The following is a 72089-nucleotide window of genomic DNA, read 5'->3' as shown; positions in this document are numbered from 1 at the left end:
AATTTTTACGGTAGGATCGTTTTAAAAGTACGAATTCAACGATATATCATATGCTACAAATTTTAATCTCGATGGCCGGTATCGTGAAGATAGCCGAAAATAGGGTTAAATGTGCAATTTTTGGTCATTTTCATGATTTCGGCCATCGAGATTGAAATTTGTAGCATATGATATATAATTGAATTCATATTTTTAAAACGATCCTACCATAAAAATTTCAATTCAATCGGAATTATTTTGAGCATGGGTGTGCACGGATTCCCCGCACCCTAGGGTGCGGGGGATCAAGTCTATATATATATATATATATATATACACTAGGAGAAGAGCACATGCTACACACGTGAAATCAATTTGTTTTTAGTCAATTCAATCAAATATCATATTAATAATCGAATATTTGCATTTCGTAATTAATATTCAATTAAATTTACTTATACTTTGTCAAATATGAATAAAAAAATATTGATTAGTATTGAATTCTCTATAATATAATACGATAAAACGATATTTATTATAGAAAAATTATACACCTATACATACTTTATAATTAACTCATTTTTTAATCGAATTTTATTAAATTATTGCATTATATTTGTAAACAAATATGAATACTAAAAAATAAATAATAAATTAAACCAAGTGAAACATTTAAAAATAGTATGTCTTATATATTTAACCTTATTAAATTTTCAAAAGTATTTTAATCTATGTTAATGGTTTTATTATATATAATACAATATATGAGTGAATAAATCATAAAATTAAAAGATGAATGTTCTGTAAAAATCAATTTATATGTAATATAGTGAGCAGATATGGAAAATAATTTATACATTTAAATTTTTTTATCCAACTTAAATCCTAATAATATTTTCAATTAATTGGCCCAGTAATTATATACATAACATGTTAAGAAAATAAATGATAAATTATTTTTTACACTAACTTTTTCAATTCAATTTAAATACTAATGATAATTTCAAGTTATGAATTTATAACCATAGAGAAGCATGTGTAATAATGAATGTATATAACTTTAAAGTGATTATTAATTATCAGTATTACATTTGATACATGAATATTTTAATTGGTAAAAACTAAAAAAAATCAAACAAAACACTTTTTTAAAATCATAAAATTTAGAATGAGGATATAATAAGAATTTAATATGATAATTAACATAATTAAATTTATCATTTTAATTAACAGTTACTAATAATTTATAATTAAATTATTATTTTTGAACAAGTTTAATAAAACAAATTAACACTAAAAAAAAAATTTAAACCAAGTGAAATATTTATAAGTATAAAAATTAAATATTATATATTTAACATTATTAACTTTTCAATATCACTTTAATCTACGTCATTGGTTTTATTATATATGATAGTCGTGTTTTGTTTGCATATTTTGTTGTTATTTTGTTATTAGTTTGCATGCATTTTATTGGTTTGTTCATGTTTTATCTTAGTTTTGTCTTTTGCATGCATTTGCATTCATAACATACTCCCGGGTTTAATGTGTAGGAGATTTCAAGTTGAAGAAAATGAAGGCAGAATGTAGGCCATTTTCCATGCGCTCGAGCGAACGAACTCGAGGCGATCGAGCGCGGGCCGAGGAATTTCAAGGCAGTGAATTGCATATTATTGCGCGCTCGATCGGACGTACTCAATGCGATCGAGCGTGCTAGCCTGTTTGGGAATAATTTTATAATTTTGGAAATTTTGTTATTTTGGACTCTAGGCTTTATTAGACTCTTAATTCCGTTTTTGAGGATTATTATCAGATTTTGGAGGATCTCTCTTGGAGGCTAGGTTTTGTTCTTCAATTTTCTCTCTAGTTTTCTCTTTTCCTTGAATTTTTATTGATTTGGTAATGAATCGTTGAAGCTAAACCTTTTATACTTGGTTGAGGGAGACGAAACCTTGATATATTTTAGTCATAAGATTCGATTCGTAGTGTTTAATTCTTGTTAAGTATCAATAACTGATTTGGTTTATTTCATGTTTGTATGCGAGATTTTAGGATTAGTCATCTTAGGATTTTGTTTTACAAGATATAGCTAAGTTAGAATTCAAATCCGTAATTGTTTGAATGAACTAATTTGCGAAGCAACTACGTTTGATATTTTCTGCTGTTGAATTTATTAAATTGTAGGATCAATTATTGACTAGGCTAAATACAACCGCTGGTGTTTGTGTTGTCTAGGTTCGTCAGTTTTACTAGTTTGAATACTACCATGGATTTAAATCTAGATTGCTGTTATCTGGGTTAATTTACTGGTAAGGGTTAATTTAGAATGTTGTTTTCTAATTTACTAAAATTAAGGTGAAACAGAAATTTGATTTTCAATGACGAATATTTAATAGGATTAATTATTTTTAGAGAATCGATGATTGAATGAATGAATATCAAGGGTATAGTCGACTGATACCAAGTTTTTTCTCTTATTGATTTCTCCAGTTTAATTTTCAATCTTGCATGATAGTGATAATTTGAATATTTAATTGTTTAAATTTTTAGTAGTTAATCTCAAATCTCAAAATTCCCTTTTGTTTACTTAGGACGCATTAAATTTCCCTTTCCTCGTGGAAACGATCTCTACTCACACTACTACATTTTTAGTGATTATCTGATTGAGTTGGGTAATTTAGGCGTGACACGATTAAGCGCAACCAAATTTTGGCGTCGTTGCCGGGGAACGGTGTTAATTTATTGTGTTCATTTTCTTTTAGTTTTATTTTGATTAATCTCACTCTCTTCTCTATTCTTTGTTTCTAGTTCTCTCTAGTTCATGCTTTCAGGTGATTTTGCTGGAGAAGACTTTCTCTACGATCCGGAGATTGAAAGAACTTTGCATAGGCGAAGAAGAGAACTCCGAAGGCAACAACAAGAAGCCGCTGCTCGAGCTGCTTTTCCAGAAGAAGAGATGGTTGCCAATGCTAACCTGAGTCTAAGACAATTGGGCACTCCTGATCCCAATCAACAACCTTTATGCATTACTTTTCCTACATTAGAAAATAATGCTACTTTTGAGCTTAAGTCTGGATTAATTCACTTACTACCTTCCTTTCATGGTCTTGCAGGTGAGGATCTAAATAAACACTTGATGGAATTTCACGTGGTCTGCACAAGTATGAAACCCCATGGAGTGACAGAGGAACAGATTCAGCTGAGAGCTTTTCCTTTCTCTTTAAAGAGTGCTGCTAAGGATTGGCTATATTACTTGCCCTCTGGCTCCATCACAACTTGGACGGAGATGAAAAGAACCTTTCTGGAGAAATACTTTCCAGCCTCTAGAGCTGCGAACATCCGGAAGGAAATCTATGGTATCAAGCAATACTCTGGGGAATCACTGCATGAATACTGGGAGCGGTTCAAGAAGCTTTGTGCTAGCTGTCCGCAACACCAGATAAGTAAAAATCAATTGATACAATTTTGCTATGAAGGTTTGTTACCTCATGACAGGAGTATGCTAGACGCAGCCAGTGGAGGCGTTTTTGTGGACAAAACGCCGGTACAAGCGAGTACTTTGATAGAGAGTATGGCTGCCAACTCTCAACAATTTGGCACCATCAGGAATAAGCATCCACCAAGGAAGAACAACGAGGTAAATATCTCTTTCCTTGAACAGCAATTAATTGAATTGACATCTCTTGTGCGTCAGATGGCTGTAGGGAATGGACAGACTGCAAAGGCATGTGGAATTTGTGCTGCAGTGGGATACGTTACTGATATGTGTCCCACACTTCAAGAAGATTCGATTGAACCAGTCAATGCTACTGGAGGATTTCCTGGACCACCACAGCGTAAATATGATCCCTATTCCAACACATACAATTCTGGTTGGAAGGATCATCAATCTGAGGTATGGGAACCCTCAAGCAAATCAATCGGGGCCTCAAGCACCACCGCACAATCAAACTTATAGGCCGCCGTATCCTCAACATCAACAGCGTCCTCAAATTCCAAATCCAGGTGAGTTTCTTGAAAATATCGTCAAAGATCTTGCTACTAACACTGTAGCTTTTCAACAGGAAACCAGAACAAGTATTCAAAACTTGAATATCCAGATGGGACAGCTCGCCATCGCCATCAATAAGCTGGAAGCACAGCACTCCAATGCTTTACCATCTCAGACAATTCCGAACCCAAGAGAAAACGCAAGTGCAATCACTCTACGGAATGGGAAGGAGTTGAAGATCAAGGAAAAAGAAGTGGAGGCTTCAACCAAGGAGGAGCCACAAGAAGAACCAAAGGCAATTGATGGCGAAGCAACCAAGGAAGAAGCGCCAAGAGGTAAGTTTCCTCCACTTTCTGAATATAAGCCTATCGCCCCTTTTCCCTTAGCATTAAAAGAGTCTAGAAAGGATGAAGGGATAAATGATCTTTATGAGACTTTTCGTAGATGTGAGGTGAATATTCCGTTGTTAGATGCCATTAAGCAGGTACCTCGATACGCAAAGTTTTTGAAGGAATTGTGCACAGCAAAGAGGAAGCAGACACTGAAGGGTTGTCAAAAAGTGGAACTTGGTGAGAACGTATCTGCTGTGATCCAACGAAAATTGCCCGCAAAATGCAAGGATCCAGGTATGTTTTCTATCCCATACACTATAGGGAATGTTAGACTTGAAAAGGCCATGTTGGATCTAGGAGCATCAATCAATGTTATGCCATATTCTATCTATGCATCCTTGAAACTTGGTTCATTGAACAAAACTGGAATTGTTATTCAGTTAGCAGATAGGTCTAATGCATACCCTATGGGAGTAGTAGAAGATGTGTTAGTGCAAGTAAATGACTTGGTGTTTCCTGCAGATTTTTATGTGCTAAACATGGAAAACGGAGATCATAATAGTCCTATTTTGTTAGGCAGACCATTTTTGAAAACTTCCATGACCAAAATTGATGTTCACAATGGCACACTCACTATGGAATTTGATGGAGAAGTTGTGAAATTTAATATTTATGATGCCATGAAATTTCCTGATAGTGATGATTGTGTATTTTCTGTTGATATTGTGGATTACTTGGCACAAGATTATTGTGAGCATGCAAAAAAAGATGATCTAGAGGTGGCTATTATTGCACCCATTCAGCAGAATGATGGAATTGGATTCAGCGAGGAAGTGAAGGAGATTGAGGAAATTCTGAATAGTTCACCTGAGCTACCTCACTCAGGTAATGTCTCTTACATATCTTTACCAATCTCTAACACTAGGCGTCTTTCATCTATTTTGCAGGCACCAGTGGTCGAACTAAAGACACTTTCAACCCATCTAAAGTATGTTTTCCTTGGTGAAGGAGAAACATTACCAGTCATAATCTCCAATAGTTTGGAAGCCGACCAAGAGGAACAACTAGTCAAGGTACTACAGGAGCACAAGACTGCTATTGGGTGGACTATAGCAGACATCAAGGGAATTAGCCCGTCCATATGCATGCACCGAATTTTGATGGAGGATGGAGCAAACCCCTCACGTCAACCGCAGAGGAAGTTGAATCCATCGATGATGGAGGTGGTCAAGGCTGAAATTTTGAAACTACTTGAAGTTGGAGTCATCTACCCAATTTCTGGCATTCAGTGGGTCAGCCCAGTACAAGTGGTACCCAAGAAAACCGGGATAACTGTGGTGAAAAACAAGGATGATGAATTGGTTCCCACCCGCATTCAAAACAGGTGGAGGGTTTGTATAGATTATAGGAAGTTAAATGCGGGAACCCGAAAGGATCACTTTCCTTTGCCATTTATTGATCAAATGATTGAACGTTTAGCATGCCATCTTTATTATTGTTTTTTTTATGGGTATTCTGGTTATTTTCAGATTGCTATTGCGCCAGAGGATCAAAAAAAGACAACATTCACATGCCCGTTTGGCACCTTTATGTATCAACGGATGCCCTTTGGACTTTGCAATGCACCGGCCACTTTCCAACGGTGTATGGTTAGTATTTTTTTGGACTTCATCGAGCATATCTTAGAAGTTTTCATGGATGATTTTACTGTCTATGGTGATTCATTCGAAACTTGTCTGTCTAACCTTACACTTGTCCTTAAAAGGTGTGTCGAAACCAACTTGGTTTTAAATTCTAAAAAATGTCATTTTATGGTTAGGCAAGGTATTGTATTGGGTCATGTCGTTTCATCTAAGGGAATAGAGGTAGATAAGGCTAAAATCGATATCATTCAGTCTCTCCCTTATCCCACATGTGTGCGAGAAGTGCATTCTTTTCTTGGACATGCAGGTTTCTACAGGAGATACATTCAGGACTTCGCCAAGATAGCATCCCCCATGTGCAAGCTGTTGCAAAAATACGTTCCGTTTGAGTTTGATGCACCATGCAAAACATCTTTTGATCAACTCAAAGATTCCTTGACATCTGCACCAATAATCCAGCCACCGGATTGGAGCAAGCCATTCGAGATCATTTGTGATGCCAGTGACTATGCAGTTGGCGCTGTTTTAGGACAAAAAGTTGGGAAAGCATCGCATGCTATCTACTACGCTTCGCGTATCCTGAACGATGCTCAACGAAACTACTCCACCACTTAAAAGGAGCTTTTAGCTGTGGTCTTTGCATTAGAAAAATTTTTCTCTTATTTACTTGGTACTAAAGTTATTGTTTACTCTGATCATGCAGCTCTTCGTTTTCTGATGGCGAAGAAGGAGGCAAAGCCAAGGCTGATCCGATGGATACTACTTATGAGAGAATTTGATGTAGAAATCAAAGACAAAAAAGGGACCGAGAATCAAGTCGCTGACCACTTGAGTCGCCTAGTTCATGTTGATGAAGAGCTGAATTTGCAAGAAGAATTTCCTGATGAGCAATTATTTTCAGCAAGCGCCGAATTACCCTGGAACGCAAACATTGTGAATTATTTAGTTACTAATGGGTTTCCATCTGAATTTTCAAGGGCGCAAAAGGACAAGGTGAGGAGCAATGCGAAGTATTATGTATGGGATGATCCATACTTGTGGAAACACTGCGCTGATCAAGTGATACGTCGATGTGTACCCGCGAGCGAGGTAATCCCTATCCTCACATTTTGTCATTCTTATGCATGTGGTGGCCATTTTGGAGCGAAAAGGACAACAAGGAAGGTGTTGGAAAGCGGATTTTTTTGGCCCTCCCTGTTTCGAGATGCTTACGTATTCTGTAAGTCGTGTACTCAATGCCAAAAAACAGGTAATATCTCCCAACGAAAGGAGATGCCCCAGCAACCTATTCTAGTTTGTGAAATCTTTGATGTTTGGGGCATCGACTTCATGGGACCTTTTCCTAGTTCTTATGGATACATTTATATATTTCTTGCTGTGGATTATGTCTCGAAGTGGGTGGAAGCAAAGGCCACCCGGACTGACGATTCGAAAGTTGTTTCAGAGTTTATCAAGCATAACCTTTTCTCTAGGTTTGGCATTCCGAGAACTCTCATCAGTGATAGAGGTACACATTTCTGCAACCGAACTGTGGCGAGTTTGCTTAAAAAGTACCATGTGACGCACAGGATCTCCACTGCATATCATCCACAATCCAACGGGCAAGCTAAGGTATCGAACAGAGAGATCAAATCTATCCTGGAAAAGACCGTGAATCCTACTAGAAAGGATTGGAGCTTGCGTTTGGATGATGCCTTATGGGCGTACAGAACTGCGTTCAAGACACCGATTGGAATGTCTCCATATTGGCTGATTTTTTGGGAAATCATGTCATTTGCCGGTGGAATTGGAGCATAGAGCCTATTGGGCAATCAAACACTTCAACATGCAAATGGATGAGAGCGGCGAGCACCGAAAGCTACAGTTGCAAGAATTAGAAGTAATCCGCAATGATGCTTATGCCAGCTCTAAGATCTACAAGGACAAGACAAAGGCCTTCCATGACAAGATAATCTCTAGAAGGAACTTCGAAGTCGGTCAGAAAGTGCTGCTCTATCATTCACGACTTCGGTTGTTTCCAGGTAAGTTACGTTCACATTGAAATGGACCATTTGTTATTACTAATGTCTTTCTTCATGGTGCAGTCGAAATTCAAGTTTGGACACATCCAAAACATTCAAGGTGAATGGCCACCGGCTGAAGCACTACTATGAAGGCGTCCAAGTGAACGTAGGAGAGGAAGAGCATGATATCACTCTTGATTCTCCGCCAACTGTCGATTAGATCGCGGCATGCAGTCGAGCTATAGACTGACTGTAAATTTAGCTCTGACTGGGAGGCAACCCAGTGTTTCTTTCCCTTTTGTTTTTACTTGCTGTTATTGTTTTGGTTTATTTTTGCTTTATTTTGTTTTTTTCGAAATCTTGGAAAATTTCAAAAATAAATTTTTTTTTTAGTTTTGTGTGCTCGATCGCATTGAGTTCACGCGATCGAGCGCACGTTTTCCCCCATGTTCTCTGTCCGTAATTTTTTAAAGGGCTCGCTCGATCGCATTGAATTCACGCGATCGAGCGAATGTTTCTACCCCAGTTCTCTGCCCTTATTTACGAGGCGCGCTCGATCGCGGCGAACTCAATGCGAGCGAGCGCGCTCCCCTGTGCCCGTTTACTTAACTCTTTTTCTCCCCTTTTCCCTTCACTTTCTCTTTTCCCCTCTCGGTTACATTAGAACCCTAACCCCCAAAAATTCGATTTTTCCAAATTTTCACCAATTTCTCTTCATCCATTGCAGGCATCATTCCAAGGAGTGCAATCATCATCCTTCCTCTCTTCTCCACTTCTCAAGCACCCAAATTTTGTCAGAAACGCCGAAATTCTTAGTGCTCGCCAAGTGTTCGATAAATTGCTCCGATCAAGTTTCTTTCTCTTTTTACACTATTATGGGCCCAAAACGCACTCGAGAGCATGGCGAATCTTCTCTCCAAGGAACCAGAGATACCCACAATTCGCCCAACCTTTCCGGCCGATTCGTCAACCAAGCGGCTCGAGAACGATACGATTATGCGAAGACCCATCGCTCCCCTATTACTGAAAGGGGTTTTGATATACAGCCCTACGACAGCACTGTGGCTACCCAACTCTTGAATCGTGGATGGGGACCATTTTCTCAACAACCGGCCCCGGCTATTGTCCCTATTGTGAGGGAATTCTATGCTAATGTCGTGGAGCGTACTGACAATAAGTCATTCGTTCGAGGCATCTTGGTCTCCTATGCACCCAAGGATTTAAATAGCCTTTTGGAGATGCCCGACGTCGATGATAGTCTGTACCAGAGCATAGCATTCGCTCCAGATTTGCACGAGGTCATTCAGCAACTTTGCATGGCAGGGGCCGCTTGGCACGATCCAATTACTTTCAAGTGCTTCAAGGAGAAATATCTGTTGATGGATCCGGCAACCTGGTATATTTTTGCAGCCCGCCGCCTCATGCCTATTTCACACACAAGCGAGGTCCATGTTGAAAGGGCCGTCCTACTTTATGCTCTTGATCTTCAGATATCGGTGAATGTGGGGCGCGTGATTTACGCACAGATGCGGCACTCCATCACTACACGGACATCGGGTCTCTTTTTTCCGATGATCATTACGCAGCTATGCTTGCGTGCCGGTGTGCCTCATTGCCCCGACGAGGAATGGCTGCCACCCATGTGCCCTATTGACGGGGCGACTATCAATGCCAAGCGTGCTTATCGGATGAGCCAATTCACGGTGGATGATCAATTCGTGCCGGTCCCCGATCCCTTCCGCCCTCCGCCGCTTCCTCGTCGAACCACTACTGTCACAGTTCGAGCGTTGGTCAATCAAGCCCAATATCAGAATTCTTTCAATGCAGCGGTGGCCTCGAATTTTCAGGCCTTGGACTATATTTGTCGAGGCATTTCAGAGCGGCTAGGGATCAACCCCACCATGCTACCACCAGCTACCCCATTTCCATAGCCTTCCGACTTTCCCGGCGCCGATCCTGTCCTTCCTCCTGAGCATGAAGAGGAAGATGACGCCGACCATTGAACCAAGGGGAGTTTCATTTTTTCCTTTTTCGCATAGCTTTGTGTTTATGTTGTTTAGTTGTGTTTTGTGTTAGGATGCATTGGGGACAATGCTTAGTTTAAGTGTGGGGGGGTTGCATTACATGCATTTTGTTTTCTTTGTTTGTTTTGCATTTTCTTGTGTTGTTTTTGCATGATGTTGTTGTTGTCTTTTGTGTTGTCCAAATGCATGAGTTGAGGATGAAATTGTTAGCCTATGACGAGGTAGTTGAAAAATGAATTTTTGAAAAATTTTACTCTTGATTGGACATGAGAAACCATAGGTTGATTGTTGAATATTTTCAAGCACGCATGTTTAACCGGTGAAGTGTAGTGATGTATTAGATATTGTGGATGTCTGTTGGACCATTGCACAACAATAGGTGTTTGTGGAACTTGATGGTTCTTAAGTCTTGATGATCCTGTTGATTTAGCATTTACTCTCTTGGGTATTTTTAGAAGTAGGAAAAGAAAAAAAAATCAGCTTTTATAGCATGTTTATGAAGTAATCAACTCCATCCGGGTTGCAAGCAAGATGTTTGAAATCCTACTCATATTGTTTGTCGCTAAGTCTGCGGAAAAAAATAAAATGGGGTTTAACCTAGAAAAAAATAAATTAGTAAGACATCAGTTCCATCCGGGCTTGAAATGTGTTTGAAATCCTATTCACTATTTCATAGCTAAGTATGCGGGTAATTATTGGGACTGCAAAAGAAATCGCAAAGTAGTGCTTAGTTAGCTTGAGAGAGTTGTGTTTTGTTGATGGATTGTTGAGAGAAGAGTTCTTGATTGTAAAGCTTACACTGAATTGTTTTTAGGTCGGCGAACAGTCTTGAAACCTTGTCTTTTGAAGTTGCATGTAACTGGGGTAACATGGCACACACACACGTTCGCATTCGACTGAAGGTGTATCATTGATGATTGAGAGTTGCTATGATCTTTTTTTTAATAAAAGGGGTTCTTTGAGGCTATTTTAAGCATGATCGTCCTTACTTATGTATTTGTTTGTTTGTTTCAGTCTGTTTTTGCATAACTTGCTCGAGGGCGAGCAAGGATTAAGTGTGGGGGTATTTGATAGTCGTGTTTTGTTTGCATATTTTGTTGTTATTTTGTTATTAGTTTGCATGCATTTTAATTGTTTGTTCATGTTTTATCTTAGTTTTGTCTTTTGCATGCATTTACATTCATAACATACTCCCGGATTTAATGTGTAGGAGATTTCAAGTTGAAGAAAATGAAGGCAGAATATAGGCCATTTTCCATGCGCTCGAGCGGACGAACTCGAGGCGATCGAGCGCGGGCCGAGGAATTTCAAGGCAGTGAATTGCATATTATTGCGCGCTCGATCGGACGTACTCAATGCGATCGAGCGCGCTAGCCTGTTCGGGAATAATTTTATAATTTTGGAAATTTTGTTATTTTGGACTCTAGGCTTTATTAGACTCTTAATTCCGTTTTTGAGGATTATTATCAGATTTTGGAGGATCTCTCTTGGAGGCTAGGTTTTGTTCTTCAATTTTCTCTCTAGTTTTCTACTTTTCTTTGAATTTTTATTGATTTGGTGATGAATCGTTGTAGCTAAACCTTTTATACTTGGTTGAGGGAGACGAAACCTTGATATATTTTAGTCATGAGATTCGATTCGTAGTGTTTAATTCTTGTTAAGTATCAATAACTGATTTGGTTTATTTCATGTTTGTATGCGAGATTTTAGGATTGACCATCTTAGGATTTTTGTTTTGCAAGCTATAGCTAAATTAAAATTCAAATCCGTAATTGTTTGAATGAACTAATTTGCGAAGCAACTACGTTTGATATTTTCTGCTGTTGAATTTATTAAATTATAGGATCAATTATTAACTAGGCTAAATACAACCGCTGGTGTTTGTGTTGTCTAGGTTCGTCAGTTTTACTAGTTTGAATACTACCGTGGATTTAATCTAGATTGCTTTTATCTGGGTTAATTTACTGGTAAGGGTTAATTTAGAATGTTGTTTTCTAATTAACTAAAATTAAGGTGAAACAGGAATTTGATTTTCAATGACAAATATTTAATAGGATTAATTATTTTTAGGGAATCGATGATTGAATGAATGAATATCAAGGGTGTAGTCGACTAATACCAAGTCTTGTCTCTTATCGATTTTTCCAGTTTAATTTTCAATCTTGCATGATAGTGATAATTTGAATATTTAATTGTTTAAATTTTTAGTAGTTAATCTCAAATCTCAAAATTCCCTTTTGTTTACTTAGGACACATTAAATTTTTCTTTCCTCGTGGGAACGATCGCTACTCACACTACTACATTTTTAGTGATTATCTGATTGAGTTGGGTAATTTGAGCGTGACACGATTAAACGCAACCAATATATAATATAGCATATGGGTGAATAAATTATAAAATAAAAAGACCAACTCTCTCTAAAAGTTAATTTATTCTTAATATGGTGAGGAGATATTATAAGGAAAATCATTTATAAAATTAAAATTTTTATTCTATTTAATCCTAAAAATAATTTCAATTAATGATCATTTAATTATATACATAACATGACAAGGAGGTATGAGGAAAATTAAATCATTTTTACATTAGCCTTTTCCATCTACTTTAAATACTATCAATACTATCAAGCTATGGACTAATAATCATAGAGATGTATGAGTATAACATAAAAGTAATTATAAGTTATCAATATTTTAATTTATACATTTATTTATTTTATTGGTAAAAAAATGAAAGAAAACTAAAAAATTATTTAAAATGATAAAATTTTGAATGAGAATTAAAATAATAATTAAACTTATTAAATAACTTAGAATAGTATTTAAATATTTTTATATATTTTTATTTTTTACTTATGTTATTTTATTTATATTTGTACTTAATTCTTATAGTAAAAAAAAAAAAGATTGATCGAAGAGAGCATCATCTTTAGTTTTTATTAGCAACATTTACACTTATAAAAAAATTTGTGTCAAACATATATGAAAAAGTAAAATATTTGACAATATAAAAATATTGTGGCCAAATATTGTTTGTAAAATTTTATATTTTATATTATACATATATATATATAGTCTATCAATAATTAATTTTGAGAAATACTACTTCATTACTCATGATGCAATAAATCTCTCTTTAAATACTACAATTTTAATCTCTTTCTTGCCCTTGTTTTTTACCCCATTTTCCCATAATTGCCCATACATATTTTTTGATTCATAGGAAATTTGAGGGCAAAGTTATAAATTCACAATGAAAAAATTTTGTCCATCATTTATACTTTTATAGTAGAAAAAAATAGAGATAAATAGATATATATATATATATATAAATATATATATATATATATATAATCTCTATACTACATTTAAAGTTAAATATTTTAATGTGTTGGTGAAACTTTCTATTTTTATATATAATATCTCTATACTACTTTAAAGTTAAATATTTTAATGTGTTGGTGAAACTTTCTATTTTTATTATTCATAATTTTCTCTCTTCAATATTTTATTCTCTCTAATTTCATCGACCGACAAATGATATAAATTATTTAAAAATTTATTCTTTTTTTTTTAAGGTTATTTAAACATTTATTCTTGAAAGTTGAGAAAAACTAACAATTTTAGGTCTATAGACAAAAATTTCTTTATATTATTGTAATACCCCTTGCCATAATTTATAGTGACAGGTCTAATTTCATAATTTGCATGTTTTACCTCTTGCCACGGTGCTTTGTTACACATTTGTTATTTTTGTGTCTAAGTAACTAATTTTTAATCAATATTAGGTTTATGGACAAAATTTCTTTATATTATTATACTTTTCAGATATATTCAAATACATCGTCTAACATTAAAATATACAATTTTTTCTTAACAAAGTATTATGATACGAGTGATGTATTTGAGTAGATATTAAAAATTTTACAATAATATAAAAGAATTTTTTATAATATACTTAATATTACCAAAAAAATAATTACGTAAACACAAAACAACGCCTGATTAACAACTTACCACGACAAAGATAAAATGTGTAAATTTACTTATTAAATTTTTACGAGAGAGAAAGATGCATTTTTAATATTAAAAAGCTGAGTTTTGTGAAAATTATTCGTTTAAAAGTCGGAAAATGTGATAATGTTTCTTTGAAGTCGCTTCTCGTTCTAACGACTCTAGCAGACAGAATTTTGATCCCTGGAACTCTCCTCCTTCCCACGGAGGGCCACCATTAGCCGCCACTCTCCGCCGCCGGAAATCTCATATCTCCGATTATGCAGTTATCAGCATCTCAACGTTCCCTCAACTGCTCTACCGCACCCCAATCTCAGCTCTATCGGCCAAGATTTCATCTTCCCCGACGGGTTCTTCTCCCGGTACACCTTCCGCAGCGCCGCGTGCAGCCATTCTTCCCACGCTTCAGAGCTCTTGCGATGGAATCCAAGGTTCCTCGTGCCTTCGACGATAATGTTTCTCCGCGGACAACAGCGGTTCAGGGTGGGTCGTTCTTTACCTTCATTTCCGCGTTTCTTTAGCTTTTTCTGTGTTTTTAATGTCATAGTTGAACTCTTATTGGTGTTGACATCGATCGGGAACTTTAGGGGATAGAATTGGCGAGGTGAAGAGGGTTACGAAAGAGACTAATGTGAATGTGAAGATAAATTTGGATGGTGATGCTGTGGCTGAAAATGATACGGGGATTCCTTTTCTTGATCATATGTTAGATGTAAGTTTATGTATTTTGTTATTGCTATTTTTCTGTGGGACATCTGTTGAAACTGGTAGCTCAATCGTTGAGGCATAAAAAATTTATCAACTTGCAGATTAAGCAAGACGCATCTCACACTTCCTGGAGTGAAATGTTGCTTGTGTCAATTATGTTCCTTGAATATTCTCTAATGCACTCTTTGAGCATTTCTTCATGTTTATTTCAGCAACTAGCTTCGCATGGATTTTTCGATGTGCATGTGAAAGCCACTGGGGATATTCATATTGATGATCATCATACGAACGAAGATGTTGCCCTAGCCTTAGGAACTGTAGGTTTCTGTGGAACTCATCGACGAGCATCAACTGTTTATTCCCAGAAACATTTTTCGTGCATTTTCTGTGCTTATTTTTCTAGTTCAAGTGGTGCTTTTTAAAGCTTCACTATCTGAGTGTGTTGTGTTTTTACCCTTTTAACTTGCTTTCTTTATTGAGAGGGTCATTCTGCTTGCTTTGTGACGAGGATTGATTGTCTTGCAGGCTTTGCTGCAAGCACTTGGTGATAGAAAAGGTATAACCCGATTTGGTGACTTCTCAGCTCCACTTGATGAAGCACTTATACATGTTTCATTGGTATGTACCATCAATATGATGAGGCATTTATCAAGCATTTCTACATCATGAATACCTCTGCATAGACTATTGTTAGTTGATTTGTCAATTTAGGGAGTTAATTATTTTCTTATAAGACTATGAAAGAACAGACACTGAAGGATATCTGGGAATAAAATAAGAGTGATGAAAATAATCGTGCGTAATAATATGTCTAGTTTCAGTGTCATGGTAGAATTCTCAGATGGAAAAAGAGATCTTGCTGTATGATTATGGGAATTTACCTTTATATGCAATAGGATCTAGAATTACCACATATCAATTCGCTGAGGCATTCAGGTTCAACAGTGCGGTCTCGAGTCAAGTCCTTGGAAGTGCTGCGGTCACCTTTGACTGTGGAGGACTTATTTAATTTCTGGCTGTGATTTTGTTTGGTTTCTACTTTCTGATGAGAAATGTATGTTTGTAACCTCTGTACTATACAGGATACACATCCATTGGATGGATGAGTGGATCTCAAAACTTTTATCCGATGACAAATGTAGGTTTTCGAACCATAATATTGGTCCGAATCCTGTAGGGGATCACTGGTGGTCTTTATCTGATTATGTATGCAGTGAAAACTAAGGGAGAAAAATTGTGCATGAAAGTGAAAACATAAGAGTATATTCTAACGAGTGCGGTCACAGTTTACAGTTTACAAACCTCAGAGACATTCAAAGCTTTGTGAAACACAGTTCATAGTTTGTTCGAAGAACGATGGCGTTCTTTGTTACTGTTTTTTTAAAACTGTTTCATGAGTTTCACATGCACGAGGAGACCTTTTAACTTATAAATAATAACATTGTTGGAATGTCATTCTGGTGCGGTCTCTCATTACAACTATGCCATCAGGATTCTGCATTCTAATTCATTAAAACACCTTTTTTTATATAGGATTTATCTGGAAGGCCGTATCTAGGTTATGATCTACATATACCAACTGAGAGAGTTGGAACTTATGACACACAGGTATTATGTACTCTTATCATACATTCATTTGTTGGTTTTATTCTGTAAATCTGCTAACATGTGTTATGATGATGCTTGGTTATTGTTCTGTAGAAGTTGACACTTTATAATGCTGACCTTTTTCAGTTTTTGTGGAATCTTGTATGATCAATATAATTTTGTTTATTCTTCTCTTTACACTCCTTTTTCATTTACTGACTCTCCTGCATCATTTGTTGTTTTTAGCTGGTGGAGCACTTCTTTCAGTCCTTGGTTAATACTTCTGGGATGACACTCCACATACGACAGGTAACAGTTTTCAAGTTTTTAAAGATGTTCCTTTCCAAAAGTGGCGCGTCTGGCTTTTCTTATGTTACTGGAGTAAATTTTCAATTTTGATACACTTGTGTCACAGCCTTTTCTCAAAGAAAAATTTGACATTTTGCAGATAGTCGTGTAAAATTACTAAAGGGACATTGTGGCCTTCTTTTAGTATATTTTTGGTCATGTACTGAGAAAGTACTAAAACAATTGGGCCACTGTAATTGCTATTTTTGCTTTGGGCGTATGCCTGTGTTATATTTATATGATTTTGCTCCTAGTTCATGTTCTTGGTTTTTATTTTTACATTTTACCCAGTTGTTTATTAAAAAATGCTTGATATTGCATTGCAACAGCTTGCGGGGAAAAATTCCCACCACATTATTGAGGCGACCTTCAAGGCTTTTGCTAGGGCTCTTCGACAAGCAACAGAGTACGACCCTAGGCGACGAGGAAGCGTCCCAAGGTCTGTGATAGTTTTAATGGTGATACGTTACGAGGATTTCAATATTTAAAACTGCCGGACGAATAATGCCCTAGAAAAAAGGTTCAATAATGCTAAATTCTACATGGGAATTCTCTATTTTCAGCTCGAAAGGCGTCCTGTCGCGTAGCTGATGCTTCACTATTTCACCCCAATCGTTGGATTGGCGTAAGCATTCATTAATATAAAAAATCATATTTATATTTCACATGGTAAACTGTAACAAGAGATCTTCCTTGTATGTGTTCTGTTATTTGCAGATCTTCTCATACATCATCAAATCATCAGTTTTGTGTATCGGCCAGGACTCGGAGTCATCATATTCGTTCTTGGGGTGGTGGAGATGTCTTTCTGGCTATTCTAAGTTTGTCCATTTTGATAGCAAACTTGACCTGTTGTATTATACACCATTGTAATTTATAACAATAATGGTATTGTACTCTGTTAATGATAGATGCTTGTTTCTATTATCAATATAAGTCAAACATCATTGCTATATAATGAAGAGTTCAGCGACTGGAAGACGCAGTCTGCATAAAACATTTACTTGTAAATGATCATACTAGCATATATATTTGTAGTTCATATGATATTAAGATCTATAGTTCAAAATGCAATTATAACAATCATCTTCCTCGACTAAAAAGAAATGATCAAGTTTAATTTATATATTGGGGTTATATGTGAGGATATTTTGGTTAAAAGTTAGACAATTATTAAATTATCTCATTTTTGAAAATCACATCAAACATGATATGTTGTACAACTTTTTTTATTGATAACTTATCAATCAACTAATTAAAAATTAAAGTATCTTATTTTATGTATAAGTGGGGGAAAAAAATAGACAGCGGACAGAGTTTTTAGATGGTGAAATAACACAATTGTGTTTCAAACTTTAATCTTTCAATTATCAAATGGTAAAACTGACATTTCACTTTTTAATTATTAAATTCGCAAACGGCAATATCGACATGGCACAATTTAAAGTAATTGTCATCTTAATATATTAAATTCAGAATTAATGATGGATTATTCAATAATCATATTTAAGTTACTAGGATTAATTTTCACAATTTATATAGAATGATGGGACATATTGTACATCAAAATTTGTAAATCAATTTTTATATCATATATCAATATAATAATTAAGTGATGAAGATGAGTATAATAATAACACTTGTGAATAAAATGACGGGGAAAGAAATCATTTAAGCGTATTATAAAACACATTTGCATGCATAAAGATATACAACATAAAATGACTTTAAACTCAATGAAAATGATTTGTATTTAGGGTTTAAGTAAGTTTACTTAATCTTCTGACTCGAATAACTTTTTAAATGTTCTTTCAACACTAAATTTCAATTTTTTTTATGCTCGTGAGAATTAACGAGTTTTGAATTTATTATTATTTTTTAACAAAGTTTTGAAGACTTTATGATTTTATAATAAATGTTTGACATCGCTTTAAAAACATCATCAAATATACTTCAACTCGTCATTTATAATTTTTTAAAATTATAATGATCAAATAATATTTGTTTGTTTGCTGTTTCTCACCGTTTGTCGTAAAACTAACATTGAATTAAAGATTTTCCATATAATTTTTTTATCGTAACTTTGGATGGTGTGTTTTTAGTCATATCGTGCCGTACCGTATCGAAAAACGTATATCGTATACCGTATTGAAAATTTCGGTATAACAAAATTATAATACCGTATCGAAAATTTCGGAACACATAACTAGCATACCGATTATACCAAAATTTTACGATATACCGAAATTTTAGTACGGTATCGGTATATACTGTTTTATATCGAAAAAAAACCTTATATTTTTTAAAATTTATAAATTTATTGTTTAAAAATATTATATATTTTTTTAATTTTTATATAATATTTTGGTATATCAGTATACCGGTATATACCAAAATTTTAAGATTTCATACCATTACCGTACTGAAAAATTTGGTATCGTTACCGTACAGTACCATACCGAAATCTTCGGTATACCAAAAATTCAATAAAAACAGTATTTTTTCGATACGATAACCTCGGTATATCGAAAATTTGGTATTTTTTTTCCACCCTTAGACTCGATGAGTTTTGGTAACTCACAACGATTGCACAATCATATGCATGTATAAAACTTAATTAAGAGATAATTGGGAGGAACAATTTTTTTTTGAATATAAGATGGAACAAAAGTCTCGAAAGTTAATTTTCTTTAAATATAATGAACAAAATATGTAACTTGCTTTTTTGTCATGCTATATATCGATCAGATTTTAAAACCCGACGTCTTTAATAAAATAAAAAGAAGGTCAAGCTAAATAAGGCGTGTAGCATATTGTGATGCAAGAGTGGACTAGAAGATCCGAAGCCTTTTTTTTTCTCTCCTAGGTTTGCTCTGGAAACGCTGGTGGGAGTTCTTTTCTACCCGGTGTAGATTTCTTTTACGGTTGTTTTTCTTCCCACTACCATCCATCCCTTTTCCTTGGTCTCGTGCTCTCATGGATCCTGATGAGGTCACGAGATTGGTCAAGGAACTTCATTTATCCAAACCGGCATCTTCTGATGAAACCCTAAACTTTGATAGTGAAGCAATTCAGATAGGTGAACAAAGCCTTCGCGACTGCCTTGTTGCGAAGGTCTTGTCCCCTAAGGTGGTGAATTTTGAAGCCTTTAAGCAACATATACCACATATTCTACAGACTACCAGACATATTGAATTTCGCAGTATGGGAGATAATATCTTTTCGCTGGGTTTATCCTCCCTTTAGGATAGGCGACGTGCCTTGAATGGGGGCCTTGGAACCTTTCCCGCGATCTGATAATATTTCGAGAGCCAGTTGGGCTAGGGATGGTGACTGATATTGGTTTTAATGAGATCTCTATTTGGATTCAATGCTACAATTTGTCGTTTGTCCTCATGCACAAGGATCTTCTCCGTCAAGTGGGCAGCTAGGTCGACTTTGTAAAAGAGATAGCTACGCGAGAGAATGAGCTATCAATGGGCAGATTTGCTCGTATACGGGTATGACATTACAAAACCTCTGAGAAAATGCATTAGAGTGTCGGTTTCCCTAGACCGTGATGAGGTGTGTGTTATTCTTGCTTACGAAAGGCTGTCGAACATCTGCTATAGCTGCGGGTGTATAGGTCATGATTTCCGGGATTTCGAAACTCATACAAAGGGAAATAATAAGTTTGAATTTGGTAGTTGGTTGCGAGCTCCTTCCTCTGGTGGAGGGGCTAAAGCCCGTCAACATTCCCCTAAAACCTCGTGCGGAGTCCTCTCCTTCGAGCTCTTCGCGAGATGACGGGATGTCTGCAGCTCTCCAATTGGTGGACAACAGTTTTGAGGGTCCAAAAGAACCTACACTATAGCATACAGAGTTGATGAGTATTGACAGGGACAGTGGCAAGGCCCTTATGGAATCGGGGTCTATGCTGGTTAGTAACCCTCTGTTAGACCAGGGCTGCTTAGGGAAATAGCCTACTCCTGAAGGATTGGGAATCTCTGATCTAGAACCATCAAGGAAGTTAAAAAGCTGTGCCAGCTCTCCTCCAGAATCTCAGGAGTTGGGCCCTTTGAGGAAGGGATCCCAACCTTCTCGTTCTGTTAAGGGCTGGAAGAGAAAAGCACGAGATCATGAGAAGCACAGTTTTAGGTCACTTGGGACCTGTGTTGGCCGGTCAAAAGTTTGAGGGTGTGGGGAGTTTGGGGTTGAGTTCTGCAAAAAAGAGGAGCTTTGATAACATCCAGGTGACATTTTATTCCGACACTTTGGCGATGGTTTCTAAGCAACTCCGCCAGTCACTATGAGTTGCATTATTTGGAATACTCGGGGGATTGAGAACCAAATAGCATTCTGTCAATTGAAATGGTTAATCACCGATAAGGACCATCCCTCCTGTTTCTTTCAGAGATGAAAAGAAGGGCTTATAGTTGTGCTTGGTGGAAATCTGTTTTGGGTTTCTCTGGTATGTTTGTGGTGGACTGTGTTGGGAAAAGTGGTGGTTTAATTCTGTTCTGGAAAGATTCGGTGGATGTTATTGTTCATTGGTATTCTATCGGGCATATCGATTGTTCTGCTACACATGCGGAAAAATCTTGGAGATTTACAGAGTTTTATGTCCATCCTGTCATCTTGAGGCTAATAGTCGGAGGCACTCCTGGGATCTCCTGAGGATACTGAGCTCTATCCCCGAACTGCATGGTATTCCCTGGTCCGTGGGTGGATATTTTAACGAGAACTGTTATGATAGTGAGAAAATTGTAGGGAATCTTCGCCCATATCACCAAACTAGGGCTTTTCGTGACACCTTGGATAATTGTGCCCTACATGACTTGCATGGATCTGGGGACCTGTTTACCTGGGTAAATCGTCAAACTCAGGAAAATCTGATCTTTGAACGCCTTGATTGCTACATTGCTTCATTTGATTGGGGAATGTTGTATCCGGCTGCTAGAGCTATGTTGCTGGAATTTTATCATTCAGACCATCGGCCGATCGAGTTGACACTAGGGAATGTTCAGATTCTCCGTTATGGGAGGGGATCTATGTTTCGATTTGAACCACATTGGGCCACTAAGGAAGACTATCTGGAGGTTGTGGAACGTAGCTGGAATAGTACTGGTGGGCCTTTGACTGTGTCTGAACGCATTATGAACTGCAAGGCTGGTCTTAGTAGCTGGGCAGGCGATCGTTTTCGAAATCTGCCATGGAAAATTAAATTAAAGAGGAAGGAGTTGAATCGACTCAAAACTATTGCAATTTGGCAGGATTCAGAACTGGAGAGGGAGATAAAAAAAGCTCTCGGTGAAGGAGGAATTATACTGGCACCAACAAAGTAGAGTCAGCTGGCTGTCACATGGAGATAGAAATACAAAAACTTTCCATCAAATAGCCTTGGCCAGAAGATAAAAAAAAAAAAATCATATTAGTGTGTTGGTCTCTTCCCATGGAGACTGGTGCACGGATCCTGGAGGATTGTCTGAAATTATAGTGAATTACTTTAGAGATCTATTCACGTCTCAAGCCCCCTCAGTGGATGATATGAGACCGATTTTGGAGTGTGTAGATCCAATTATTGATCAGAGTCTTAACTCTTACTTGTATGCACCTTTATCTGCTGATGAAGTCAGGAAGGCACTATTTGATATGAACCCGGACAAAGCCCTTGGCCCTGATGTTATGTCCGCATTCTTTTTCCAAAAAATACTGGAATGTAATTGGACAAGATATCACAGCCTGACAAGGGTTGTTCTGCAGATCTTAAATGAGGGAGCATCGTTTGCAGGTTGGAACGAGACGATAGTAACTTTGGTTCAAAAGATCAAATTCCCTCTAACAATGAAAGGCTGCCGACCCATTAGTCTATGCAACGTCTATCATAAAATTGTAGCAAGAACCTTGACTAACAGGTTACGGCCTGTTCTTAAGAGGACGTTGAATGAGTTCCAAAGTGCCTTCATTCCGGGATGACTGATCTCTGATAACATAATACTGGGGTTCGAATATCTGCATTGGATACGTAATAGAAAAGGGGGGAGGAAAAGTTATGCTACGCTGAAACTAGACATGAGTAAGGCATATGACAGAGTGGAATGGGAGTTCCTTGAGAGGATGATGATTTAGATGGGTTTCTCTCCCAACTAGGTTGCGAAAATTATGCAGTGTGTGCGGTCTGTTAAGTACACATTTTCTATGAATGGTGACCTAGTTGGCAGCTTGATTCCGGGAAGAGGTCTCGGCCAGGGAAACCCTCTATCACCGTATTTGTTTGTCATATGTGCTCAAGGACTTTCTAATCTGTTTATCAAGCATGAAGCTCGACATCTTTTCACAGGTGTGCGTATTGCTCCATCCTATCCGTCTATTTCACACCTATTTTTTTTTTTTGCACATGATAGCCTCTTTTTCAAAGCTAGCTACAATGGAAGGGTGCTTGGGTATCCATAACTGTCTCAATATATATGAAAGGGCCTTTGGTCAGTTGATTATTTTGATAAATCTTCCCTCTCCTTTAGCCCTAATATGGATGTAGGAATTGCAAACCAGATCAAAATTATTCTCTCGATCCCGGTTGTGCAAGGTCCAACGGGTTTAACACGAATTGGACCCGTCTTGTTCACGGGGCGGGGCGGGGCGGGGCGGTTCTTGGGTTTGCCCAAACTCGCCCCGTTGCCATTCCTACTCTAAATAGTGGTGAAAATTTATGTGGAGCTTATCTTTACCTCCCAACGTACGTATCTTTTGGTGGCGTACTTTACTAAATATAATCCCTACCTCCAAGAATCTGTTAACTCGTCATGTGTCTGTGGTCGAGACATGTCCGTTGTGTAACTCCGGGAGTGACTCAACCGAGCATGCATTGTTTTGGTGCTCATGAGTTTTGACTCCCTCTTGGCGGTGCAAGAAGTCACTTGTCCGGAGGAAGATCGTAGTTATAACGGAGCAATTGCTACAGATATTATTCGTTTATTATGTCATTTTCGAGATGTAAGGGTCATCCATGTGCGTCGTTCGGCGAATGTGGTTGCCCATTCAATTGCGCATTTTGTTTTTCCTTCCCATGGTCTTTTTACTTGGGAGAATGAGAATCTTTCGGTTTGGTTGATAGATCTTGTAACCGAAGACTTTATCTTGGCTTAATAATATATACAAGTTTTATCGGTAAAAAAAAAAATATGAATAATTTTTCTCTTATCTCAGATATTTAATTCTTTGTTATTGTTATTTTAAAGTTTTGATTTTTTTTTTTTGAGAAGAAAGTTTTAATTCTTAAGATAGGCATACATCATACTCTCTATTAGGGTGCTTGCAACGGTAAGTTCACAAAACCCAGGACTTGGATTTTGTGTTATTTTCTACCGTTGCAAGCACCAATTAAAAAAATCAGAACTTGTAATTGGCGTTTGAAAATGAACGCCAACTACAGGCATTATTTTTTTTTTAACTTTGTGTAATGTGGGGCCCACCCATTATATACAAAATAAAATTATAATGGAAAAAATTTATTTTTTAAATGATAATTGGGTGATAGATCCCACACGTAAATATTATATGTTTTTAATAAATAAAATTTGGAATAAATATAATGAAATATAGAATTACATATTGTGTACATTAGAATTCATTCAGTGTACAATCAAATCTTTGTATTGAAGAGATAAGATTTCATTCAGAGAATTGAGAAGATAAGATTTTTCGTGATAAAAGTAAATATCAAAGATAATATAAGATTTGTATTTTCAAAATATTAATTGAATAAATATTAAATTATTATTATAAATCACCAAATACATCTATAAATAGATGCATTGATATATGTAAATAAAAAACATGTTCATCAGAATTTTCAAAATATCGTTGTTTTCTTCGAAATTTTATCTCAGTCATTTTGTTTTACAAATAAAATGGCTGATCAATTTAGAGGTTCATTCAACAATTTCTCGAGTTCTCTAAATACAGACGGAAATTCAAGCTCTCAAAATTCGCAGTCTCATTCTTATCTTAATCCCCGTCCTCCTGAATTTTCATACGAAAATTATTTCCACAAAATATCCCTAGTGGTTCTAATATTGTTCAAAATCTTCAGTATTTTAACACAATGTCCCGGTTCGATTATTATGCTCCGAGAGTTGGCCCTCATATAATGCCACACCATTCTCATGTATTCTCTCATCCACCACCATAGATCATCACACCAAATGAATCTCAAAACATTTTTTCGGAGGATCTGGATCCGATAGAGAGCCGACAACACCAATTTCAAGGTTCAGTACTCAAATTCCACCACATTCGACGCAACCTGGGATAGAAAATATTAATCTCGATGACAATGATGCTTGTGAAATAGAGAAGAATGTTCCTCGTAATAGAGTTAAGGTGATTTGGTCAACTGAGGAAGAGAAATGTCTTGCAAGAGCTTGAGAAACTACCACTAATGACCCAAAAGTTGGCAACGCACAAAAAATTAAGCATTTTTGACAAAATACCGCCAAATATTTTAATGATAATTGCCCTGTGGAAACACCAATGAGAGAATGGAATGCGATAAAGTCGCATTACTATCGTGTTATGCTTGATGTTGATAAATTTTTGGGATGGTACAATAATTTGCTCAATAATCGGGCCAGTGACCAAAGTGACGCTGATGTTTTATCTGCTGCACATGATATGTGGAAAAATTTACACAAGAATAAAGCATTCAAATACGAACACGTGTGGAAGATTGTAACAGAATGCGAAAAATGGGCTCTCCAATCAATTGGATATCACGCTAACAAGAAGTCGAGGACCTCCGAATCAGGGGAATATACATCTTCAACCACTCCTGGTACTGATGACGTTGTTGAAATTCGATCACGCCCAATAGGGCAACAGAGAGCCAAAAGAAAGAACAAAGTCAAGATCACAGATGACGGAGATTTTTCATTGAAATGAGAACAAATGCAGGAATATCAGAGAGAAAAATTAACGCTGAAGGAAGCCGAGCTAAAAAATAAAGAAGCTGAGATAAAGAACAAGGAAACTGAGCTCATGCAAAGGGACGCCGAGATGCATCAGAAAGCAGATCAATTGGAACATGAAGATTATAAAATACTTACGAAGGATACTAGTGGTATGACTGATGTCCAGCTTCATCGGCATATGAAAATGGTTTAATTAGTTGCAAAGAGACGTGATATTCCATAGATGTTTCGTTTGTGCGTTTATTTATTTATAATTTATGTTTGTGTTTGTTATTTGTGTACGTTTATGTTTTTTAATTTCATGTTCGTCTTTGTCGATTGTGTATGAATGTGGTTAATTATATTGTTCTTCGTTATCAATTAGTAATATATCATGTTGTGTTTTATTCTTAACTCATTGTATTGGATTAATTCATAAATTATTCAATTGCGTATAAATTTTAAACAATAACGCTAAATATTACATAGATTAAAAAAACAATATAGTGCAACGGATATAATTACATTGAATTGCGTGCAACAGATATAATAAAAATAACTTACAACGGATAATATTACATTGAATTGTGTGCAACTGATAGTATTACATTGAATTACGTGCAATAGATAATATAATATTGAATTGCGTGCAACAGATAGTATTACATTGAATTGCATGCAACAGATAGTATTATATTGATTGCAACTTGCATTTTACGCTATAAATATGGATTGAAACTTGAATTTATGTCATTCAATTTTTTTAGTTTTTCAATACTTGTAATAGATATGTCTGAAGATTCACGTCGTGCCTCAGAACGTCTTATTCGTGAGTTTTGGCGAAATGAGATGTGGGAAGATGCAGAAGATGATGTAGATCGAATGATGATTACACTACTTGAAGAGGAAGAGCCGAGACTTCAAACATTCCGAAAGAATGAATGATCTACAAATTCAAGGAGATATGTGAATCGAGATCGTGAAGAGGGGCACTCTCGCCTTGTCAAAGATTATTTCGCTGAAAATCCTACATTCCACGCTGAATTATTCCGGAGGCGGTTTCGAATGCGTAGAGAGTTATTCGTTTGCATAGTCGATGCTCTCACAAAAATCATTCGGAGTACTTTCAATGGAGAAGAGACGCTGCAAGAAGACAAAGTTTGTCACCCCTTCAAAAATGCACAGCGGCTATTCGTCAATTAGCATATGCAGCCCCAGCCGACTCCCTCGATGAATACGTATGGATGGGTGAAAGAACTGCATTGGACTGCTTGATCAGTACTTCTTCCAATGCGTGATCGATGTGTTTGGGGCACGATATTTGAGAAGACCCAATGATGCAGACACTCAACGATTGCTGCAAATGCATGACGAGAAGCACGACTTCCCTGGTATGTTGGGCAGCCTTGATTGCATGCATTGGGAGTGGAGGAATTGTCTCGTAACTTGGAAAGAACAATATACTAGAGATGACTATGACGTCCTGATAAGTGTGTTTAGTATGCATTATTTTATGTCATTTTATATTTATTTTGCATTCATTTATTTTATTTTCGTGAGTTTTATTAGTGTTTTATTTTATGTGCATGCATTATACTCTCCTGGTTAAATTTTGTAGGAAAATAAGCAATTTTTGGGAATTTCTGTGCGAACAAGGCGCACATGCGAGGCCTACACCTCGCGTGTGCGCAGAAGGAATCTCCAGAGGCATCCAGGCCAATGCGCGCGCGGGCGAGCCTCTTACTCGCGCGCGCGCAAAAGAATTAACCCGAGAGTTTCAAGGAAGCCCCGCGCGCGAGGCGTTTAAGGAATCACTGTTTTTTATAGGTCCGCGCGCGCGTGTTTGGGAGGCACAAAATCCGAGAATTTTAGTTTTACGAGGATTCCAATTGGCGCGGACTTATAAATAGAAATTTGATGATCTTTTTGCGGACTTTTTGTCTTTTTGAGTACGCGCGAAGCATACGGCGGCTGTGGAACAAATTTCTTCAGATTTTCTTCTACTCTAGTATTTTTTATTTTATGATTTTAGACTTGGTTTATTTAATCATGTTTATTAGTGAGTAGTAGTTTTTATTCGATCAAGGCCACGTGATTGGGCCAGACAATTGATGTAGAAAACTCATTTGTTTATTTGAAATTTTCAGACTTGATTTGAATTTATTGTTTGTCGAATTCATATTGGTCTTGTGAATTTTCTGACCATTTATTTGCTTGCATGTTAATTGATTCCAATTCGACAGAGGAGGTTTCGATTTTGATCACTTCGATAACCAACATAGTGTAAAACTGACTAGAAATAGAATTCGGTTTCATTATGCGGTTTAAGTGTTTACTGAATTTTCACAGTTATTCATGCATTCAAATTTGATTAGAATTGCGAAAGATTAGTTCATCAATATTTGAATAGGTTTGATTGTTCTAGAAATAGTCCTTCGAACAAATTAGGAAAATTCCCGTGAATTAAAATTAAGTCTGATGTTTTAGATCGACTGCTTGTTACATGAAATTTCTGGTACCTACGTGTGTCCTTCATCGAACTTTTCCCATATTTGAATTAATCCAAATTTTTCTGTTGCGTTTTAGTTAATTAAATTTTAATTGCAATTTTTATTTTTATTTTAAAATCTGAATCACTTTTATTCATTAGTCTAGATTAAGTAGAAATAAATATATTTTGGTAATCATATATATACAGTCCCTGTGGTTTCGACATTTGAATTTTATTCACTATCTATAATTTGACCTGGTGCGCTTGCCAGTTGATTTTTAATCATACCGATTTAGCCGGTCACGTCCCAACGATAATTCTTGAAGCAGTCGCATCTACGAACTTATGGATATGACATACTTTTTTTGGCGTTGCAGGATCACGTAATGATATAAACGTTCTTAACGAATCACAGTTATTTAACGCCGTTCTATAAGGAAATGCTCCCAATGTTCATTTCCCGGTGAACGAAACTACTTATACAAAAGGATATTATCTAACAGATGAAATCTACCCGGAATGGGCTGCTTTTGTCAAGAGCTTTCCATGCCCTGAGGATCCCAAGAGGAAGAAATTCAAGGAAAGACAAGAGTCTGCAAGAAAAGATGTCGAGCGGGTATTTGGAGTACTACAAGCTCGATGGGCAATTGTTAGAGGTCTTGCACGATCTTATTACAAGAATGATTTAAGGAATATCATGCACACATGTATTATTTTGCATAACATGATTATTGAGGATGAGGGAGATGAATTAGTCAACTGGTCGGATGAAGACTCTCCTCCACCAGCAAGAATTGTCATGGGCTCTACCCAAGAATTCCAAGAGTACCTCCATAATTATAGCGAGCCACGTGATAGAGAAGCACATCACCAACTTCGAGCCGACTTAGTTGAACACATCTGGGCACGGTACGGATGCGATTAATGAGGAACAATTACATCATTAAAATTTTAAGTTATGCGTGTTAATGTTTTTTTTTTAATTTTTCTCGTTCTTTGTCATTTGTGCACGTTTATGTTTATCAATTTTAAAATAATTTAAGCTAGTGTTTAGATGTTGTGTACCGATGCGATTCCCCAATTCAAACTTTATTGTTAATTATGAATAATTTAGTTATATCTTTTCTTAAAATTTTTTCACTTTTTAAATTGTAATATAATATATTATTATTAATAAAATGACCAATAAAATATAATAACAACGAAATTTAAATATGGATTTATCTAAATTATGTATACATGTAATTTTTTAATAGTTATTAAATTTTAATTGCTGATTATTTAATTAAAATTCAAAATATAAAATATTAATTAATTACATATTTACGGTATTTAATTGCAGGAACCAAAATTGTTATTATATATTAAAATTAAAATAAAATTTAAATATAGATAATAAATAAAAATTATATAATGTGTATTTAAATGATTAGCGGGACCCATGAAAAGTTATTTTTTGGGTTTATGATTGTGAAGAGAAGTTGTAAAAATTATTTTATTTATTAAAATATTGAAGTGACAATGATGTGGTATTGTAAGTCCCATGCTGAAGTTGGATGTAGAAGTTTATGGTTGTGGGGCACATTTTGATATGAAGGATAACACATTAATTGATTTATCATCATTGTTATATCAAATGCTTGACTCAAGTTCTTCTAATGATTGATGTTATGCACTATTGTTTACTTCAAATATATTGATTTAAAATCTTTAGATTATTTATCCATCATCCTCTAATCCATGAACCAAATGGTTATCTGTGTCATCGTCTCCTCCGAAAACAAAAAAAAAAATTAATTAGGACCAATATGCAATTATTTGGAAAATTTTCTATGATTAAATTGCATTCATGTCCTTCAACCTTTATATATTATATTATATATATCCCTTTCTTCACTCGGAGACACACTTCCATTGCATCGTCAACATGCCGGCCGGTAGCTCTTCCAAACCACCTCACTCTTCCTTCTCAGCCCAATCCCACCACCGAAAATCCCGCTGGGAGTCCTCCTCTTCGACGGCTGCCGCCGCCTCCGCCTCCGCGGATCGCAAAGCATCAGCGGCTCCTAAATCAAAACCTTCTCCTAATACTACCGCTGCCGCCTCCACCTCCACCGCTGCCGCCGCTCCTAGTAGTAAAGATACTAACAGCAAACCGTCAACCCAACAGCCCATTCCCCGACCGGAAGACCCATCTCCAAGGCCCGATAATCCGAACTCTTTATCAGGGCAAAGACCAGTTTTCCCTTTCAACGAGCCACCTCCGCCCCCATCTTATGGATTCCACATGCTCGACCGCCGGAGCATAGTTCTTGCTGATGGCTCGGTGCGATCCTACTTCGCTTTGCCCCCTGATTACCAGAACTTCACGCCAATGCCGCGATTGGGTTTCCGTCCTCAATTTCGTGGACCGCATGAATTTGGGTTTGATAGGCCTCCGTTCCATATGACGCCTGAATTTCCACGTTCCAATGCATGGGCTAGGGTTCCAGAGTTCTGGAATGCCGGGCCCGAGAATTCAATGAAACGTAAGTTCGGGGAAGATGAGAGGGGAGGCACGGATGATGGGTTTGAGCGTCAAAGGCAACAGCTTTTACAGTATGGAAATGCGAATGGTCCTGGACCGAGTGCTGGGTATAATTTTGGGAAGGGTGAGGAGATGAGAGCCTCCAAGAATCCGAGGACTCTCGACGGGAATGCTAGTAAGCTTAAGCATAGCGAGGTTGACCAGAATGCCTTGAAGAAGGCGTTTTTTCATTTCCTGAAGTTGATTTTCGAGACTGCAAGTCAGAAAAAGAATTATTTGGGGGATGGGAAACAAGGATCTCTCCGATGTCTTGCTTGCATCAGGTTTGATGGTGATCTATATTTCTGTCCAGAATTTTTTTCTTGTCATGATGGTTATATGTGTTGCACAGGCTTTGCTTTGACTTGAATGTTTGCTAATACACGTGCTTAGGTCTTGATGATTTGCTTAATCCCAGCAACTTATGGGATTCAGGGATAGCAGCCATGAACTATTTTTGTTGTGATCAGTGTTCTAAATGTCCGAGGCGGCCTCCTAGGTAGGAGGCGGTCATAGACAGCATCACCTTTGCCTTAGACGGTCAAAGGTGAGCCAAGGCGGGGCGTGGTTGGGCGCTCGAAGTCAACAAAATTTAAAAAACCTGATTATTTATATTATACATTTTCTATTCAAAACATAATAACCAACCAAATCACCCATTTTTAATTATGCATATGTTGCATGATTATATATATATATATATATATATATATATATAAAATTATGTATAAAGTAGTAAAATAAATTCAACCGCCTAGGCAGCTGAGGGAGTAGGCAGTCACCGCCACCGTCTTCCGCCATTTACAACACTGGTTGTAGTAAAGTAACAACTAATTTTTTCTGTTAGAAATATGAGATATATTTTGGTTTCATTTGCGGCACTTTAGGAGATATATTCTCTGAAAATGTGTATTCGGTATGAAAATATAACATTCATTACAGGGTTAGGGCACATTTTTTGTGTTAAGAAATTCTTATTTGTCCGAACTTTTATAGGAAATTTTAAACTGTCTTAGTGGGTTCTACTGGTTCGTTTATTTGAGATATAACGGTCATGTAGGTGAATATGGATAATGTTTTTGGCAACTCATAACTCGGATGCTCTATAAGGTATCTTACGATCATAATACAATAAATAAATGTATATATCCTCATTCCTCACGAGGGTGTTCGAGTTGGATTCCCCCAACCAACCCCTTCTCGGGCAAGCCTGTTGCACAGGGTTTACCCAGTGCATTTTACGTAGCTACTGTGGTTTGCAGATTATTGCGTTAGTCCGAGGGTTTAACCAATGCGCACCAAATGTTAGCGGCTGTGGGTTCCGACTTTATAAAAAAAAGTATATATATATATATATATATATATATACTTATATAGATAGTTATGTGGTGGTTTTCTCTGGAAAAAAGTATTTGGGATGTCAAATGGTAATTCCATAGTCTCTTGCTTGATGTAAAATTTTGATATAGATGCATGTATGGGTATTACCAGGTTGAATGATAATTTTTTCGTACCAAGTTTTATCTTTTGTTCTGCTTGCTCCTTTTCCATTCCATTTTATGTTGTCCCTTCCACGGTTTTTATGCCCAATACACTTTGATTGTCCATCTCTCGCCCAACCCTTCAGAACTTAGAATCTCAGAAACAAGCAGCTTGCCATTTTGTTCCAGTCATTATCTTGCAGTTCTAGGAAGTAGGAACCATGATAGGAAATATTTAGATTAAGTATCGTAGTCAATTTGAATATTTTAGGAAATATATTGGGTTAACCGTTAATTTAGCTATAAAGAAAACGATGATACTGGTAGACATAAGGTTATATAGCAGGAAGGTTTATCACAAAAGAAATGTTACTTACCGCGGAACATCTTTATTGCTCTTTTTGAATACTTTACATCCATAGAAAATACTTCGGAAATTATTTTGTCGTTTTGTTAGTGTTGGTGTTATGAAATCAAAGGGAGCCCATTCCCATTGCATTCATAACAGTTGGCATAGCTGATAGCCTGATCGTAGGTGATATTATTTTGATGAAGGTCCACACCTCAACTGGAGTGCAATTATTATTATTATTATCATTACTTTTTTATTATAGGAAACGAGATATATTCATTAAGATATAAAAGGTAAGTAATAATTATGCACTTGGCTTGATATGGAATGCCCTCAATTTCTGACTATCCTCATTAGCTTTGCTAGAGTAAATTAATGAGCAGTCAGCATTTACTTTCACATATGGTCTGGATGAAATTGCTTCTCATTCTTGTTTGAGAATAGTAAGATCAAGAAGACACAGTAGATTGTGTAGAAACCAAAACAGATATGATGGGCTTTAAGTACTGCATTGGTTAGTGAATAAAATGACTAATTAAAGGCTACACAATTAGATGTAAGAGTAATTCTTGAGCCCATCCTAACATAATTAAGCCTTCTAATTGGTCAAAATAAGTGAACCTAGCCCATGCCTTAATGAAGCCATCTTGGATATTAAATTGATTGTTCTATTTTGAATTTTAAAACATATCCTCTCCCCCGCATTTGGCCTTTTTTGCAATCGTCAATCCCACAATCTTCAGTTTATTCTTGTTTCCATCCCATTAATGAATAAAAAAGACCAAATAATGGTTACAAAAAATAGATATAAAAATAATTCTCGAGCCCATCCTAACATAATTATGCGCCTCTAATTGGTCAGAATAAGTGAACCTAGCCCATGCCTAACGAAGTTGATTTTGTTCATTAATTTGACTGTTCTATTTTGAATTTCCAAACGTATCCTTCCCCCTCTTTTACCTTTCCTGCGATCGTCAATTCCACAGTCTTCAATTTATTTTTATTTCCATCCCATTGGTGAATAAAAATGACTGAATAAAAGCTACAAAAATTAGGCATAAGAATATTCTTGAGCCCAACATAATTACCTTCTCTAATTGGTCAGAATAAGTCAACCTAGCCCATATAATGAAGTCGATCTTGCACATTAAATTTAATTTGAGTGTTCTATTTTAAATTTCCAAACATATCCTTTCCCCCACATTTTGCCTTTCTTGCAATCTTCAATTTATTCGTATATCCATCCCATTAGTGAATATCAAAACGTGTGAGTGGTCCGTTAATTTGATTATCGATCTTGGTCAGGATCACATCAGATGTGAAGTTGTTTTAGCTTTATATTAATTTTCATTTTTTATGCTTTTGTGCAGAGCATTTGTTTTATATACAGCGGTTCATAACAATCATTTTGATCTGTTCTGTTTCTAGTAATCAGTAGCTTTAATAGCTAAAGTACGGGATTGGATCTGTGTTATGTGGAAAGTTGAGCATGATTTTCATATATGCGCTTGATGCTTGTCGCAATACATTACAGAATTTTGAGTATATTCACCCTGACATGAATGAAACACAATGTGTTTTCTTCTTGCCGAATTTTTTTGTTTGTTTTTTTTTGGTTTGTTTGTTTGTTTATTTTTTTGGTTGTGTTATTTAGAAGGCTTGCCCGCAAAAGTTAATTTATGTGATTTTTGTGGTCCCAGTAGAGGCCCTATTGCTGCTTTTGCAGACGACAATCATATGACATATTGGGTGGTTAGAAATTTGATGTTAGTTTTTTTGAGATCATACTTGATTTCCTGTCAACACTCATCTCAAAAAATGTAGCCTTTAATTTGGAGACCTTGAAACATGTTATGTAAATAGGATTTGTTGGTATGTCAATTTTGATAGGCCTACACCTGATGTACTTAAATTATTGAACCTTGGATACATGCTGAAGGTAGGGAAATTTTATGATATACTTCTCTCTTTAACTTGAAAAAAACTGTCTTCTTTGTCTTATTTTGTTTAACTGCGTAATTTCAAAAGATCAAGTCATCATTTAATTTAAATGAAGATTATATTGTACTGTTGTACACAACTCTGAAATTAAGATGGAATAGTTAAATACAAAAATAATAGAAATTTATGCTTCCAAAGCGAGAGCAAATAATTGGGAATTGAAAATCTAAGGAATGGCTTGTTTACCATGACCTGGAATTCTGTGATGCTGAGACCTTGGAAATGTTGTGTACGTGGTATTTGTTGGTACGTTGATTTTGATCGACGTTGGCTACCATTGATGTACTTAACTCATTGAGCTTTGAATACATGCCGAAGGTTGGGAAGTTTTGTGACTCTCTCTTCTTGAAAGCATTGTCTTGTTTCCCTTATTTTAACTGCATAATTTCAAAATATTTAGTCGTCATTTACTTTATACAAAGATTTCCTGGAACATAATTTCGAAAATAAGATGGAATAGTAAAATACAAATGTATTGGAAATAATGCTGTCAAAGCAAGAGCGAGTCATCTGGAGTTGAAAGTGTAAGGAATACCTTGGTGGCACCAAATTGATAAGAAGAGAGTAATATTGATGACTGAATTTTTTCTGTATGTTTAAATTGTCATCTGTGTGGTTGAGAATTCTGTGCTAGCACATCTTCTTTGACTTCTGGCGAATGTGCACCTTATGTAAATATTTGAGTTGAATGTAGTAATTTAGGTTCACGTGCTTTTAAATGTCTTTGAAATTTGCTGATGGTCGCCTGTGATTCTTGTGAAACATAATTAGTGCATGTGACCTCAGTTCATGAAGAGAGACTCATAGTTGAATAGGATCACAATCAGGTCTGGCTATTTTTTTCTAGGTTGTTTGACTAATTGGCATTGTACAATCCTTTGTTAGACTTTACCTGTTAATAACCAAGTTAATGTGTGCTTGGATAGGGTTGAAATGCCATATATCCCTGATTTCCATAATTCCATTATCCCCATGTTGCCTTTAGATTTATTTTTCTGACTTTGTTGGATATATGGTAGGTTTAAATAGTGGCAATAGTGCCACAACTTCTAGTAATATGTCGCCTTTGGATGGAATGATTAGAATTTAAAATAAGAATTTTTAATGTGAATTTCAAATTACGTTATTGTTGATAGATTTGAAATTAATTTTTTGAATGGATATAAAAGTTTGAAATGGTAAGGGAAGAACATGAAATTCATCAAATTCAAAACAATCCAAACAATTGTAAATACCAAATTTATATATTTGGTCTCAAATCTTTGAATCCAAAGGATGGTTTATTTTCACACCGGTTTTAATTGTTTCTGCAAGTCTATTAGTACCTGGTTGACTTTATGCTGAGTTCTAATGTCTTTTGGAAGCTGATTTGTTCTTTAGCAAGTCAATCCCGTAAATGTAAGACATTTATTTCATCTATTGATATAGATGATTGGATGGCTCTACAATTGAAGTATATCTAAGCTGAAACATTTCAGAGACTTCTCAATTGGTCATGAGTCATCCTACTTTGAGACGTAACTTTCTTTAGAGTTACCTATCTATCAATATTACTTTAATGTTTTTGATTTGAGTAGCTGACTTTTGAAACCAAGGTATCCTTCCTGATTTAAGTTCGCTCATAAAGTTAGATATAGCTCTATATTATTATCTCATTATTGTGCAAAGCGGTCTCCGTGTCTGAGAACTTCAACACGGTTTTGGCATGAAAATACAGGGCTTCAAAAGATTTTCCAGACATGCACAGTCTTATCATGCATGCATACAACTCGGACGCTGCTGAAATTGTGGATCACCTGGCCTTTCACAAAGCGTTGTGCATTCTTATGGGCTGGAACTATTTAATGCCTCCTGATAACTCTAAAGTCTATCAGAAATTGTCTTCTGATGATGCTGAGGCAAACCAGGATGATCTAATTATGTGGCCGCCTTCAGTGTTAATTCATAATACCATCACTGGAAAAGGTAGAGATGGGCGGTTGGAAGGTTTAGGAAACAAGGCGATGGATAGTATTCTTAGAGGTATAGTGTTCTTTTTAATGTTTTTCTTATCTATTGCGAGATGTTCTTTCAGATTGTCTGGTAATCTTGAATGGCTGCACCAGTAAAACATTTGTGTTTTATAGCATCCACTAGGTTTTTGTTCTCTTCCAGACCATTAATGGGTCGTCCTATACAGTTTGAAATTTCATGTGTTGCAGCTAATGGATTTGTTAGCTTCATTATTGCCTTTTAATACTATGAATTTTACCCCCCCCGCAACCGTCTGTTATTGTTTTAGTGACAGATGATGTGCTGTGGTGATTGCTATAATAGTTTGTATCTATTTATTATCTGTTTATCAGGCAACAGCTTTTGTTTACATTTGGTATGTGCTTCCTATTTGGTCTAGAATAGATCTTTTCACTTGGGCCGGATGTATCTTAAGTTTCTCCAGTCTAATTGGTCAGTGATTTGAATGGAACGTGGTATCTTTTTTTATGTTATAGTGTTATACCATTTGACCTGATCGAGTTATAGATGCCCTCCATTTATAGTATATCAGCTCCTAAATTGTGGTGATTCTTAATCACTGCAAGAGGGTGTGCGACTAAAGATCACATGCATCCTACTTTAATAATATCCCTACTTGTCATCCGTGAGAATCATTATCTGCTGAATTAAATTAACTCTTACTGTTCTTCATGCTTGGGCTTTAGATCTATTTTCATTATGGAGTATAATCACTTAAAAGAGCATATCACCTTGGTTCTGAAGCTCCTTGTTTGTCATGTCGTTTTTCACATCTACTATCCATATTTACTTTATGATGCAATTTGATTATTAGATTTTCTGCTGGAAAAAAATTGAAGCTCGTGACATCCATGCAGCAACTATGCATTCTATATGCCAATAATAAAGTTATTTGCCTTTTTATTTGGTGGAATTTTCTCTATTTCATTAAGTGCGTGACAGATAAATAGCTCTGTCCTTTTCTTATTCCGTTGGGGGAGTTATTCTATTTTATCTTTTAGAATTCCAGGCCCCGGTTTCGATAAAAGGAAGTTCTGATATATGCAGGTTAGTTAATTAGGATGACTTTGACATAGGATTTGTTTGAGTTTTCCTCCTCATCAAATTGATATTTCCTTTAGTCTCCTTAAGCTCGTGTATGCATTTTAATCAGGTGCCTGTGATTGCACGTCTTATTATCCGTATATTATTCTTTCTGTTTATTTTCTCAATCTTGTAGTGGCTAGTTTTAGAGTGACAGTAAACATTCTCAGATGGTGTTTCCTTTTGAAGATGGCTGCTCATCTGTCATGTGTGCAGTTACCTGAGATTAAACTCCCTTAACTTGTAGATCTTATTTTTTTTAATTTAAGCTTTTATATAACGAAATGTTCCATGTCCCAAACTGCATTATCATTTTCAGAAAGGTGGACCAATGGTATGAAGAAAAAATTATTTGTGTATGATCCTCCACTAGTTGGATTAGTGGACCATCCAATTGGAAGAGATTATGCATAGAGGGTGGCTCTTCGAAAACCGATGTTGGAATAGATGAACTCCCAAAAAAATTATCAGTGTCTGATGAGTGAATGTCAATGGTGATCAATTGTTTTGCCTATAGTTTAGATAGATATTTGAACTAGAGTAATAGGGCATTAGGGATTTTTGAACTGGACCGGATGAATAGAAGTGGCAAGTGTATCTTTGGATGGAGAGCAAAAACTGCCCCCCTTTTGGCAATTGAAGGCTACCTTTCATGAATTGTCAATATTTTCTGGTTTTCTGTCTTCCCGTGAATTTGACTGTAATCTGAGCTGCAAATATTAGATGTTTTGCTTATTATTGAGAGTGGCAGGGGCTGATACTAGAGCTGTCTGATCAATCTATATTTTATAGCTACATAATTTTCAACACAACATTATTGTTCTTTTCTCCTGGAAGTCTATCTTCCATCTCTACATCAACATTCAATTCATAATGTCTTCATTTGACAGTGTATCTCGGAAGATCATAAGATAAAATATCAGGTTCAGATTAATGGCATGATCTTAAATATGTAGAAGTTTAATGCTTCAACTTGCTATAAATGGTGAAACTGGCATTGGGATCTTGAATTGAAGTTGCTGTCTGTCAAATATTAGTGTACTCATTCCTGCCCTTCCATAAATCTTGTGTTTTAGATCTTGGATTCCCTACCGCCAAGTCAATGTCAATGCATTCAAGAGAAGGCCATCTCGGCATCCATACCGTAAAATTCCCAGGCGATGAATCTGGTTTAAAGGAGGCGTTGCGGCTGGCAGAATATTTCGAGAAACAGAAGCATGGGAGAAAAGCATGGGCCCATGTTAAACCTTCTGTCACCCTTGGTAAAGATGATGAGAACAATCCAAACCTTGTGAAGCCAGACTCCAAGACCGGAGAAAAAACGAGGGTTTTGTACGGGAATCTAGGTACTGTTGCTGATCTAGACAAGGTCACTTTCGAGATAAAAAAGAAGGTTACAATTGTGAGCAGAAGGGAATTCAAGGGATCCAAATAACATACAATTGTTGCAACAATTCGTACCGAAGAACATGCATTTCTTAAGCTTATGCAATTTGGCTGTGACTTGTGAACTACATGAATTGGGTTGTTTGCTTGGAAACAAGACTTATTTGTAAGAGTAGTACAATACATTATAGCTGTGTTGTCCTGGATCTAAATGATATTTTACGGTAGTATCGTTCTAATGGTGAAATATAAATATATTATGTATTCTTCGAAAGAATTCACCTTGTCTCGTTAACTTTGAACTAGACTAGATTTGTGCATTCAAAGTTCCGATATCTATTTTCGCTGAGATGTGATTTGTTAAAGCCTTGTGGGTGGTGTGGAGGACATGAAATATTTTGTGATTTGTGTTCTCTGTACTATTCAATATCACAATATCATGAAATTATTTTGTGGTAAGTTCCTTTAATTAAACCTCAAATTCTAAAACAAAAGAAACTATTCTCGCTTGTTTTTGAATCAATTAAGCATAAGGGTGTATTCATATTTGCCAATCATACTATTTCAGAATTTTAGTTTATTAGATATATGTGTATTCTAGTGCTGACCAAACTTGAGATTATCAGATATAGATCTTAATCTATACGGTGGTAAAGTTTGTGAGCATTAAGCAACCTGCCCCAACCAAATACTATACAGGGAATATGTAAGATGTAAAATGCCTGCAATTGCCCCCTTTGGTTCAAAGTAAAAATAGCCCCACCTGGAAAACTTTGTCATCATATGGCTAGAGCCAACAGCATGGCTGTTGAATATTCAGAAGGAAAAGATTTGAAGTGACGCAGCGCTCGTTTGACTAGTAGAATCCATAAGAAAATATGGATGAGGAAATGGGAATAGCAAAAGATGTTACTGAAGTCAGTCTCTGCAAGAATGGGGTTCTTTTTTAACTTCTTTTCAAATAAGAAGATTTGGGTTGAAACAAATTTTATAGTTAAATTGTGTTTTTATTTGACCGGCCGTACTCCATTGGTGCACTTGAACAATGTTGTTGATGGTTGTGCAGCTCACATTGCATCTTAAGCCGGAATACATGGGGCCAGGCTCTAGTGTCTAGAATATGTATCTGTTTGACTTCACTTTGAATCATCAAGGATATACTCTCCCCACATTAGTAATCTGGAATTTGGCTGTGGTGTGGCGATTTTGGATAAAGCATCAACACTCGTGTTTGTGAGTTGTGATGCTTTATCCAAAGGCGGGCTGGCTAAGCCAGTTGCTCCCTTCTTGAATTTTTCTATAGATTGATATAAAATTTGGCTCTGCTGCTTTAAATTTGCTCGTTGAGATAGTTTGTGAAGTAACAATGAATCATTGTTGTTTTTGATTCAAGTGTTTTCCTGAAGCTGGATTTGACCACGTACATATAATAAATTCTTGCATGGTGAAACTGTGTTTTAGCTTTTCGCTGAGGAACCAGTGGAAAGTTCCTCTCTTTTTGGAGGAAAACCTGGTGGATTTCGTTCAAGGGTCAAATTTTCTTCTATATAATCAGAGCATCATTCAAGGGTTAATCCCAAGCTAGTTGAAGTCATATAAGTTGTATGCGTGTGTTTGTTTGGAAATGATACAGGTCCACGTAAGATCCAAGGAATTGGTGCTGGTTTCACCCATGATGTTCTGGGGGTTAATCTTATTGATAAAGTGATTCAAGTGAGACTCTTTTTTCCCTTCGCTTTACAAAATGCTGCCACCGACCGTGCTGTCGGGGTGCGACCCATCATCGTAATGTTCTTGTATTGATGTTTGCTTCGATTTAACTTGGAATATCAGCAGCAATTGAGATGGCGAAGACACCAGAGAATGCTGGAAAACCCCCCTTTTGTAAGTCTATTCACTTCTATTTTAAACTAGAACAGATTACAGTTACCATATGATGCGCCGCCTTAGATTCATTTTGAGTACAACTTGGGATGGATACAGGCTATTTTCTCGAGTTTTGTGGAGCGGTACCTCTCCTTCATGCTATTTGAGTCCATCAGACAAGAGGCAGGGAACATGACTTTGAGTCCTAATCAAATGGTTGTCGCAACTTGTAGCCCGCGACACTTCGATGGCATTCCAAGAAACTCAACCAGTTTCCATTTCAATCTGTTGAAAGAAAGGAACCATAGCATTCTGTCTGATTAAAGTTTCTTTTTCGTAGTTTTGCTTTCTGATACGGAATCTTGCTGCTAATTCAAAAAGATATATATTTAAATTTTTTCTTTCAAAAAAAGATAGAAGCTCCCCTTGATAAAATATTTTTAAAATTTTGCTCCCAAAACGCCATCAATAAGTCAGTTATTAGGCGATATAATAGTGATATAATATTATAATTACTTGATATAAAAATTAAACAACTGAAGAACAGTTGATAGATTTTTCTTGTAGTCAAGGGTGGAGCTATATATTTTTGTAGGAAGACAAAAATAAATAATAAATAAATAAAGATTCTTCATCATTGAAAATTTTTTGCTAGGTGGATTGGAAAGGCCCTTGTAAACATGTGGCCTGAGCCATAATCACAATTCCCTGATTGTCCCGCACAACAATTCCCAGCAACCACATTTATTTTTATTGTACCTAAAGGAGGAGCTCTCCTCTCCATCATTGATATTGAGAATGAGACGGACAAGTAGTAACCTTCAGATTTTGACAGAGCAAAAATTGTGCCCAAAGGTTACTTGCATGAGAAACTATATCTTTGGCTAACATCTTCTTTTCCTCAAAAACATATTGATTTCTAGATAACCATATGCTCCAGGAAACCATCACCAGTACAATTGAGAAACACCCATTGCCAAAGATCCATAAACGTCTGACCTTTAAATCTGGAAAGAACATGCCATAAAGCTGTTTCACACCACACTTTCCTAGCTTCACAATAGTGCCATAAAACGTGAAAGCTATGTTCAGGAAATGAGTTACATGACCGGTTGCATAAAATATCTAGTTGAATGCCTCGAGAAGCCAAATGGAAATTAGTTGGTAGGATTTCATGAATAGTCTTCCACATAAAAACTTTAATCTTGCTCTGTATCTTTAGATTCCACAATTTACAAAAGAGCTTTGAGGTGCCTTCAGTTGATCCACTGTGACTTTCCAAACCATCACTCATTGATACAAGAATATCCAGACTTAACAGAATACATACCATTGGAGGTGTAATGCCAGACCAATTTATCGCTGCCCATCAATAAATTAATCGGAATGCGCCTAAGTTCATTATGAATTTATGATCGATAGGCCAGAGGACATTACTTTAGAGATAGAAGGCCAATTCCATTACCCCAATTCTGTAAGAAAATCTCTCACCTTCAAATGAGCAAACTGTGGTAGAGGTGAAGTGATGTGTTTAAATAAAAGATGAGGGTCGATGGAGCCATGAATCATGAAACACTCGGGCATTATCTCCAGCACCAATACACCACCTGATGCCCTTAACCAGTAACATTATAGCCTCCAAAAAATTCCCTGTTGGAAAATATTTGGCCTTCTATAAACGGTCGCTTAGAGATTCTAGGTTTTGGATAAAACGCCAACCCTGTTTTGCTATGAGCGCTTGGTTAAAATTGGAAAGATCACGGAACCCCATGCCTCCCGCAGATTTAGGAAGACATAACCGAGTCCATTTCATCCAATGAACACCTCTAACTTTGTTGTGGTAGTTTGAAAACGGACATGGTATAAGTTGGAGTGGCTTGTGCTACTGGCAGAGAAAAGATTAATTTTCCATGCTTGTATTTTGCTCCAAACGCGTTGCTTAACACCATCAAAGACTCGAAGTTTTCGGTTTTCTCCTTCCCACAAAAGCTGGAAGTCCCAAATATGATTCATGAGATTCATTTTGTGGCGTTTGGAGAATATCAAAGATCTTAACTTTCTGTTCTTGGGACATATTCGAACTAAATGCGATAGAGGATTTTTGAAGATTGATCTGTTTTCCCGATACATTAGCATAATTAACTAGAAAGAATGTTGCGGATGATTGCACAATTCCTAGCTTCAGCGGAACCCAAAATAAGGCTGTCGTCGGCGAAAAATAGATGGCTTATCACAAGCGCTGTTCTTGCACATTTTATTCCTTTTAAACTACCAGCAGCGACACTTTGATTCAATATGCTCCTTCATGGCATAATAAAAATAAATAAGGAGAAAGAGGACATCCTTGCCGAAGTCCTCGACTTGGTTTAGATCTAGCTGTTTGATGACCATTCACCAATACTGAAATTGTGTAGAGCTCAGGTACTTCAAAATCATCTCAATCCATCGGGCCGAGAAGCCTAATTTTCGCATTATGATATGCGGAAAAACCCATTCAACACGGTCATAGGCCTTTCTGATGTCTAGTTTCATCTCCATTAAACCTTTTCGACCTCTATTGCACGATCTGATGGAGTGTAAACATTCGAATGCCAACATAACATTGTTCGTGATCAACTGGCCCGGAACCAACGCCTTCTGTTTATAAGAGAAAGTCTCAGGTAGGATTTTCTTTAATCTATTTGCCAAATATTTTGCGATTATTTTTGCAGAGACATTGCAAAGACTTATCGGTCGAAAATGTGAAACCAAGGTGGGATGTTTCTGTTATGGAATCAGAAAAATGTTTGTGGTTGTTCATCTCACCAAAAGGATAGTCATCATTGATAATGCCGAAACAGGTTGCTGTGATACTTGGTTCTACCAGATCCCATAACTATTGAAAGAAACCAGCATGATATCCATCTGGACCAGGTGCCTTCCATGGGTTCATGTCAAACAAGGCTTGACGATTTTCATCGGGAGTGAAAGGGGCATCCAGATGTTCGACCATTTCACTAGTTAATTTACATTGAACACCTTGAAGAACTTGATCAATCAGATCCACCGATGGAGATGAAGTGGTAAATATATAAGTTGGCAAAATGATTCCGCATAAGATTAGCCACTTCATCAGGATCAGTAACCCACTGATTCTACGGGGAGAAAATGCCACTGATCCTTTTTTTTTGTTTCGAGAAGCCCGACGATGAAAATATTTGGTATTCCGATCTCCTGCAGCCAACCAATCTGCTCGAGCACGTTGTTTCCAAAAATGTTCTTGTAAGGAGAAACAGTGATCTAACTTTCTTTCATAAGATTGAGTTGTAGATACCTGATTCGAGTTAAGTACTTGAGAGTTATGGCCCGAAATAAGACGCCGCATATCATTCATTTGGCGTTCCAGATTTCCAAATTTAGATTTTCCTGAAACTTAAATGATAAGAACAAAAAATAAAGAACACAAAATTTACATGGTTCGGTCCAAAATTAGCCTACAACCATGGGCGGAGCAAATCTTATTAAGAGACTGGAGTTTTACAAGTACAGTAAGTTACACCTTCAAAAGCTCAACACAAAACAAAACTGAAATCAAATCTTTGATTCCTTTGATTTTTCTCGCAGTAGCTCGCGGCTCGTGTTTAAACCGCTCTCGAATTCACTCACTAACTTGTCTCTCTCTTGCTAAACTGCTTTCAGCTGACTGATATATATATATATATATATATATGAGTAATTTTCAGCTGCTCAACCATTCCTGCCCAACTCGTTCCCGACCACTAAAACACACTACCGGGTTTTAGTTGTTTTTTTTAAAAAAATTTCGTATCACTAAAACCCACTACCGGATTTTAGTTGTCGGGGATGAGTTGGACATCATTGGTTGGACATCTGAAAATTTCTAATATATATATATATATACTAGCATGGGACACGTGCGTTGCACGTGACATATATTTATAGATAGCATGAGTATTATATTTTTTAGTATATGATATATAAGTATATATACATATATATGTTTGTTTGATATAAGGTGTCTTGTCATAATGCATTTTAACAGAAATATACCTAAATTTAGTTTTGTGATGATAAATCAATACATAAGTTAAATTGAGTTATAACAAATAGTTCGATTGACAATCAATAAATAATGAAAATAGATACTTATTTAATAGAGTTTTGTTATCATAATTTTTCTTGTTTGATCTTAATTTTCCCTGCCACTTTCTGTGATTTTGATGCATCATGTGATCTCTTCCTCTTTGTATAATCTCTCAACGTCTCATTGTCTTGGATCTCTATTTGCTTCATTTTTCCTTTGGTTTCGTTGAGCTCTATTTGCTTCATTTTTCCTTTGTTTTCTTGTTTTGTTTTTTGAACAGAGGCAGGTATCTTCTTCTCTTCTATGATGGTTTGTACCTCGATTTTCTTCGTCAATCTTTGTTTTTTGAAGTTGGTGTCTTTCTTCAAATTGTGGTCTATTTTTTCGATGCCATCAACTTTTATTGAACATACGGTGGCATGTGTGTCTTCAGAGTGATCTAATTTAAACAAGATGTTGTAGTCATCTTCCAACAATTTGTCAAGTGGATTTATTATTCCCGAATTGCTTGGAAGCTGTAAGCAGTTTGAAAAAGTCAAAAGTTTAGATTGAATCTAGAAAGTTTGATTTATGAGCAATATTATGTATGCTGAAATTATTTCTTACTTGATGATTACGAATTTTGATGTATTCTTCAACGGGATATCCAACTATTGCCTCTACCACTACGTCAAATATGGCAATTCTAGCAATATTTGTGCCATCATCTAGCAAAAATGATAATCGGTACCTGCAATTTTGCTTTTATTTGTTAGTTTTATGTATCAGTGTTTGATATAAAATATGTGACAGTACTTTGAAAATTTGAACACATAGTATTACCTTGGTACTTTCTTGATTTGTAATTTTATGCAGTTTAGACAAGCAAGGTTGTTAGTCATTTTTGTTCCTGCTTTGTGGCAATGATCACATGCTTCGTAGTAAGGCGATGATCCATTTTCAATCCCCTTAATAGTCCCTTTCAAACGGTAGTATGTATTCTATATGCAAAAATATATATATCATAGTGAATGATGATATTTTGGCTATTTTTATTCATATTTATATTTATTGTTGTTCATTAAGAAGGTTGAATAAATTTTGGTGTTCTAGAAATGAAAAATGTAGATTAAAATTAATAAGACTTGCTGAGTAAAAGTGTTGCAAACCTCTGTAAAAGTTGTTTTTTTACAACTTCGTCAATGGTTAGACATTGTGTTTCAACGAGCATCTTTCTCAACCAAATGGTATGCAGTTTGTTGCATTTCTTTTCCGTATCTAACCTGTGTATTATTAAAAGAAGGAAGGAAATTATTTTTGAAATAAGTTGCGTAGTGATCTCAGTAAATAGTTACCATGAATTCAGAGCATCTGTGTGGGTGCAAGGTGGGTTGAAAAAAACAGTTGTAGTGTTGCTTGATGCCAATTGATATATCCCTGTAAGATTTCAGAAGAAAAAAGATATTATTAATTATCCACAAAGCAGCAATTTGAAGCATGGGGTTGTCATGCATATTTCGTTGTTTGTATATGCTTCCCATTAATTAATAAAATTGTTTTCGCATGGACCATTCTCTTATATGTGCTCGACAACTGGTAAAGGGCAATCAATATTTTGCATGCTTAATAATATATGTTGGCCTTCAAATTAAATGGGATTATAAGTTAAGAAATATGTTTCCCTATAGGATTTTGGAATATCAAGAGCTATGAGAACTCGTTTATGGAAGATTCCAGCCATTATTATGCTTAGTATGGTCTCGGAACTGTGTAACTTAGACGAGAGGTGTCAGTATCAGAGTATCACTTTGACATTTACTTAAAATAAAATGGGTGAAATTGATTATGGGTGGAGAAGTTGGGAAAGTAGATAATTTAATGTTGTATTCTTGCAACCTGAGGTTGGTTAAACTGATAATTGGACAATCTGATTTCATATTCTTCATCATTTGTGCTTCATTCACAGCAAGGTCATCCCACAAATTAATCGTAATGGATGTCAACCTAGAATTCAAAACATAATTATTAGGTTGATTGCATAAGAATTTGTCATAAACGAATTATGTAATGCACTTACATTGTATCCAACAAAATAATATTTCTTTTGTATCCAATGTTTCTTTCTGATTTGGTGAAAACAATAAATTGTTTGACATTTTTTAGCACACCTATTATATCTGAAGGAAAAATATGGTTTTTAAAGATTTTTTTTTTCAAATAAAAGCTGTTAAAAGCAAGAAAAATAACTACAAGAAGTTGATTTTCTTTTTCGCTTAGTTGAGGTGTGATTTCACTAAATCTTTTGAAAGGCAAGTTTAGTTCAGGTATTGCTAGTTTTTCCAGTAGTTCGGTAACGATGGTACCTCATTGGAATGATAGCTCATAACTTGTGTGAACATTTTCAAATCTTGTGTTGATGTCTCGGACTTGTGGATTGTGGATCATATAAGTTTTATTTGTCTCTAGCACTCCTTCAAATTGCTTCATGACATTCGAGAATATCAATCCATGAATCAATATCCCCTAAAAAATGCGTATAGTGAGATTCTTAAAATATTATACAGATTAAATTGATAAATAAGTTGTAAGTTATAATCATTCCTAGCATATCTTGGCTAAGAAAAGATAGCTGTAATGTTAAGTAAAAATGTTTAATGGTAAAGCAACATTGTCGATAATCTAATTACGAACCTCATCGTCAATAATGATTGTTTTTCCTTGCTTTGTTGTGATCTCGGATCCTTGCCGCATAATAAAAACCTTCACGGTAATTGCTTTGTTGTCGAGCTTCATTCTTTGAGTGGAGTGAGTTTAACTTTTTCTATTTTATTTTAGCGGAGCAATATATGAAGAATCTTGTGTATGGAATATGACGTTTGATGCAATAATATCACTGGGGCCACCAATGAACGACGTGGGGAGAACAATACGGTGGCCAATCTCTCTACCACGCGTCTCTCCACCAAGAACACTGTCGACTATCCCTTGATACATTTTTTTATCTGATCTCCATCTGATTTCGTCTGTATTATTCAAGCCGCGTTGTCTCCAATTTGACGTACATATCAACAACGAACTGCTGTTATAGCCTACCACCATATAACAGAACGGATGTGTCATTATCTCTTATTTGTATCCTATAGCAATAATATTCCCTACAGGACACCATTCGATCATTCTTTCCACGAATAGCTGTAATAAAGAGATATCATATTAATTTCTCGGGAAAAAATTTAATTAAAACAAGGTAACTCAAATCAAGTATTAAAAAATCTAACTAAACCCTATAACATTGACCTCGGTTTTCACCACTGATGACGTCAGGAAAAGAAAGAAATCCAGTAGTAGAAGTCAATCCACTGCCAAAAGCAGCTGAACTATAATTAACTCTAGATTTCATAATGTGTTGTTGCCAACCAATATCACCATAGGGAAAAGACAACGGATATTGTAGCGGATCATAGCAGCCAAAGTAATGTTTTATTATATGCGTATTCCCATCACTTGTGTGAACAACAATGTCCCGGTCATAAGGAATTCATTACCCTCCACCCATATAGCAGCAACCTGATCGGCTGTGGGCTATTATAACACTTTTGATCGAAAGATATATCTTTGCGAATATGCAATCTCAGATTTGTTACTGAAGGATATTGGTTAATTCTCTTAAGGAGCTGAGCATAAGGATTAACTTTTAATATATCCATTAACAAAGCCATGGTAGATTCATTGACGGAGTCCTCACCAACTGTAGATATTCTATTACGTATCTCATTGTCACTGTCCCAGAAATAAAGCTGGAAGTACTTAGGCCTTTCTTTGTTGGGTACGAGAGACGGCAAAGAATGAAACACCTGTCCCGATACACGGAATGTATACACTCCTTGTTTAAGGGACACAAGGTCTTTGTCAAAGCGAAATCTGAAGGATGTGAATGAAAATAGACTATTGTATAACCAAATTTTCCGACGAAACGAAATAGATGAAGAAGCCTACACGACACATCAGTGAACAAATAACGAAGACAAGATGGTATAACAGGAGAGGTGAGTGTGATCTTTCCAGAACCACAACAGAATGTAGGAGATTCGTGTGGAAATCATCGCGCCCCACAATATCGACATGCTGGTTCCACTGGGAAAACATGCAGGTGATCGATGTCTTCCTCGATAACTTGAGGATAAGAAAATAGTGATTGAACATAAACCACGGTAATAAAAACCAAGTGAATCAATTAATAGTAGGAAAACAAAACACAAGCATACATTGCCGCAAGAATCCCAGACCAGTACTGGAACTCCCAGCAACACAACCTACTATTTGCACACCATACCATAAAGATGAAAGCATTGGGAAGAAAAGTAAAAGAAATAAAAGTGATTCATGGATATCAAGAAACAAAACAAAAGGCAGATATTTTGAGTATAAACAAACTCGAAGGCGAGAAACTTACCAATTGGAGTAATTGATGCATTGTCAGAGCTTGATGAACTTTGGAGCAATTTGCTGCGAAAACGAAAGGAAATGATGACTGGAAAAAAAAGAAACACAAGACACTATGAAAAACATACGAGTGAGCAACACCCGGCAAAAACCCAGAAGCAAAGTTCCTAAAAATAAATAATCGATCAATTAACAATGAATGACAATTTAAATAACACCCAGTAAAACCCGTAGATCAAAGTGGTTGATGACTTAACAGTGAAGCACCAAGCAACACTGATTTCTCACTGACTTAAAATAAAATGGGGGAAATCAAAGACGAGTAGTAACAAACAGAGGACGTGGAGAGAAACCCATGGGAACCGTAACAAATTTGGAGACCAGCAACAAGAAGCAAGAAGAATAGTACCTGGATACAAAAGCGGAAGTTGACGAAGGTTTTCGACCACGAGGCATGGCTACGAACCGGAAACTGAGGAGGAGAAAGGGAGCAGAGACGATGAGATGTAAATAATTTAGGAAAGGAAGGGACACAAAATATGGCCCGCATGTCACCGAAGTCAATATTTCATTTTATTTAATTAATGAGATGTACACGACAAGTGAATAATATCATTCATCTCTTTTGCATCTGAAGCTCCTATTATTAATATCATTCATCGTTATGTAGTGGTCAAGCTTCCTCTTTTGATGTATATTTTTGTAGACAAACGGTTAATCAATCGTGTAACCAATGATATGATGAAAATGATATCTTATCGGTTTATTCAAAAAATATATATATATATATACTAGCATGGGGCACGTCGTTGCACGTGACATATATTTATAGATAGCATGAGTATTATATTTTTTAGTATATGATATATAAGTATATATATACATATATATGTTTGTTTGATATAAGGTGTCTTGTCATAATGCATTTTAACATAGATATACCTAAATTTAGTTTTGTGATGATAAATCAATACATAAGTTAAATGAGTTATAACAAATAGTTCAATTGGCATTCAATAAATAATGAAAATAGATACTTATTTAATAGAGTTTTGTTATCATTATTTTTCTTGTTTGATCTTAATTTTCCCTACCACTTTCTGTGATTTTGATGCATCATGTGATCTCTTCCTCTTTGTATAATCTCCCAATGTCTCTATTTGCTTCATTTTTTCCTTTGGTTTCGTTAAGCTCTATTTGCTTCATTTTTCCTTTGTTTTCTTGTTTTGTTTTTTGGACAGAGGCAGGTATCTTCTTCTCTTCTATGACGGTTTGTACCTCGATTTTCTTCGTCAATCTTTGTTTTTTGAAGTTGGTGTCTTTCTTCAAATTGTGGCTGATTTTGTCGATGCCATCAGCTTTTATTGAACATACGGTGGCATGTGTGTCTTCGGAGTGATCTAATTTAAACAAGATGTTGTAGTCATCTTCCAACAATTTGTCAAGTGGATTTATTATTCCCGAATTGCTTGGAAGCTGTAAGCAGTTTGAAAAAGTCAAAAGTTTAGATTGAATCTAGAAAGTTTGATTTATGAGCAATATTATGTATGCTAAAATTATTTCTTACTTGATGATTATGAATTTTGATGTATTCTTCAACGGGATATCCAACTAATGCCTCTACCACTATGTCAAATATGGCGATTCTAGCAATATTTGTGCCATCATCTAGCAAAAATGATAATCGGTACCTGCAAGTTTGCTTTTATTTGTTAGTTTTATGTATCAGTGTTTGATATAAAATATGTGACAGTACTTTGAAAATTTAAACACATAGTATTACCTTGGTACTTTCTTGATTTGTAATTTTATGCAGTTTAGACAAGCAAGGTTGTTAGTCATTTTTGTTCCTGCTTTGTGGCAATGATCACATGCTTCGTAGTAAGGCGATGATCCATTTTCAATCCCCTTGATAGTCCCTTTCAAACGGTAGTATGTATTCTATATGCAAAAATATATATATCATAGTGAATGATGATATTTTGGATGTTTTTATTCATATTTATATTTATTGTTGTTCATTAAGAAGGTTGAATAAATTTTGGTGTTCTAGAACTGAAAAATGTAGATTAAAATTAATAAGACTTGCTGAGTAAAAGTGTTGCAAACCTCTGTCAAAGTTGTTTTTTTTACAACTTCGTCAATGGTTAGACATTGTGTTTCAACGAGCATCTTTCTCAACCAAATGGTATGCAGTTTGTTGCATTTCTTTTCCGTATCTAACCAGTGTATTATTAAAAGAAGGAAGGAAATTATTTTTGAAATAAGTTGCGTAGTGGTCTCAATAAATAGTTACCATGAATTCAGAGCATCTGTGTGGGTGCAAGGGGGGTTGAAAAAAACAGCTGTATTGTTGCTTGATGCCAATTGATATATCCTTGTGAGATTTCAGAAGAAAAAAAAGATTATTAATTTTCCACAAAGCAGCAATTTGAAGCATGGGGTTGTCATGCATATTTCGTTGTTTGTATTTGCTTCCCATTAATTAATAAAATTGCTTTCGCATGAATCATTTTCATAGATGTGCTCGAGAACTGGTAAAGGGCAATCAATATTTTGCATGCTTAATAATATATGTTGGCCTTCAAATAAAGTGGGATTATAAGTTAAGAAATATGTTTCCCTATAGGATTTTGGAATATCAAGAGCTATGAGAACTCGTTTATGGAAGATTCCAGCCATTATTATGCTTAGTATGGTCTCGGAACTATGTAACTTAGACGAGAAATGTCAGTATCAGAGTATCACTTTGACATTTACTTAAAATAAAATGGGCGAAATTGATTATGGGTGGAGAAGTTGGGAAAGTAGATAATTTACTGTTGTATTCTTGCATCCTGAGGTTGGTTAAACTGATAATTGGACAATCCAATTTCATATTCTTCATCATTTGTGCTTCATTCACAACAAGATCATCCCACAAATTAATCGTAATGGATGTCAACCTAGAATTCAAAACATAATTATTAGGTTGATTGCATAAGAATTTGTCATAAACGAATGCACTTACATTGTATCCAACAAAATAATCTCTCTTTCGTATCCAATGTTCCCTTCTGATTTGGTGAAAACAATCAATTGTTTGACATTTTTAGCACACCTATTATATCTGAAGGAAAAATATGGTTTTTTAAGATTTTTTTTTTCAAATAAAACTGTTAAAAGCAAGGAAAATAACTACAAGAACTTACGTTGATTTTCTTTTTCGCTTAGTTGAGGTGTGATTTCACTAAATCTTTTGAAAGGCAAGTTTAGTTCCGGTATTGCTAGTTTTTCCAGTATTTCGATAACGATGGTACCTCGTTGGAATGATAGCTCATAACTTGTGTGAACATTTTCAAATCTTGTGTTGATGTCTTGGACTTGTGGATTGTGGATCATATAAGTTTTATTTGTCTCTAGCACTTCTTCAAATTGCTTTATGACATTCGAGAATATCAGCCCATGAATCAATGTCCCCTAAAAAATGAGTATAGTGAGATTCTTAAAATATTACAGATTAATTTGATAAATAAGTTGTAAGTTATAATCATTCCTAACATATCTTGGCTAAGAAAAGATAGCTGTAATGTTAAGTAAAAATGTGTAATGGTAAAGCAACATTGTCGATAATTTAATTACGAACCTCATCGTCAACGAGAATCATTTTTCGGATTGTTTTTCCTTGCTTTGTTGGGATCTCGGATCCTTGCCGCATAATAAAAACCTTCACGGTAATTTCTTTGTTGTCGGGCTTCACTTTTTTGAGTGGAGTGAGTTTAACTTTTTCCATTTTATTTTAGCGGAGCAATATATGAAGAATCTGGTGTATGGAATATGACTTTTGATGCAATAATATCACTAGGGGCACCGAATGAACGACGTGGGGAGAACAATACGGTGGCCAATATTGCTACCACACGTCTCTCCACCAAGAACACTGTCGACTATCCCTTGATACATTTTTGATCTGATCTCCATCTGATTTCGTCTGAAGTATTCAAGCCGCGTTGTCTCCAATTTGACGTACATATCAACAAAAAACTGTTGTTATAGCCTACCACCATATAACAGAACGGATGTGTCATTATATCTTATTTGTATCCTATAGCAATAATATTCCCTACAAGACACCATTCGATCATTCTTTCCACGAATAGCTGTAATCAAGAGATATCATATTAATTTCTCGGGAAAAAAATTTAATTAAAACAAGGTAACTCATATCAAGTATTTAAAAATCTAACTAAACCTTATAACACTGACCTCGGTTTTCACCACTGATGACGTCAGGAAAATAAAGAAATCCAGCAGTAGAAGTCAATCCACTGCCAAAAGCAGTTGAACTATAATTAACTCTAGATTTCAGAATGTGTTGTTGCCAACCAATATCACCGTAGGGGAAAGACAACGGATATTGTAGCGGATCATAGCAGCCAAAGTAATGTTTTATTATATGCGTATTCCCATCACTTGCGTGAACAACAATATCCCGGTCATAAGGAATATTAGAATTGTCATTACCCTCCACCCATATAGCAGCAACCTGATCGGCTGTTGGGCTATTATAACGCCTGTGATCGAAAGATATATCTTTACAAATATGCAATCTCAGATTTGTTACTGAAAGATATTGGTTAATACTCTTAAGGAGCTGAGCATAAGGATTAACTTTTAATATCTCCATTAACAAAGCCATGGTAGATTCATCGATGGAATCCTCACCAACTGTAGATATTCTATTACGTATCTCATTGTCACTGTCCCAGAAATAAAGCTGGAAGTACTTAGGCATTTCTTCGCTGGGTACGAGAGACGACAAAGAATGAAACATCTGTCCCGATACACGGAATGTATACACTCCTTGTTTAAGGGACGCATGGTCTTTGTCAAAGCGAACTCTGAAGGATGTGAATGAAAATAGACTATTGTATAACCAAATTTTCTGACGAAACGAAATAGCTGAAGAAGCTGACACGACACATCAGTGAACAAATAACGAAGACAAGATGGTATAACAGAAGAGGTGAGTGTGATCTTTCCAGAACCACAATATCGACATGATGGTTCCACTGGGAAAACATGCAGGTGATCGATGTCTTCCTCGATAACTTGAGGATAAGAAAATAGTGATTGAACATAAACCACGATAATAAAAACCAAGTGAATTAATTAATAGTAGGAAAACAAAACACAAGCATACATTGCCGCAAGAATCCCAGACCAGTAGAGGAACTCCCAGCAACACAACCTACTATTTGCACACCATACCATAAAGATGAAAGCATTGGGAAGAAAATTAAAAGAAATAAAAGTGATTCATGGATATCAAAAAACAAAACAAAAGGCAGATATTTTGAGTATAAACAAACTTGAAGGCGAGAAACTTACCAGTTGGAGTAATTGATGCATTGTCAGAGCTTGATGAACCTTGGAGCAATTTGCTGCGAAAACGAAAGTAAATGAAGACAGGAAAAAAAAAAAAAAGAAAAACCAAGACACTATGAAAAACATACGAGTGAGCAACACCCGGCAAAAACCTAGAAGCAAAGTTCCTAGAAATAAAATAATCGATCAATTAACAATGAATGACAATTTAAATAACACCCAGTAAAACCCGTAGATCAAAGTTGTTGATGACTTAACAGTGAAGCACCAAGCAACACTGATTTCACACTGACTTAAAATAAAATGGGGGAAATCAAAGACGAGTAGTAATGAATAGAGGACGTCGAGAGAAACCCATGGGAACCATAACAAATTTGGAGACCAGCAACAAGAAGCAAGAAGAAAAGTACCTGGATACAAAAGCGGAAGTTGACGAAGGTTTTCGACCACGAAGCATGGCTACGAACCGGAAACCGAGGAGGAGAAAGGGAGAAGAGACGATGAGATGTAAATAATTTAGGAAAGGAAGGGACACAAAATATGGCCCGTATGTCACCGAAGTCAATATTTCATTTTATTTAATTAATGAGATGTACGCGACAAGTGAATAATAAATGGTGTCAGCATTTTATTTAATTTATTCAAAGGTAATTATTAATTAATTAATTAATAACTTAAGGAGGATCATAATTATTATTAAGTAATTAAGAGGGTAGAGACTTAAGGAGGACCGTAATTATTATTAATTAATTAAGAGGGTAGAGGGTAGTGAAATGAAGGTAGTGAAATGAAGGAGAGGAGATAAACGTAAATACACAAATAAAACTGGTATATTTATATAGAATATAGATATAGATAAATGTGACTGATGTTGACGTGTAACTGCTTGCGTACCCTCCTAAAACATTCCCTAACATCTTCTGATGTCCGCCGACACAACTTTGACAATTGCTAACAACCTTGTACTATCTATGCGGAAGACTGAATGATCACTGGCCAGCTAACCACCCAGTCGCCCAGATGTCAACTAAACATACCCAAACTGATTTCCTCTGCAACTGACTTTAGTCTCGATTGACTCCAACTTTCCAATACCAAGACTGATCCAGTCAATGCTACATCGACTGCTTCTCTTATTCAGTTGAGTCTTTCCTCAGCTGCTTCCATCTGTTTAGTTTGGTGTTCAGTTTGGCTTGTCACTTCAGTTTGGACAAGGCACCAGTTCCCACTAATAGTCTTTGTATTTCAGTTCAGTTTTGGCTCCCTCAATTAAGATCAGCCAGCTTTGCAGACATATCAGTTTAACAAATCTCCACCTTGTCTCAAAGATGGCTCCACCGAAACCCCCTTTCAGTTTCCTCTTTATAAGGGCCCATCCACCATTCCAATCAATTCCAAACAGTGTTTGAACTTCGACTGAGGTAGTGGTTTGGTCATTGCATCCGCTATATTGTCTCCAGTCCTGATTTTCTCCAATTTCATTTCTCCCTTAGAGACTAAATCTCTAACAAAGTGTAACCTGATGTCGATGTTCTTGGACCTATCATGAAATACTTGGTGTTTTGACAAATGAATGACAATTTGGTTATCACAGTAGACAATAACTGGTTCTTGTTCTATCCCGAGCTCAATTATCATTCCTCTTAACTAAATTGCTTCCTTGATTCCCACGGTGACTGCTATATATTCTGCCTCAGTTGTTGAAAGTGCTACAACTGACTGTAGGATTGACTTCCAGCTTACGCCAGTTCCAAAAACAGTGAATACTAGAATAGCAGCCCGAGGTCGAATGAACCATTTAGATACCGCAGTGTCCACTTGAGTGCCTCCCAACGAGCTTTCCCTGGATTTTCCATGAACCTTGACACAACACTGATGAATTAGGCGAGATCAGGCCTGCTACACATCATTCCATACATGATACTCCTCACCCCACTAGCATATGAAATTTTCAACATTTCTTCTTTTTCCATATCAGTTGAGGGTGACTGATCACCGGACAGTCTCAGGTATTGGCCAAGCGGGGTCCCAACTGATTTTGCTTCATGCATATTAAACCTCTGAATCACCTTCTACTGACATCACTCATTCGGAAAAGAGGCACGAAAATGAGAAATTTTAGGGACACAACTTGTGAAATTGGGTATAAAAATAATTAAATTCGGTATAACGAAAATGTCAATTGGGTACTCAATTAAGATATTAAGGGACCCATAAATCTTCATTTATATTGTTGAATGTTGATCTATCCATGCTTCATGCTTGTTTCATGTTCTTTCATCATTTTTTCCTCGTTATTAAAAATAAATTAGAGTTGCAGCACATGTAAAATTCATAATTAAATACAGAAAGACATAAGAAAACTCTACATATTATTTATTGCGACAAATAATGTAATACTTTGTCCAAACTAGGCCTTGGTTGGCATGAACTTGTTTCACAACTAATTTGAAAGCACACCAACGTCATATTTTCTATGAGTCTAGTAGATGAGTTTGACATTTATTTATATTTTTTATTGTATGATGAATAATGGTAATATAAGTGAGACGTACCTTCATCCTCTTGATATCTCTCACTCCTGTGATACAACGGTGTATCCATGTTAGTTCACGGCTTAAGTTGTAAGCAAACAACATGCTCATTGTTAGTATTTCAAAATATAAAATAAAATAAAATGTAATAAATTTAAACACCAATGTCAAAGGCTTGGAGTGTGACGTCAGCCACCGACACGTCCATGATAAACCTTCAAAACAAAAATAACCAGAATCTCTTTTAGTAAAGTCAAGAGTTGTGTCTGATACTACTTGTAAGGTATGATTTCAATTTATCTTAAATTTGTATAGAGTTTGTGTTGTCTAAAATATTGGCAACACCAGAGACAACATGCATCAGAATTAATAAAACACGAATAATTAAAAAAAGTAAATAAGACCAGAGATAATTATGCACAAGAACTAGTACTTGTGCGGGTGTCTTAGGGCCAAATAATCACTAGAAAACGTAAATAAGTTTTACAAACCAATACTAGTGATTTTTACGAAAAACAGTAAAGACTAAATTTCTCAACAAGTTGAGAAACCAAATTGCATCCTAAATAACCAGGATAATAAATACAATCAGATGCAACTTCCTTATGCCAAAAATGGAGAAATGGAAAAATTCGTCGAACAAAACTATGCGCTAAGTGTTGTCTCCGATGTCTCCAACATGCACGAAAACACGGGTAAAGTAGCGGTGATGGCTACATAAAATTCTTCAACAATCTTTGAATTATTATGCGTGATTTTTCTCTGAAAGCTCTGTGACTTCAACCTCTGAAGTTTTGATCGTTTGTGCGCATAAATCCTTACTTATGATGAGAGTCCAAGCTTGGAAAGAATTCTTTAGATAGAGACCTACACAATAAAGAAACAAAGTCTATGTTATGATTTCAACCAAAGAATTCAATTATCAGAAAACACAATATTCGATGTAATTAAAATGAACCAATTCGAAGCAGAAAACAATGCAAGCAAAAAACGCAAGAACACCACGATTACTTGGTTCGGATTGTTATCAATTCTACATCCAAGGTTCTAGGAATAATCCCATTCAAATCCACTATAAACAAAGAGTTTTCAATCGTTACAACCCTCACACGAGAATCACTACAATCTTGGATAAGAAAAAGAAAGAAAACTTAGCAATATATTCAGGAATCCAGCGACAGCTCTTGATCTTGTGCACTTGATCCAAGCCCTAGTTGTGAGGAAGAAAACGAGCTTGATTCCAATTGTGTAGCTCTCGAATTCAGCTCAGAGGATCCGATACTCTTCTCACCTTTCAATCGATCTGATAATATCTCAGACGAGATCTGCCCCAAGACTAATATATTAAGCTCTTAACTAACTTAACAGAACAAGAAACCAACTCCCAATTAGATCTCAACCATTGGATTAGGATTAGTATCAAAGGATAAATCCTATCCATTCAATGACAACTAATTTGAAGTCAACTATAGTCTTCACAAATCTCCACCTTTGACTGAAATTAGATGTTTATAGTAGATTCAAAATGAGACCCAATAAACAGGTTCCAACCTACTCCAGCATGTGGAGCATACTCAATGCTCCTTTAATCTTGCTAATTGGTATCACCTTTGTCATCATGTCTGCCGGATTGACTAAAGTATCAATCTTCTGGATATTCACAGTCCCTTGTGCAATGATATCTCTCACAAAATTTAGCCTAACATCAATATGTTTTGTTCTCTCGTGAAACTTTGAGTTCTTGGACAGATGTATAACACTTTGAGAATCACAAAATATTGTAACAACCTTTTGTTCAAAGACTAATTCAGAAACAAAACCTTTTATCCATAGACCTTCCTTTACTGCTTCAGTTAAAGAGATATACTCGACTTCTGTTGTAGACAGAGCTACAACAATTTGAAGACTTGATTTCCAACTAACTATGTTCCCACCAACAGTAAAAACATAACCAGGAATAGATCTCATTTTATCAAGGTCAGAAGCATAATCAGAGTCACAATATCCTTTAACTTCACGAGCAGCTGCAGAATAATTTGAGTATACCAGCTTAATGCTTGATGATCCATTTAAATATCTAAATAACCAATTGACTGCTTGCCAATGTTCTCTACTTGGTTGCTCATAAATCGACTTACAAGTCCCATTCCATAAGAAATATCAGGCCTAGTCAATACCATCAAGTACATAATGCTACCTACTGCATTTGAGTATGGTATATTTCTCATATGGACTGATTCTAACTCCTCTTGATCACCTTTCACTTCCATTAGTTTGAAGCGAGCACCCACCGGAGTGTTTACATCCTTAGCCTCTACCATATTAAAGAGACTAAGTATTTTGTTAACATACTTTTCTCGAGACAATGTTAAAGTACATAGCTTCATGTTTCTACTAATTTGAACTCCCAAGATCTGTTTACCTGGTCCAAGATCTTTCATCTCAAATTTAGTGTTGAGAAGATGCTTTAACTTTTGTATCTCAGTATGATCTTTGCATGCTATAAGCATATCATCCACATAAATCAAAAGATAGATGTATAACTGACTAGGCAACTGCCTAAAATACACACAACTATCATATTTGGATCTTGTGAATCCTTGCAGCAGCATAAATTCATCAAAGCATTTGTACCACTTTCTAGGAGATTGCCTTAGACCATAGAGGGCTTTCTGTAATAAACAAACTTTTTCAGCTCTAGAGTCAACTTCAAAACCTTATGTTTGTGTCATGAATATTCTCTCCTCTAAGTTTTCATGTAAAAAAGTTATCTTAACATCCAATTTTTCGAGCTCCAAGTCTTGTACAACTGTAATTGCTAACAAAATTCTAATGGACATATGCTTGACCACTGGAGAAAACACCTCATGGTAATCCACTCCTTCAACTTGTGAGAACCCCTTTGCTACTAACTTAGCCTTATACCTTGGTCTTTCAACCCTGGTATTCCTGGTTTTCTCTTAAACACCCACTTACACCCTATGATCTTCTTATCCTTTGGCTTATCAACCTGCATCCATGTCTTGTTCTTCATAAGTGATGTGTATTCATCCTTCATTGCTATTTTCCATTGATTCCAGTCTTTGAACCTTATAGCTTCAGTATAAGTTGTTGGCTCTTCTAAGTCCATTAAGTCAGCCACATTGATTGCAAAAGCAGTGAACTCAGATGAAGCAAATCTGGATGGCACTTTGATTTATCTTCTTACTCTATCTCTTGAAAGAAGATATTTATCAAGAGGTGGATCCTGATTAGAGTCATCTTGTTCACCTCGACTTACATCCATCATAGCATCATTTTGATTTGTTGCTTGACTTTCATCCTGATGAATATCAAATAATCCTTTTGGTGTATAATGGTTTGCTCCATCTTCATCTTTATATGCCTCAGATTTGAGATTTTGTAGAGTATCCCTATCAAGAAGGTTCTGCTCAACTTGATTAGAGTTGGTTGTTTCTACACCATGCTTGTTAGTTTTATAGAATTCATATTCATTGAAAATCATATCCCGACTAATTACACATTAAGATCATCAAGCAACCAAACTTTATAGCCCTTAACACCTATTGGATAACCAAGGAAAACTCCTTTCTTTGCTCTAGGATTTAGCTTTCCTTGGTTCAAATGAACAAACACAATACAACCAAAGGTTCTAAGATGTTTATACATTGGTGTTTTTTTTGACCATTTTTGCTCAGGAACCATAAGATCAATAGCATAAGATGGAGACAAATTTATCATATAACAAGCTGTTGAAGCAGCTTCTGCCCAGAATTTTGAAGGTAGGCCACTCTCATTTAGCATGCATCTTACTTTGTCCATAATGGTTCTATTCATGCGTTCTGCAACCCCGTTTTGTTGTGGTGGATATGTACAAGTTCTATGTCTTGCAATACCATTCTTAGTGCAGAAATCATTAAGCACATAATTGCAAAACTCAAGCCCATTATCGGTTCTAAATGTTTTAATTTTATTGCCTGATTGATTTTCAACTAATGTATTTCATTCAACAAACTTATTAAAAGCTTCATCTTTGTTCTTAGGAAGTAAATCCACACTTTCCTAGAATAATCATCTATCAGAGAAATAAAATATTGATATTTAGAGAGTGAAAGGGGTACCATTGGTGCACCCCACAAATCTGCATGTATGTAATCCAGAGCTTTCTTTGTGTTGTGAGTGGCTGTACTGAATTTGAGTCTGTGAGATTTACCTAGTACACAGTTTTCACAGAAGCTAAGGTTGCTTATTTGTTCTGAACCCAAGTGTCCTTGTTTACTTATCTCTTGAAGTCTTCTAAGACTCATATGACCGAGTCTTTTGTGCCAAAGATGAGTGTTGCCCTTTGTTGGTATAGACACATTCACCTCTGCTGATAAAGTAGTCCCTTCAAGTACACAAAGGCCTTGATTTAGCCATTTAGGGTTACTTTCATTACAACCAGTGAGCCTTTGATCACCTTAAGAATGTCATTTTGAGCTTTGTAACTAAGTCCTTTTAGATCCTGTGTACCTAAGGAAATCAGATTTCTTTTGAATTCAGGGATGTATCTTACATCAGTTATCATTTTTATTTTACCATCCCATGCTCTCAGTCTTATGGATCCAATGCCATGAATCTTGCATGATTCATTATTACCCAACAGTACATAACCATCCTCAACTTGTCTTAAATCTGTAAACCAGTCTTTTCTTGGAGTCATATGGTAAGAACAGCCTGAATCGATTATCCAGTCCTCTTTTGTATCCTCTGATGATATAGTTAGGACTTCAGCAACTTCATAGTATTTCAATATATTTTCTATATCAGTGATTGAGGCTGATTCTTGCCCTTGATTTTGCATTCTAGAAGGGCATAATATTTTAATGTGCCCTTCCTTCTTGCAAGACTAACATACCCTTTTTGGACTTGATTTAGATCTTGATCGAGGTCTCCATTTACCATTGTGTTCCTTCCTTTCCACTGACCTACCCCTCACATTCAATTCTTCACCAACTGGTTTATGAAGTTTTCCATTTTCCTTCAAGTCTATCTCCTTGGAATATGCAGCACCTATAACTTGCTCAAAGGTGAGTGTTTCTCTTCCATACTTAAGAGTATCCCTTAGTTGGTCATATGCTTTAGGCAGGGAATTCAGTAAAAAAAAACGGCTTGATCCTCATCATCAATAGTCACATCCATGTTTTCCAGATCTGCCAACAGCTTAGTGAATTCATCAATGTTTTCATCTATTATCTTGTTTTCGTCCATTTTGTAACTATAGAACTGTTGTTTTAGATATATCCGATTAGGCAGAGTCTTTGTCATGTAAAGTTGCTCTAGTTTCAACCACATATCAGCAGCTATTTTTTCTCTCACAACTTTCCTTAGGATTTGATCGCTTAGACTGAGGACGATCGTATTCCTAGCCTTTTTCAAGATCTCTTCCTTGTTTTCTTTGGTGTCTGGAATCTTAGATTCACCTTGTATGACCTCATCCAAACAGTGACGGCTCCAAGAGGAGGCGGCCTAGGCGGCTTCCTAGGGCCTCCCTTTGGCGGGGCCTCAATTTGTTTTTTAAATTTTTTTAAGTATTATTTTTTATATATATTTAAAATATTACGTGAATCTATTTATTTTGTTTAAAATTCAAAATCGTGGTCAATTTTTTTGTACTTTTTTCTATCATTTATTTAGTAAAAATATATCTTTTTCTATTTAAACAAAAATCTCTTTTTTCGTTAAATTGATCCACTCAAATGAGTTAGGTTATTCAAATTGGGCCAATCATCTTTCGTTTATTTATTGAATGATATTTATTTTTGTCTATTTTTGTATTGCGGTTGATTTTTTTTAATTGATTTAATTTTTGGTCTCGATATACTAGAATCTTGTAATTTGCTTATTCGACAATGAGAATAATTTTTACTTAATTATATTATAATTATTCCTTGTTTAAGTTATTATTTAAATTATAATTTATATGTTTTGTCAGATTTTTTGTGACAAAAATATATTATTTATGCTTCCTTAATTTGGAGATTATTATTTTATTTGTATTATGCATTAATTCATCTCTGACTAATGAAATTTGAGAATTCATCAAGTTTTTTTTTTAGTTTTAGTTTTATTTTTTATATTTCGATTCAATTGTTTATGTTATTATTTTTAGTTACAAAAATTTGAAAATTTGATTTTTTGATGAAGTGATTGTATCGATGTTTAATTAAAAAAAGTATATAGCTCTCTCCCCTGAATATTTTCCTATGGCCTATAATATTCTGGAGACGGCCCTGCATCGGAACCTAGATTACCGAAATGAGCTACCATCTTCTCCCTCCATAGATTAAAATCATTCTTTCCATCGAATTTCTCCATCTCATACCTCGATGTGGGCATTGCTAACGAATGCCCCTTAACAGTAGACATCCCCTGTCAAGAAAGATCACATACAAAGTAAATAGGCGTAAAGGTATTTTCAAGATCTATAACAGATAAGAAGCAGTAACACCCCAAATCGAATTCTTTAGCCCCAAGATATTAATCTTGAGGCTCTGATACCACTTGTTATGATTTTAACCAAATAATTCAATTCTCAGAAAACACAATATCAGATGTAATTCAAATGAACCAATTCGAAGCACAAAACAATGCAAGCAAAAAATGCAAGAACAACACGATTACTTGGTTCAGATTGTTATCAATCTTACATCCAAGGTTCTGGGAATAATCCCATTCAATCCACTATAAACCAAGAGTTTTCAATCGTTACAACCCTCACACGAGAATCGCTTGGCTAAGAACAAGAAAGAAAACTTAGCAATATATTCAGGAATCCAGTGGCAGCTCTTGATCTTGTGCACTTGATCCAAGCCCTAGTTGTAAGGAAAAAACGAGCTTGATTCCAATTGTGTAGCTCTCAAATTTAGCTCAGAGGATCCGATACTCTTCTTGCCTTTCAATCGATCTGATAATCTCTCAAAGGAGATCTGCCCCAAGACTAATATATTAAGCTCTTAACTAACTTAACAGAACAAGAAACCAACTCCTAATTAGATCTCAGCTGTTGGATTAGGATTAGTATCAAAGGATAAATCCCAGCCATCCAATGACAACTAATTTGAACTTAAGTATAGTCTTGACAGTCTATTAGGAAATGAACTCTTTTAAGCACAATAAATCATATCTTGATAATATTGGATAAACATAATATTCAAAAATACCATATCAAGATATTATTGAATCTAGTTAAATATTTAATCTATATATATTTTCGATAATTAGTGAAATATTTAAACTTAGAAAATATCAAGTCTAAAAAGGCAAAACTCTTAAAATAATCTTTCAAACTTGGGAAAATATCATCAAGAAATTAACATTCCATTCATGGGTTATAACACGCTGGTTACTAGCTCGATCTCGATTTCGATCGATTTAAGAAAGTCCAATCTACATTAATGGATTCCACAGTTTCCACTTATATGTAGTTTATCATGGACGTGCAGGATGGAATAATTCAACTTTTATGATTGAACTTTAGACTTGAGTCAAAGGTATATATATATATGCTCGTGTGTAGAAAAAATAAAATCAAACTTTAAACGAGCTTTCCAAAACACCATAAGCAAAGGAACATGGACGAGCTAGTGGTTCATAAATACACAGATCTCTATCGCACATGCAATTAATAAAGGAAAAAAATATATAATATCAGCAAATGTGTTCATAAGCTTTCATGAACTCCAAGCCCCGCACATATATAACACCAACATTGATAATTTAAATTAGGAAAAATTGCTTTTTTGGTCATGTATATTTATCATTTTGCGATTCTAGTTTTTTATATTTCAGATTTTAGTTTTAGTCCGCTATCTTTATTTTTTTTGGCAATTTTAGTCCTTTTTCCGACGTGGCACTGACGTGGCACCAATTCAGTGCTGGTGTGGAGCTGACGTGTACAGTACCACGTAAGCATTTTCGAATAAAAAGGACCGAAATTGCCAAAAATCAAAACATGCAACATAAAGGACCAAAATCGCAAAGTGACAAATATACATGACTAAATTGACAATTTTCCCTATAAATTAAAGATAAGAAAGAACGAAACAAGTGAGTTTAGCACAAAAATAATCATAATAAAAAATCTCATATTAAATTAAGATATTCAAATATGAAAAACGAGATAAAAGTAAGCTTATAATTATTGCATCGTCACTAGATATTGCTTGCTATTTTTCTGTTTTGGCGGCCATTATCTCATCTTCACTTGAACGGTTGAGTTACTCCCCTTTGTCAACATAACTCTTGTTTTTCCTCATCTTGAATTTGAATGTCGATCGATGCTTAATGGGTTTTTGAATTTTCAAGTTATGAGACAAATCCTTTCTGTAGCACAAGAAAGAAATTATAAATGGAAGGTAGCACCATTTTATATTGCAAAACAAATGCCATCGAAAGAATGTATTTCTCGTAGTGGGTTTGCTCATAAATGGAAAAGTACAATAGAGAATACATGGGAAGAAAGAGGAAGACTTCACGTGCGTTTCATGTATTGTTAGGGTAAATGTGTAAATGTATGGCCTTTCAATTATAGCGAAACTTCAAATCAGGGAGTTCAAACAAAACTCCACTGACACTGACAGCGGGACTGATCTAGAACTTATGTTTGTATTTGGGGATTTTATGTCAATTTGCCCTTCAATTATTTGATTTTTACAGGAGATAAATGGGGAAATTGATATACGAATAGTTGATTTACACGTATCATCGCTCTGACAATGGAGTACAAGGTACGAGGTGATTTTGAAGACACTGCTTGCACTCTTGGTCATTTCACTTGCAGATATGGCCGCGGCGGCGGAGGTGGAGGAAATAGGAATAGCAAAGGATGTCACTGAAGTAAGTCTCCGCAAGCTAATTGGGATTCTTTCTTAACCTGTTCCTGAAACTGATTATGTGGTGTTTCAGCTGATTGGTCGTACGCCGTTGGTGTACTTGAACAACGTTGTTGATGGCTGTGTTGCTCGAATTGCGGCCAAGCTGGAATACATGGGACCAGGCTCTAGTGTCAAGGATAGGTATCTCTTCAACTTCACTTTGAACCATCAAGATCAAATTTTTGCAACTTTTTTTATGTGCCCGAATCAGTGGTTTCTGTCCATTGCCATTTTCCACGTAATAGTGTTAGTTGTTCCACGTCAGTTGGATAAAGTCCACAAGAGTTTCATATATGAACTTTGAGTCTTGACAATCGTCCCCTCGACTTGAGCTGGCTTTTGAGGTCGAAGATAGGTCCAAGTTACACCGTCGTGTTTTGGACCTTTTCTTTTCAAAGAAAATTATTTAGTTTATGATGTTTATTATCCCCATCTTGCAGGATTGGTTATAGTATGATTGCAGATGCCGAATCACGGGGTTTCATTGCGCCTGGAGAGGTTAGCTGATTTTCTTCAGCTGTATTTAGTGCACTGTTTTGATCAGAGATGAGTTTGAAATCATGAGTTGATATGACTGTGAACTTGTAACTTTCATAATCTTCCCAAAAATGGATCAAGATTTTTAATTTGGAGGGTGAATGTCTCTGTAAATCATCCGAGGAAAATCGATAAACAAGGAATTTTCGATATGATTCAGTTGGGCGATACTCTTCCCCCCACTCGTAGTTAGGAATTTGGCTGTGTAAAAGTTTGGTGTGGTGATTTTGGATAAAACATTAATACTTATGTTTGTTATAGTTAACTACTTTCTGTTTTCTTACCTTGTATTTTCCATGAAGAATGTCCTAGTAGAGATTAGCGGCGGAAACACTGGTATAGGGTTGGCCTTCGTAGCAGCTGTTAAAGGTTATAAGCTTATTATTGTCATGCCGGATGACATGACTCTTGAGCGGAGAATTGTTCTCCGTGTTTTTGGTGCTGAATTGGTGCTCACAGATTCTGCTAAGGGGTTAGCAGGTGCTCTTCAGAAAGCTGAAGAGATACGCGCTAAGACACCAAATTCTTTCATCCTTATGCAATTGGATAACCCTGCTAATCCGAAGGTAGTTAAACTTCTTAAATATGGAGCCAAAGGAGGGCTCACCAAGTTGATTTCTCCCTTCTGCTTGTATTTCTCTATAGCATGTATATTTTTGTGTATCACGAATGAAGGAAAATAAAACTTGATTATCCTGAATCTATATCTTTTAGTTTTGCCATCCTAAGCTAATGTTGTTCTTGTAGATGCACTATGAAACCACTGGACCTGAGATTTGGAAAGGAACTGATGGAGAAGTCGATGCATTTGTTTGTGGGATCGGTACAGGAGGCACGTTTACTGGTGCAGGAAAGTTTCTAAAAGAGCAGAACTCTGATATAAAGGTTAGCTTTAGTATTTTTATTTCAAGTAAGTATTTGATGTTGGATTTGGTTGTGGACTTGTGGTACATGCAGTAACTTTTTATTCGGTGAACTTGTGTTTTAGCTTTACGCAGTGGAGCCAGTGGAAAGCGCCGTTCTTTCTGGAGGACAACCTGGTGAGTATTGTTAAAGGTGTTGAATTTTCTTCTATATCAACAACATCATTAAAGGGCTCATCCCAAACCAGTCGGGGACGGTTATATTGTGTTTGTATGTAACTTTCTCGGACATGATAAAGGTGGACATAAGATCCAAGGAATCGGTGCTGGTTTTATTCCTGATGTTATGGACGTTAATCTTATCGACGAAGTGATTCAAGGCTGTTTTATTTCTTTGGTTCGCAAAATGCTGCAGCTGAATGTCTCTACTCAGGTGCAACACAGTAATTCATCACATTGTTCTTTTACATGACATGTTTTTTTGTAGATTTCTAGTGACGAGGCCCTTGAGACCGCAAAGCTTCTAGCACTAAAAGAGGGGTTATTGGTAAATTATTTAGAACTTATTATCTAAGTCATGAAATGTTTGTGGTGGATCTTCTTTTTGATATTAATTTGTCTATATGTATGTACTTTTGTTTAGGTTGGCATATCATCTGGTGCTGCAGCAGCAGCAGCAATCTAGGTCGCGAAACGCCCCGAAAATGCCGGAAAACTTCTTGTTGTAAGTCACATCAATTTTGGCAAAACTGTACATACGCGGCTGCACACACATTAGGGAACAAATTAATGTTAGTATGTGAGACATGGTCTTAAATTCAGGTTATTTTCCCGAGCTTCGGAGAGCGGTATCTCTCTTCTGTACTCTTTGAGTCCGTCAGACAAGAGGTGGAGAACATGAGTTTCGAGTCCTAATCTAACAGCTCCAAGAAACTCGAGCGTGCATGACGCAAAGCAGGGGAAATCTAAATTCGACGAATTCTTGAATCTGTAATTAACAAACCAGAACCTTGCATGTATGAATCTTAATGGGAACTTGTATTTAGCAAGTATTCACTTCTTCTATGTGATCTTGCTTCTATACATTGAGCTGCTAAATCTTCAGTTTGGCTGTATTTTGGTTTCACTGATAAATAAATTCTGTGAAATTGTGGGAGCCAAAAGTACCATATGATGGTTTCAACATGCTTTTTATTTAAATTTAAACACAACATTGCTTCTTTCTTTATTTATTTCTTTCTTTCTTCCCTTAAAAAAGAGAAGAAAAATACTGAGTAATAAAGTATTTTAAAATTAATGTTTTTTTATTATAACCCCAGAATAGAGTAATACTATTTTGATACACTGACTTGTTGATAAATTGACAAATTGATATATGAACTATTGAAATGACTTGGTAAATGATTTTACTAAAACATAATTTTTTTTTGAGTTGAACTAAAACATAAATTTTAACCCTTGTATAAATTTCTTTTAACTTTTATGTCCAATTATTATTATTATTATTATTATTATTATTATTATTATTATTATTATTATTATTATTATTATTATTATTATTATTATTATTATTATTATTATTAATTAGATATAAATTTTATTTTTTGAAATTTTTTTATTGATTAAAATTGTAAAATAAATTAAAGTTATATTATAATATATAATATCATAATTTTTGCATAAAAATGTTAAGATTATTAAATTATATTGTTAGGGATCGAGTGTGTGTGTGTAAAGGGAGGTGAATACACACTTTTAAAATATTCTTGAAAATAAACAAAGAGTTGAATGAATGTTAATCCACTCGATCAACTTTCTAAACTTTTGAAGATATTTCAACAACTTAGAAGTGCGAAACGAGTCCAAAAAGTTTCAGTGAAAAATGTTGACTTAAATCACTTTGGGGATTTAAACAGATATAACAATAAATAGAAAGATAAATGACACAAGATATATGGAGGTTTAGGTTGAATCCTTCTACGTCTCCTCTTCTTTCACATAAGAAAGAATTCACTAGAAGAATTTGGCTATTACAATGTTTTGTAACACACCAACTCCAAAATCAGGATTCATGCATTGCCTAATTCGGAAATCCTATATTTCAACAAAATAAGATTCACAACTTTTATCAAACTGGCAGCAATGTCAACTAAGTTTGAATTCGCAGATCCAAACTTTCAAGCCCTTGAGTGATCCTAAAAGATCTGATAAGTTTCTTTTGTAGGCGAGGCTTGGTGTGAGCAATGTAGATAAGGGAGTCTTTGAATGTTCAAGGAGATTGCTTAAAGATGCGAGAGATCTTTCAAGTTGCAGTGATAAAGCTTCTTGTTTTCTCTTTGGGCAATCTCCTATTTATAGCGTCCTTTTCATGGAGAGTCTCAACGTCTTTCTTGCGATCATGAATGCGTATGTAATATAACTGTTGTCCTTCACATGAACTGAATTGAGTTTTTAATTCAGTCATTTATTCAGTCCATGTCTTTTGTAGGGTAATTACATGTGATTTCGAGGATGAAATGATACCAAATGATGTGGGACCCCGGAGCTCGTCTACTAAAAATACATAAATTAAAGACAACATTTAAAATAAGCAGCAAAATAATTTTTTTTAAAAAAATATAAGCATGAGCTAGCGCAGTAGAGCTACCTTGCTAGCGCTGCTGCGCTAGGGACTTCACAAGGGGGCGCAGCTGCGCCTCTTCTCTTGGGCTGCTGCGCTCATCTTTCTACAGAAAAAGGGTAGTAGCTACTGCCCAGTTTTTCCAAAATCTGCTCTTTTTATTTAAAACTCGGAAAACTCGAAATCTCGAAACATGATTACAACATACAATCCAAAATGGATCTAAAACTATACAAAAAAGATTAAAAAACATTGTTTCTCAAAAGATGAATATTTGACCCTTCAAATACAAAAGTTGCTGCAACATGCTAAAACTCACTTTTACTCTCAAGTGCAAACATTTAACAGCAACACTACTTCGTAACCCGGAGCACCACTTCTAAATTCTTTCCAATGCTCATGACCTCATATGACTCGGCCCTGAATCACCTGTTTCAATCCACACACAAAAACAAAGCAACAGCCAGACAAACTGGTAAGTATAAAACTTAGTATGAAACAACGGAATGTATGTCATATGCAAATCCAACAATGTCAATGCATTTCAAATTTAAGCAACATTTAGGAAATGTATGATGAATGATAAATGGCTAACAAAGATCAAGGATCAATATCTAACACCGGTTTAGATGCTATAACACATCAACTCATCATCAGGCTATAACTCATCACTGATGCTATGCCGGAGTCTAATATGAATACCAATGCTATAATCTCATCATTAATACTCGGTATCGAATCTTATAACTCATCAACAAAACCATGACAAAACTCAAAAGAATGGTTAGGCTCAAAATGCAAAATGAGATGATGACATACAAAATTACAACAATAGTTTATACTCTATTTTTTGCAATACAATCATTCCATACTATAGCTCAATAACATCAATTTATAGAACTCATGAATCAAAGAATGCATGCAAAACACATAAGATAGAAACATTGTGTGATTTTAAAGGGATCGAGAAGGCAAACTCGTTTCGACGCTTATTTCCCAAATCGATCATCGTCGAATCATACCTTACATTCTCAATTCTAAAATAACTCAATCCACAAGCTTGATCAATTCTTTGACGACTCGAATTCTCGCAACTCGAATTCAATATACTTCACTTCAACTCTGAAATGAATATATAGCTTCATTAATATCATACTTCAAACTTAATTCAATTCATATCCCAAGACTTTTTGACTCAAAAGGCTCGAAATTCCATTCTAGAAACGAACCGGCGGCATAACAACTAAAAACCGACATTTCCAAAATCCCCAACTCATATATAATTCAATCTAAACTCAATATCATCATCAAACCAATATAAAAATTTCAAAATTGAGCAGCCCCCATTTTCATAATTTTCAAAAATACTTCAAAAATAACAAACATGCTCAAACGACGATCTTTGTTCGATCCGTCTTGGATATGCTATTACCACTAATCTCGGATTAAAAAATAATTAAAGCATACAAGATCCAAGACTAAAAAGTAATAAGGATTTTTTTTTAAATAGTGCCTCGCTCGATCAGTAAGATCTAACCGATCGAGCGAGCAACAAATGCAAAAGTTACTGCCCGAAGGAACCAGCTCCGCTCGATCGGTAAAATCCAACCGATCGAGCGGCCACCTAAAATGCAAAACAGAAACTTAGCAATTTGTCCATCGCTCGATCGATCAAATCTCACCGATCGAGCGGTGACAGTACATATGCAAATATACAGCAGAAGACTTGATAAAACTCAACTCCAAAACATACAAATCATAATCATGCATTACAATCGCAATCTCTCCAATTAATACATGAAGTTCTAGAGTTGATCAACTGCTCAAAAGGATAGAACATGCATCGGTTCTAGCTATTACAATCCGAATACCAAAACATAACAAGTTCGAATCACATGCAAAGACAACCTTCAATCCAAGTTCGAGTTTTAAACACGCTTCAAAACATAGAC

General features: G+C 35.8%; 4 protein-coding genes across 7 annotated transcripts in view; all 4 read left to right on the top strand.

The window, feature by feature from the left end:
• The first annotated feature begins 14102 nt into the window (after positions 1–14102).
• Positions 14103–17556, top strand: LOC140889299 (imidazoleglycerol-phosphate dehydratase 1, chloroplastic). 2 transcript variants are annotated; one of them, XM_073297019.1, is made up of 9 exons: positions 14105–14469; positions 14574–14698; positions 14907–15011; positions 15220–15312; positions 16228–16302; positions 16528–16590; positions 16959–17068; positions 17193–17254; positions 17347–17556. In XM_073297019.1, exons 1-8 carry the CDS (start codon positions 14247–14249, stop codon positions 17218–17220), a joined length of 822 nt encoding a protein of 273 aa, XP_073153120.1. In that variant the 5' UTR covers positions 14105–14246; the 3' UTR covers positions 17221–17254; positions 17347–17556. The 2 variants fall into 2 exon arrangements, with proteins under 2 accessions (XP_073153123.1, XP_073153120.1); XM_073297022.1 differs by lacking the exon at positions 14907–15011 and having other exon boundaries at positions 14103–14469.
• A 7584-nt stretch (positions 17557–25140) lies between these two features.
• Positions 25141–25548, top strand: LOC140874327 (glutathione S-transferase T2-like). The gene has a single exon (XM_073277605.1). It carries the CDS (start codon positions 25141–25143, stop codon positions 25546–25548), a length of 408 nt encoding a protein of 135 aa, XP_073133706.1.
• Positions 25549–29957: 4409 nt separating this feature from the next.
• Positions 29958–39388, top strand: LOC140876215 (uncharacterized). Its single transcript, XM_073280123.1, has 3 exons — positions 29958–30897; positions 36165–36469; positions 38620–39388. Exons 1-3 carry the CDS (start codon positions 29975–29977, stop codon positions 38976–38978), a joined length of 1587 nt encoding a protein of 528 aa, XP_073136224.1. The 5' UTR covers positions 29958–29974; the 3' UTR covers positions 38979–39388.
• Positions 39389–65793: 26405 nt separating this feature from the next.
• LOC140875298 (cysteine synthase-like) overlaps positions 65794–72089 on the top strand; it is a 17021-nt gene continuing 10725 nt past the window's right edge. The window contains exons 1-9 of one of the 3 annotated variants that reach the window (XR_012148389.1): positions 65794–66079; positions 66149–66258; positions 66558–66615; positions 66957–67220; positions 67402–67539; positions 67643–67694; positions 68005–68064; positions 68161–68241; positions 68340–68681. Coding sequence is in view for 1 of the 3 variants with exons in the window: in XM_073278953.1 (XP_073135054.1) it covers positions 66026–66079; positions 66149–66258; positions 66558–66615; positions 66957–67220; positions 67402–67539; positions 67643–67694; positions 67817–67896 (756 nt within the window). In the remaining 2 variants the exon portion in view is untranslated. Of the gene's footprint in view, positions 66080–66148; positions 66259–66557; positions 66616–66956; positions 67221–67401; positions 67540–67642; positions 67695–67816; positions 67897–68004; positions 68065–68160; positions 68242–68339; positions 68682–72089 lie in introns of those variants that run through there. The other 2 variants (XM_073278953.1, XM_073278955.1) reach the window with 2 other exon arrangements.

Source organism: Henckelia pumila, chromosome 1, assembly GCF_033568475.1.
Source record: "Henckelia pumila isolate YLH828 chromosome 1, ASM3356847v2, whole genome shotgun sequence".
Taxonomy (NCBI): domain Eukaryota; kingdom Viridiplantae; phylum Streptophyta; class Magnoliopsida; order Lamiales; family Gesneriaceae; genus Henckelia; species Henckelia pumila.
Note: the sequence above shows the minus strand (reverse complement) of the source record. Positions and strands in the feature narration are given on the sequence as shown.

Coding starts and splice junctions, on each gene's coding strand:
- LOC140874327 (XM_073277605.1), top strand. CDS start 25,141: ATGAGAGAATGGAATGCGATAAAGTCGCATTACTATCGTGTTATGCTT.
- LOC140876215 (XM_073280123.1), top strand. CDS start 29,975: ATGCCGGCCGGTAGCTCTTCCAAACCACCTCACTCTTCCTTCTCAGCC. Junction 30,898..36,164: donor CGATGTCTTGCTTGCATCAG/GTTTGATGGTGA, acceptor ATGAAAATACAG/GGCTTCAAAAGATTTTCCAG. Junction 36,470..38,619: donor GATGGATAGTATTCTTAGAG/GTATAGTGTTCT, acceptor CTTGTGTTTTAG/ATCTTGGATTCCCTACCGCC.
- LOC140889299 (XM_073297019.1), top strand. CDS start 14,247: ATGCAGTTATCAGCATCTCAACGTTCCCTCAACTGCTCTACCGCACCC. Junction 14,470..14,573: donor GCGGACAACAGCGGTTCAGG/GTGGGTCGTTCT, acceptor CGGGAACTTTAG/GGGATAGAATTGGCGAGGTG. Junction 15,313..16,227: donor CACTTATACATGTTTCATTG/GTATGTACCATC, acceptor TTTTTTATATAG/GATTTATCTGGAAGGCCGTA.